General features: G+C 48.7%; 3 protein-coding genes across 5 annotated transcripts in view; 2 read left to right on the top strand and 1 right to left on the bottom strand.

Moving 5' to 3' along the window:
* The window catches only part of Ppp1r8 (protein phosphatase 1 regulatory subunit 8), a 23,905-nt gene extending 13,861 nt beyond the window's left edge, over positions 1-10,044 (top strand). The window contains exons 5-7 of the mRNA XM_070037510.1: positions 1,387-1,531; positions 7,306-7,370; positions 8,724-10,044. Of these exons, the coding sequence (XP_069893611.1) occupies positions 1,387-1,531; positions 7,306-7,370; positions 8,724-9,077 (564 nt within the window). The 3' untranslated portion in view covers positions 9,078-10,044. The remainder of the gene's footprint in view (positions 1-1,386; positions 1,532-7,305; positions 7,371-8,723) is intronic.
* Positions 10,045-25,123: 15,079 nt separating this feature from the next.
* Themis2 (thymocyte selection associated family member 2) lies at positions 25,124-39,652 on the top strand. Of its 2 annotated transcripts, none has more exons than XM_070037508.1 (6): positions 25,124-25,255; positions 29,502-29,642; positions 32,851-33,255; positions 34,039-35,102; positions 38,404-38,533; positions 38,904-39,652. In XM_070037508.1, the coding sequence occupies exons 1-6, from the start codon at positions 25,153-25,155 to the stop codon at positions 39,047-39,049; spliced, it is 1,989 nt and encodes a 662-aa protein (XP_069893609.1). In that variant the 5' UTR covers positions 25,124-25,152; the 3' UTR covers positions 39,050-39,652. The 2 variants fall into 2 exon arrangements, with proteins under 2 accessions (XP_069893609.1, XP_069893608.1); XM_070037507.1 differs by having other exon boundaries at positions 38,401-38,533.
* An 803-nt stretch (positions 39,653-40,455) lies between these two features.
* Positions 40,456-56,734, bottom strand: Rpa2 (replication protein A2). Of its 2 annotated transcripts, none has more exons than XM_070037505.1 (9): positions 56,601-56,734; positions 56,317-56,423; positions 54,512-54,613; positions 51,448-51,561; positions 46,686-46,760; positions 45,710-45,826; positions 43,328-43,435; positions 43,081-43,175; positions 40,456-41,252 (listed from the first exon to the last, which is right to left on the bottom strand). In XM_070037505.1, the coding sequence occupies exons 1-9, from the start codon at positions 56,608-56,610 to the stop codon at positions 41,168-41,170; spliced, it is 813 nt and encodes a 270-aa protein (XP_069893606.1). In that variant the 5' UTR covers positions 56,611-56,734; the 3' UTR covers positions 40,456-41,167. The 2 variants fall into 2 exon arrangements, with proteins under 2 accessions (XP_069893606.1, XP_069893607.1); XM_070037506.1 differs by having other exon boundaries at positions 41,175-41,252; positions 43,077-43,175.
* Positions 56,735-57,723: the final 989 nt, after the last annotated feature.

Below are 57,723 nucleotides of genomic sequence, written 5' to 3'. Positions count from 1 at the left end.
CAAGGCTAGTGCTCTACCACTTGAACTACAGCACCCCTTCCGGCTTTTCCTGTATATGTGGTACTGAGGAATTGAACCCAGGGCTTCAAGCATGCTATACAAGCACTCTACTGCTAAGCCATATTCCCAGCCCTAAAAAAAATATTTTTATTTTGGTTCTGGGATTGAACTCATGGCCCTATGCTTTCTAAACACTCTGCCACTGACATAGGCACAGCCTAAATTTTCCATTTCTGGAGGCTGACCCCAGCGGTTTGTGATGTGGCTCTTCTTCCTGTGCCTGTCACTGTACTGATGTGATTTTGTTCAGACAGACCAAATGCAAGTGAGTACATAACCTCCATTTTCTATTCCTATACACCAAGGCAACTTAACTGCCAAGCTCAAAAGGAACTTTACAATTTAGAAGTCATTTTGTTCTGAAGAAGCAGCCTTATATCTTATTGGCCATCATTCTTGCTTTTTTTCCTCCTCCAGGCCACTTCCATGCTTTTTTTTTTGTCTTTTAGTTCAGTGTGTTAGGTTCTCTTTGGGTCTTCATTCTGAAACTTCATTCTCAAACTGCATTGCAGGTTGGAAGAAATCCAATGGATTGGAAGACATAGGCAGCAGTGCTAAGGCCGGGTTAATTATCAAGATACATGGATGGGTGCTTATGAATAGAACTGGGGCAGACACAGGAAGTACAGTGACAAAATATTAATGCCAAAAATTAAGTGCACTGGCAGTAGTATCCTTAAGAAAAGGAGAAAAGCCCTAAGAGAGAAGTCAGTTGTCCTTTTTTTTTTTTTTCTTTTTTTTGGTCTAGTCCTGGGGCTTGAGCTCAGGGCCTGGGCACTGTCCCTGAGCCTCTTTGTAACCAAGGCTAGTGCTCAACCACTTGAGCCATAGTACCACTTCTGGCCTTTTCTGAGTAGTTTATTGGAGGTAAGAGTCTCACAAACTTTCTGCCCAGGCTGGCTTCAAACCGTGATCCTCAGATCTCAGCCTCCTGAGTAGCTAAGATTACAGATGTGAGCCACCAGTTACCTGGCTGTCCTTTTTCATCTCTCAATTGTTATACAATTCTGTTTATTTAATTTAAATTCTTGCTCTTCTTCACAGTCATTTTCTTTAATCATTATCATGTAGCCTTCACTAAAAAACAACAAAAAATTCAAGGGTATTTGCATAAATGACCTGTACACTTCCTTCTGACTAGCACTCCTCATGAGTTGATGAGGATGATCTCATTTTTTTCAAATGAAACTTGTTAGTATTGCATATTGGACATTACCGATCTTTTTTAAAAGCAGAGGGAGTCTTGTTTGCTTTATACCCTTAATTTAGTGATATTTTCTCCGTGAAATTCCCTGTATACTAACTATTTTGTTTTTCCTGGCCTAGAACCTGACAGAGTTCAATACTGCCCACAACAAGCGGATTTCAACCCTCACCATTGAGGAGGGAAATCTGGACATTCAGAGACCAAAGAGGAAGAGGAAGAACTCAAGAGTGACGTTCAGTGAGGATGATGAAATCATCAACCCAGGTGAGGTCTCTTTTTCTGGTGAAAAAGAACCAGCCAGGTGCTGGTACCTCATATCTGTAATCCTAGCTACGCAGAGGCTGAGTTCTGAGGATTACAGTTGAAACCAACCTGGGCAAGAAAGTCTGCAAGATTCTTTTTTTTTTTTTTTTTGCAGGGGGATGGGGGGTGGGGGGTGGTGTCCGGTCGTGGGCCACAGTGCCACTTCCAGCTTCTCTGCTAATGTGGTGCTGAGGAATCGAACCCAGGGCCTCATGCATGCAAGTCAAGTGCTCTACCACTGAGCCACCTTCCCAGCCCCGTCTGCAAGATTCTTATCTCCAGCTAACCACCAAAAAGCTGGAAATGGAGCTAAATGGTAGTGTGCTTAGCCTTGAAAATGCTCAGAGACAGCCCCTAGGCCCTGAGTTCAAGCCCCAGGTCCAAAACAAAAAAAAGGAAGAAAGAAAACACAGACTGTAAGTCATTCAGTATGTTTCTTTGCAAATCTTAGGATAAAAGATGCTTTGTGGGGCTGGGAAGGTGGCTCAGTGGTATAGTGCTTGCCCTGGGTTCGATTCCTCAGCGCCACATAAGCAGAGAAGCCAGAAGTAGCACTGTGGCTCAGCCTTGAGTTGAAGAGCTAAGGGACAGTCTCCAGGCCCAGCGTTCAGGCCCCATGACTGGCAAAAAAAAAAAAAAGATGCTTTGTTTAGATGAGAGGTCAGTTCAAGCATTACCCAATTACAGTGAGAAAGAAAAGGATTAAGGAAGGCCAAGTCACACTGATGCTTCATATCTGTAATGCTAGGAACTCAGGAGGCTGAAATCTGAGGATTACAGTTTGAAGCCAGCCCAAACAGACAAATTAATGTGATTTTTTTTTGGGGGGGGGGGGTCCAGTCCTGGGGCCTGAACTCTTGGCCTGCGCGCTGTCCCTCAGCTCTTCAGCTCAAGGCTAGTGCTCTACACTTGAGCCACAGTGCCTCTCCGGCTTTTTTCTTTTTGCTTATGTGGTGCTGAGGAATCAAACCCAGGGCCTCATTCATGCAAGGCAAGCGCTCTACCACTGAGGCACCTTCCCAGCCCAAATTAATGCGATTCTTATCTACAGTTAATAAGCAAAAAGCCAGAAGTAGAGGTGTGGCTCAAATGGTAGCACATCAACTTTGAGTGAAAAAGCCAAGCACAAACTTGAGGACTGGGTTCATGTGCCATACTGATGCACGTGCGCATGCGCACGCAAAAGCAGTATATAGAGCAAGAGCAAGGCTCCTTCTCTTCTGCTAGCCAGTATGTTTGTATCCTAATGGAAGTTGGTGGGTTGGTTGTGTTTTAGTGGTCTGGAATTTTGAACTCAAGCCTCCAAGCTTGCTGAGCAGACATTTTGTGGGGTTTTTTTGTTGCTTTTTTGTTTTTTTGGGTCCGGTCATGGGGCCTGAGCTCTGGGCCTGGGTGCTGTCCCTCAGCTCTTCAGCTCAAGGCTAGCACTCTACTACTTGAGCCACAGCTCCACTTCCAGCTTTTTTCTTTTTGCTTATGTGGTGCTGAGGAATCGAACCCAGGGCCTTGAGCATGCAAGGCAAGCGCTCTACCACTGAGCCACCTTCCCAGCCCTGAGCAGACATTTTGGTGCTTGAGCCACACCTCCAGCCCATCATTATTATCTTTATGGGGTTCTGAGTATAATTAGTAGCTCTGCCACCATTTACCAAACTTACCTCTGTAAGGAAGTCACTTACATGTAGTATACATGGTAGTGTAGGATGTGAGTGTTGATTTATAGGGAGGGCCACTAAGTTTGCTAGTTTTCCCATCACTCAGTATTCTGTTAGTGGACCTATGTTAATTTCAATGGCTCTGGTAAGGCTTGAACTCTGGGCCTGGGCACTGTCCCTGAGCTCTTCAGCTCAAGACTAGCACTCTCCCACTTGAGCCACAGCGCCACTTCGGGTTTATTGGAGTGGTTTTTGTTTATTTGGGGGTTTTTTGCCAGTTCTGGGGCTTGAACTCTGCCTGGTCACTGTCTCTCAGCTCTTTAGCTCAAGGCTAGCACTCTACCACTTGAGCCACAGCACCACTTCTGACTTTTTCTGTTTATGTGGTGCTGAGGAATTGAACCCAGGGCCTCATGCATGTGAGGAAAGCACTTTACCACTGAGATGTCTTCCCAGCCCAGTACTGGAATTTGTATAAAATAACCTTGTTTGAAAATCAATTTCAGTACATGGAAATGAGCAATACAGCTGAACAAGTTTCTTTTATTCCCCAAATGCTGTAAGAATAACTTCTAAGTCCTGTATTTAGGTTCCAGATATAAATGATTTAAATGGCCAGTTGCTGGTGGTTCACACCTGTAATCCTAGCTACTCAGGAGGCTGAGATCTGAGGATCGAGGTTCAAAGCCAGCCTGGGCAGGAAAGACAGACTCCTATCTCCATAAACCACTAGAAAACTGGAAGTGGTGCTGTAGCTCAAGTGGTAGAGCGCTCGCCTTGAGCTGAAGAGCTGAGGGACAGTGCCCAAGCCCAGAGTTCAAGCCCCATGACCGACCAAAAAAGAGGCCGGGCACCAGTGGCTTAACGCCTGTAATCCTAGCCACTCAGGAGGCTGAGGATCATGGTTCAAAGCTAGCCTGGGCAGGAAAGTCCATGAGACTTTTATCTCCAATAAACCACTAGAAAACTGGAAGTGGTGCTGTGGCTCAAGTGGTAGCGCTTGCCTTGAACTGAAGAGCGCAGGGACAGCGCCCAAGTCCAGAGTTCAAGCCCCATGACCGACCCAAAACAAACAAATAAACAAACAAATAAATAAATGATTTGAATGGAGATTTTTCCACTGACAACCATGAGGGAAAAAAATGTCTAGGGATTTTAGTTTATTGGAAACACTGTCTTAAGTAAGATATAAGACTAATCAAGAGCAGTTCAGTTCAGGATAGGAAGTGGTGCTGTGAATCAAAGTAGTAGGGTGTTATTCTTGAGCAAAAGAGCTCAGATACAGTACTCAAGCCCTGAGTTGAAGCCCCATGACAATACACACACACATACACACACTTTAGCCACACATTGGTGGCTTATACCTGTAATCCTAGCCTACTCAGGAAATTCGATGAGACTCTTACCTTCAATAAACTACTCAAAAAAGCTGGAAATAGCACTGTGGACCAAGTGGTAGAGTGCTTGCCTTGAGCAAAAGATGCTCAGGCACAGCTCCCAGGCACTGAATTCAAGCTCCAGAACCAGCAAAAAAGGAACAAAAAAGATTGTACTAATAGAAGACTGGCTGGGAATGTGGCTTAGTAGTAGAGTGCTTGCCAGCATGCATGAGGCCCTGGGTTTGATTCCATAATACTACATAATCAAAAAGCTGGAAGTGGCACTGTGGCTCAAGTGGTAGAGCGCAGCCTTGAGCACAGAGAGGCTCAGGGCCAGAGCCCAGGCCCTGATTTCAAGCCTTAGGAGCAGCTAAAAAAAAAGACTTGCAATAATGGTAGCCCCATTGGTCTATGTTTGGACAAGAATTCCCCCAGATGTCTTGTGTAGTCCAGTATAGGGAGGAAGAGGGGGGCTCAAAGCTGTGGAATGTAGTCCCCTAGATGCTAGGGATATTGGAGAAGCATACATGAAGGGAGAAAGGGAACCCAGCTATTGTGGTCAGGATTGGAATGGCTACAACCAGAGCCAAAGGTTACCTAGTTTTGGCTCAACATTAACAAAGAAAAAGAAGTAATTAGCAGATCCTTACCTTAGATTTACTAAAAGAGAAGATTCCTCTGAAAGCGATAGGCTTATTCTAATGGCTACAACTTCTTTTTTTTTTTTTTTTTTTTTTTGGGGGGGGGGGGGGGACTTGGGGCTGGAACTCTGGGCCTGGGCCTGGGCGCTGTCCCTGAGCTCTTCAGCTCAAGGTAAGCGCTCTACTACTTGAGCCACAGCACCACTTCCAGTTTTTCTTGTGGTTTATTGGAGATAAGAGTCTCACGGACTTTCCTGCCCAGGCTGGCTTTGAACTGTGATCCTCAGGTCTCAGCCTCCTGAGTAGCTAGGATTATAGGTGTAAGCCAACAGCCCCCTGCTAGCATTTTGTATTTTTGACAAGCTTTTGTTTTTATTCATGAACAGTCAGTAATGTGGGCCCTACAAAGTCTCCTTCAGGAGTTAGGGTCTGATCTGCTGTGTTTTTTCTCATTGAAAATTAGTGCCTTGGAGCTGGGAATGTGGCTCAGGGGTAGAGTGCTTGCCTTGCATGCATGAGGCCCTGGGTTCAATTCCTCAGCACCACATAAGAAGAAAAAGCCGGAAGTGGGACCGAGGCTCAAGTGGTAGAGTGCTGGTCTACAGCTGAAGAGCTGGGGGACAGCGCCCAGGCCCAGAGTTCAGGCCCCACAACCGACAAAAAAAAAAAAAAAGAAAAAGAAAGTCAGTACCTCGGGCTGGGAAGGTGGCTCAGTGGTAGAGTGCTTACCTTGTATGCATGAGACCCTGGGTTCAATTCCTCAGCACCACATAAGTGGAAGTGGTACTATGGCTCAAATGGTAGAGTGCTAGCCTTGAGCTGAAGAGCTGATAGACAGTGCCCAGGCCCAGAGTTAAGGCCCCCGACGGGCAAAAAAAAGAAAGAAAGAAAATCAGTATCTTAACTGCACATAGTGGCTCATACCTATAATCCCAGCTATTCAGAAAGTAGAGATCGGAAGGTTTGTAGCTTGAGGCCAGCCCAGGCAAAAAGTTAGCAAAACCCCATTTTAGCCAATAGCGTGGTGATACAGGCCTACCATCCTAGCTACGTAGGAATCCTAAATAGAACAGTGCCCTGTTCACAGTAAACACTTCCAGTGTTCTGTCTCTCTCTCTCTCCCTTTCTCCCTCTCCCCCTCTCCTTCCCACTCTCTCTCTCCCTCCTCCCCCCTTCCTCTCCCTGTCCCTCTCCCACTCTCCTCCTTCCCCTCTCTCCCTGCTTTTTCACTCAAGGCTAGCATGCTACTACTTGAGCCACAGTTCTACCAGCTTTTTGGTGGTTAATTGGGGATAAGAGTCTAATGAGTCAGGCATTGGTGGCTCACACCTGTAATCCTAGGTACTCAGGAGGCTGAGATCTGAGGATCGTGGGGATCATCTTGCCAGCCAGGGCAAGAAAGGCCAATTAACCACCAAAAGCTGAAAGTGGAGCTTCTAGTGACTCAAAGTGGTAGTGCACTAGCCATGAGCACTGATGCTAAGGGAGAGCACACAGGCCCTGAGTTTACGCCCTAGGACCTAGGTGTGCACTCATGCGCGCACGCGAACACACACACACACACACACACACACACACACACACACACAAGAGTATCATAAACTTTCCTACCTATGCTGGATTTGAACTGAATCCTCAGTTCTCGATCTCCTGCATACCTAAGACTACAGCGTAAGCCACTAATGTCTGGCTTTGTGTTTTTCTCTTTAAAGAAGTTGTTGTAGGCTAGGTGCCGCTGACTTGCGCCTGTAATCCTAGCTACTCAGGAGGCTGAGATCTGAGGATCATGGTTCAAAGCCCGGGCAGGAAAGTCCGTGAAACTCTTACCTCCAATAAACCACCAGAAAACCGGAAGTGGTGCTGTAGCTCAAGCGGTAGAGCGCTCACCTTGAGCTGAAGAGCTAAGGGACAGCGCTCAGGCCCAGAGTTCAAGCCCGCCCCCCCCCCCCCCCAACAACAAAAAAAAAAGAAGTTGTAATTGTTTTGTTTGTAGTGAGCCACTACCCTTATCCCTCCCATTAGAGTGCCAACCCAACCTAAACCCTCATCTCTTTCTGCAGAGGATGTGGATCCCTCAGTTGGTCGCTTCAGGAACATGGTGCAAACGGCAGTGGTCCCAGTAAAGGTAAGAAACACATTTTAACAGTATTTGACCTAATCTGGAGTGGTAGACTGTGTAGCAAGGCCATGGTTTGCTCCAGCACTGCACATAAAAGAAAGAAAACCCTGTGCTGTAAGATAAATATTAAATGAGTGTTGAGCTCTGAAACATTGTGTTCCTCTACCACTTTTCATTTTGTGGGAACACTCTTACCCTCCTCTATGTGTAGAGAATACTGGAATATCATAGCAGAGTTGCAGGTGAGGGCTGGGAAGGTGGCTCAGTGGTAGAATGCTTGCCTTGCATGCATGAGGCCGTGGGTTCGATTCCTCAGCACCACATAAGCAAAAAGAAAAAAGCCGGAAGTGGTGCTGTGGCTCAAGTGGTAGAGCGCTAGCCTTGAGCTGAAGAGCTGAGGGACAGTGCCCAGGCCCAGAGTTCAGGCCCCACGACCGGACCCAAAAAAAAAAAAAAAAAAAGAGAGTTGCAGGTGAAAAACTTAAATAAATATAGAACAATTTTTCCCCTCTTAAAATTTTCAGCTCTTAGTTGATTTAATCAGCAGGTGTAGAACTCATGTACTTCAATCTAAATTGACAATATATGTCATAGTCTTGCTCTTCTGCATCTAATAGTAAAGGAGTCTGGAGTCAGGAGGCTCTTTCATTAGCTTTGATGCAGTGTAAGAAAGTAAAAGAAAGCTGGGTGCTGGTGGCTCACACCTATAATCCTATCTGCTCAGGAAGCTGAGATCTGAGGATCAGGGTTCAAAGTCAGCCATGGCAGGAAAGTCTTGAGATTATCTCCAATTAACCACCAGAAAACCAGAAGTGGCATTGTAGCTCAAAGTGGTAGAACTCTACCCTTGAGCAAAACAGCTCAGGGACAGCGCCCCATGACTGACCCCTAAAAAAAAAAAAAAATGGCTTAGTGGTAGAGTGCTTGCCTAGCATGCATGAAGCTAGAGTTGAGTAACCAACAAGGAATTGCCATTTTTTCTGTAACACCCCCCCCCCCCCAAGAAAATAAATTATTACGCCCATTTCCTACCAGTGCATTTTAGCCTCAATGTATGAGAGGAAGGTATATGACCTTAGGCAAAGACTAGTCATTTAAATTAGATAGATTAAACATTTCTCATTTGGTGTCAGATGGTGAAAACTTTGCTGTGAAGTGTTAGTTGAGAGCCATTGTGTTAGAGATGACTATTGTAAGGTCTTTTAAAAAGCCCTAAGATTTCAGGAGCATGTACTGGGTTCTCGAAAACAGAAAAGCCCAGAAGGCCATTTTCCTAGCTCTGGAGTTGAAAACCAAACTTCTGTAATGCTTTACCTCCTGATTCCCCTCTCTTGTCTCCCCTCTCATGGAAAACTACAGAAGAAGCGGGTGGAGGGCCATGGCTCCCTGGGCCTGGAGGAGTCAGGCAGCAGACGCATGCAGAACTTTGCCTTCAGCGGAGGACTCTACGGGGGCTTGCCCCCCACGCACAGCGAAGCAGGCTCCCAGCCGCACGGCATCCACGGAACGGCGCTCATCGGTGGCTTGCCTATGCCGTACCCGAACCTTGCCCCTGATGTGGACTTGACTCCCGTTGTGCCGTCAGCAGTGAACATGAACCCCACACCAAACCCTGCTGTCTATAATCCTGAAGCTGTAAACGAACCCAAGAAGAAGAAATATGCAAAAGAGGCGTGGCCGGGCAAGAAGCCCACCCCTTCCTTACTGATTTGATATTTTTGGTCATGGAGAAGTGGGGGATTGATTGGGTGGGAATGGGGTGGAAGGGTGACAGAACTAATGAACTAGGGAGGAAAATTTCCACGTGTGCAGTATCGTCTTTGAGAATGTCTCCTGGGGTCCTAAACCATGTAATACTGAGCCCGCAGGTGGGGCTGGACTAGCCCACAAACACCTGTCTTGAGAACGCTTTAGTGTAGACAGAGGATTCGTGGGTACTTTTAAGTAGACTGCCCTGGCTCTTCCTACCCCTCCTCTCCTTCTCCCTAGGGTGATTCACATGCCTTCAGATGGAATCCAGACCTGGGGAGGTGACGTGGCCTCGAAAGTCCCAGGTAGCAAAGGAGTTGTCATGGATTTCAGGTTGATCAGTTAAGCTAAGGTTTAAACTCGAAAGTGTTTTCTTGGGTTGGTGGTTTTGAGGTCCAATAGTTAGGCTTTTCTCTTTTGTCCTTTCTGTTGGAGTAAGAACATTTTGATTTCCCTTCGTCTGTTATCAGTGCCCTGGCACAGGTTTAGGCTTTTTAACCTACAGTATTGTTTGACCTTTACCTGTTTTTCTTGTCCAACCTGAAGCACTCCACTTGCCTAATTTTTTAAAAAATTTAATTCCAGAGTACTGTCCTCTACTCTAAGGCGTTATTTTGCTTTTTGAGTGTGGTATGAAGGCAGTTTTAAAGACTGTGACGGGTTGGGGCAGATCAAATTTAAAAAGAGATGTTACTTTGTAAGGAACTGGTTTCTCTTAAAAGGATGTTTTAGCTGTTGGCGGAGGCTCTTCCCCCGGGTGGCGAGCTCTGCTTGCTCAGAGCTTCAGGAGCAGCACTGGCTAATACAAGAGACCAAGGGAGGAGCTTTGTACAGAGATTTGTACATTTGTGTAATAGGCCTTTTCACGCTTTCTGTGTAGCTTTTTACCTGTAACCTTTATTACATTGTAAATTAAACGTAACTTTTGTCATTTGGGTGCAGTGTTGAGTCCCTCGCCACCATCACTGCCATCCATCGGGAACGTTTGTCAGAAGCATGGCCTTGGGAGGTGGTGCTTTGTCCCCATCTTACTACCACAAATAAAGATGGCCCCTGAGAAATGTGGAGATGAATTCAAGACTGTAACCCACAGGCTGAGGCCTCAAATAGCAATGGCGTGCATGGTTCTCGCTGCCTTTCCGCAGGAGGTGGAGCAGGGCCTTGTCAGGGGAGACCAAGCCTTATAGCATCGCTGCTGGAATGAGCATGCATTGCCATTCTGCATGCACTGGTGCTATGGCTCCTGGCACAGGAGCAAAAGGAGTGAAAGCTGCTCAGCTTGCAGGGATTTGTGCCAGAGCGCGGCGGGCGTGGACAGATCCCATGTACTAGAATCTCATCCCAGTGAGCGCGCTGTGTGGAAGCCAGCATGGGGTCACACCTGTAATCACAGCACTCCAACAAAAACCCCTTGAGTAGGGGCTGGGAAGGTGGCTCAGTGGTAGAGTGCTTGCTTTGCATGCCTGAGGCCCTGGGTTCGATTCCTCAGCACCACATACACAGAAAAAGCTGGAAGTGGGTGCTGTGGCTCAAGTGGTAGAGCGCTAGCCTTGAGCTGACGAGCTCAGAACAGTGCCCAGGCCCAGAGTTCAAGCCCCACAACCAGAAAAAAAAAAAAAAACCCTTGAGTTGAGAGAGCTGCTAAGGGTATGGCGTGAGTGGTATTGGTCTTGGCTGGGGCTTGAACTCGGCCTGAGCGCTATCCCTGAGTTTTGTTGCTCAAGACTAGGGCTCTACCATTTGAGCCACAGCCCCACTTACTGCTTTTTTTTTTTTTTTTTTTTTAAATAAAGATGATATGACGGGGTAACAGTTACCTAAGTCAGGTAATAAGTACATCTCTATGGCCTCTTCCCAGTTTTTCTCTCCCATCCCCACTCACAAGTTGTTCAATAGTGTCTTGTGAGTACCGCTGCTACCTTTGTCACTTAGGACTCTTTGGTGGTTAATTTCTTTCTTTCCTGGGCTGGTTTCAAAACAAAATTCTCAGATCTCAGCCACCTGTAGTAGCTAGGACTACAGGCATGAGCCACTGGTGCTTGGCAATGTAGTTGGGGTTTTTTTTTTACTTTATTGTTAAATAAAGAGATAGACAACTTACTAGAAGTACACTTAAGATGTTATTTTGTAGTTTAGATGAAAGAGATTTCTTCCCAGTGAAGAATTATGCCATCATTTTTTTGGCTTGAGAATTTTCATTGCAGAATGAAATGAGCGCTGACATCGTAAGCCTCTGCGGGACAGACCCGCAGGGACCCCATCAAGGGCGAGCAGGGTATCTGGGGTAAAGGAGGCATGTAGGTGCACCTGGCTTAACTGGTACCCTCTAGTGGCCCCTCAAAGATGAGCACCCAAAGAAGCAGCAGCACGGGAGGAGCCTCCGTTGCCCCTTGTCCCTGTCCAGCTCTGGATGACGTAGCTCAGCCCCTGCCGTGTGTGAAGCTGTAGGGACACAGCTTGTCCCATTCTGGACATGGGCCATCTACCAAGGAGGGAAGAAGACAGGCCCTGTGTGCTCTCTAGGAAGTAGGGAAGCCTGGGGAACCCCATTCAACAGACCAGCTGGTGTCCGTGGGGACCCCTGTTTCAGGATCAGTTGTTTGATGATTGCCTGCCTAAAATATACTTCTCATTACTTGCACATCATGGAATTCTGGGTCAGAGACAGAAAACTCAGTCTGGACCCGTGGCATCTTGTTTGTGGGAACTTGCTTCCTGCAGCTGTCATGGACTGAGCATCACTGCATTAGGCATCCACAAATCTGATTACCCCGCCCACATCAGGCCCACCTGCAGAGCGGACAGCCACACAAGCTGTCTGCTCTGTAATGGAGGGATGCATGAAGTGAGGACAGTAAGTCCCTAATCAGGGAAGGTTCCCGGGAAACAATCCCTGATGCCCAGGAAGTGTGGACCAAAGGCTTCCTGGGGAGAGGAATGGCCTCCATGGGAGGCAAGGAGGACATGGTACAGAAGCAGCCTGTGGGCTGTCTGAAGGGAAGAAGATAGGGAGACAGGTTAAGGACATGGGTGGAAATGGCACAATGAAACCCTCCTTGTACAGCTAATGTGTGCTAAGGAAATAAAGATGGGACAAGTGGACTAAAGCCTCTGACATGTGCAGCAATTCTGGGAATGCCCTTTGGTGCCTATGGTGCCTACAGAGTTCTCTCAGAGGGGTTAAACCCATTGCTTAATCCCCCAAAACACCCAATTCTGGGACAGCAGTGCAGTTCCAGAGGCCACCAGCAGGTGGTCCTGTGTCCACCCTGGAACCACAGTGTTAACTAGCCAGGGCCCCCCAGGCTACAGGGCTGGAAAGGTTAAGAGGGAAAGGGGCTGGATATGGGGTTTAGTGGTAGAATGCTTGCCTAGCATGCATGAAACTCTGGGTTTGAGTCCTCAGTACCACATAAACAGAAAAAGCCAGAAGTGGTACTGTGACTCAAGTAGTGGAGCGCTAGCCTTGACTACAAAGAGGCTCAAGAACAGCACCCAGGTCCTGAATTCAAACCCCAGAACCAGCAAACAACAACAACAATATACAATCACATAGTGGTGCCACCGGGCCTGGCCCATGGTGGCAGCTCAGTAAATACTTGTGAAACAAATGGGATGAGTAAGGCAGAGCCAGGACAGGAGCAAACCAGGAAAGTCCTGATCTACCTGGTCCTCAGGAAGGAAAACAACATCCTTGTAGAGATGGGCTCAAGCCTCAGCCCCTGGAATATGTGGGACAAGCACACACTCAGAGCCTGGTTAAGGCTGGAACTTGAAGGGTAAACAGGCTCTCAAGGCACAAGAGTTGGGAGGAGTCTTCCAGGCAGGTGAAGTTGTTTGATGAATTGAGGGGAAGAGGATACCTTGAGGTGGCTGAAAAAAAGGATGTGGCTGAGCATAATGCACATTTCTTTTTTTTTTGGTCCCATCGTGGGCCTGAACTCTGGGCCTGGGCGCTGTCCCTCAGCTCTTCAGCTCAAGGCTAGCTCTCTGCTACTTGAGCCACAGCACCATTTCCAATTTTTCTGGTGGTTTATTGTAGAAAAGCGTCTCACAGACTTTTTTGCCCGGGCTGGCTTTGAACTGTGATTCTCAGATCTCAGCCTCCTGAGTAGCTGGGATTACAGGCATGAGCCATTGGCGCCTGGCTGATGTACATTTAATCCTAGCTTTTTTTTTTTTTTTTAAACCAGTCCTCGGGCTTGAACTCAGGGTCTGGCCACTGTCCCTGAGCGTCTTTTACTCAGGGCTAGCACTCTACCACTTGAGCCAAAGCACCACTTCCAGCTTTTTCTGTGTATGTGGTACTGAGGAATCGGACCCAGAGCTTTATGCATGGTAGGAAAGTACTCTACCGCTAAGCCACATTCCCAGCCCAGTCCTAGCTTCTTAAGAGGCAGAGATCAGGAGGATCATGGTTCAACACTAGTACAGTGAGGCCTCCCATCTCAACAAATAAACCAGGCATAGTAACATATGCCTTTCATGCCAGCTATGTAGGAGGTGTAACTAGGAGAATGTTGTGTCAGTGCTGGCCCAGGCATCAATGGAGGACCCTCTGGCACATGGGGCCAAATCCAAGGGCCATGGGGAGCCATGGGGTAACATACCAGAGCTGCATTTTAGGAAGTAAAATGGGGGTCAGAGCGAAGGAGGCGAGGCTGCAGTTAGGAGATTGGCTCTGCAGGGTGAGGATGTCCCAGGAGCAGGGAGGTGGGGGAGAGGAGGCCCTGGCCTTGGGACCCCATATCCAGAGGCCCCATTCCCCACAAAGGGGAACACAGGGATGAGCAAGGCCTGCGGGAGGGGCTGGGTGCAAGGCACTTGGTGTTTTAAGACATCAGGGCAGCTGGGCGCCGGTGGCTCACGCCTGTAATCCTACTACTCAGGAGGTTGAGATCTTAGGATCACAGTTCAAAGCCAGCCTGGGCAGGAATGTCCATGAGATTCTTTTTTTTTTTTTTTTTTTTTTGTCGGTCATGGGGCTTGAACTCTGGGCCTGGGCACTGTCCCTCAGCTCTTCAGCTCAAGGCGAGCGTTCTACCACTTGAGCTACAGCGCCACTTCCGGTTTTCTGGTGGTTTATTGGAGATAGGAGTCTCACGGTCTCTCCTGCCCGGGCTGGCTTTGAACCGCGATCCTCAGATCTCAGCCTCCTGAGTAGCTAGGATTACAGGCGTGAGCCACCAGCGCCCGGCTCATGAGATTCTTATCTCCAATAAACCACCAGAAAACCGCAAGTGGAGCTGTGGCTCAAATAGTAGAGCTTAAGCTGAAGAGCTCAGGGACAGCGTCCAGGCCTAGAGTTCAAGCCCCAGGTCCCAAAATAAAAAGACATCTGGGCAGCTGTGTGCACATCTGGAGCTCAAGGTCAGGCTTGAAGAAAGACACAGAGTGGGCCTAGGGGAAGGGAGAGGGGGAGGGGGATCCTGAGACTTCAGTCTGGGAAGCCAGGCTGCAGGGCTCAGGAACCAGATGGGTTCAGGGAGGGCTCCTCTCTCTCTCTGCCCTCGGGGTGGATCGGGGGGGCTGGCTGGTCCCTGTGCCCTCTCCCTCCCAGCGAGCCCCCTTGTGTCCTGATAGGCAGAGCTAAGGCACGTGGCTGCCACAGTGGCCCCTAGGGCAGCACAGAGCCTGCAGTAAAGATGGCAGCCTGGCCCAGGGACCTTCAGCCCCTGTTACGGTGGGGAAAGTGCAGGATGAGTGGAAGCAGCCTTGTCCAGAGGGATGAGGACCTTCACCCAGACCCCAACCACCCAGACCCTCCTGCTCCATCTTCCTTTCCCTCTCCCTCTCTACCTACCCCAGGGGCTGAGCCTCGTCCCCTTCCTCCTGCCTGGACCCAGGCAATCCATGACTCCTCCTACACATCCACCACCTTTTAGGGCAAAGGCCAAACTCCTTTTGGTGCCAGTCCCTCAGGGCATGACTGCAGCTCCTTCTCCTCCCCTTCCCCAGCCCAGGTCCCAGGGGTGGACACTTCCCACCTCTTCTCTCTCTGAGCAGCCTGAGCCCAGAGCAGCGGCCCTGCACTATGCCACACAGATGCCAGTCGGCCCCGAACTCAGTGGCCCCAGGTGTGGGAGGAGACACTGCTGAGCTGAAGGATCAGCTGAGAGAAACTCACACCCTCAGGGGAAGCGGGAGCAATGAGCCCAGCTGGGAGTTCCTGTAGATGTTGCTGGAGAAAGGGAACTTTTGCCTAGGGCCTTTTGGCTCCCAGCTGCCCCAGGGGCTGTGCCCTGAGCCTGCTGGCTCAGTGTCTTCCCAGCTGGGAGACTGGTCCATAGCTCACCCATCAGGTGTGTGTGTGGGAGGGGTTTTGAGCCCTCTTTTCACCACTCAATAAAGAATTATGAGAGGCTAGGAAGGTGGCTCAGTGGTAGAGCGCTTGCCTTGCATGCATGAGGCCCTGGGTTCAATTCCTCAGCACCACATAGAGGTAGTCATAATGTCAGGAGTCCGAAGGCAGGCAGAAGAAAGGGCTGGGGCAGGACATCTTCGAAGTCACAGCTGGACACTGGAGACGGCAGACAGCCAGGGCAGGACATTCTATAGCTGGCTGGCAGCAGGGAAAACTTCCTATTGCAGAGACAATGCATTCTGCATGGAGCACGTAGCAAAGTCAGTACATCTTATAGCTGCCATATAGCCAGGAGCAGAGACAATACATTCTAAAGCTGGCATCTTGCGACTCTACACTAGAGCCAGCCTGTGACCGGAGCAGGCTTCAGGACTCCATTGCTGACGCAGCCAGGGTTTGTGGCCTGGCCTGGCTTGTGAATGACCTACGGTGAAGGCTGTCAGCCCAAAATAGGGGTGAATAAGCTTACACTGTCCACCAGCTTCCCCGGCAAAGAGGAGGAGGAGGACAGGGAAGAGGAGAATATAGATTTCTTGAGGCCAAAGAGCGAGACGTGGTCCAGGGAGATCCGCACTCCACACTTGCCGCGTTCGTGGGCTCTCACCCAGGCAGCGTAGCTGTCCTGGACTCTGGCTGGGTCACTGTCCACCCCGCCCCACGGGGAGGGGCACCTGCCCCCTGCACACTGGGCTGGCAGGGGTGTGGCTTCCATCAGGACCACTGTCCTCCAGGGTCTTCAGGAAGAGGAAGAGGCATTGTCTCTGCCAGGCCGCCATCTCTCCCGACCTGCCCATCACTCAGGTGTTACCTGGTGCCTGGCTTGGTCCTGCAGTCTTGGGAAGGTCGAGGTGGAGACAGGCCAGGTTCTCAGGCTCTGGACGTCCAGGAACGGTCCTTCTACCCTGTGTGTTTTTTTGTTTTGTTTTTGCCAGTCCTAGGGCTTGAACTCAGGGCCTGGGCACTGTCCCTGAGCCTGAACTTCTTTTGCTCAAGGCTAGCGCTGTACCACTTGAGCCACAATGCCACTTCCAGCTTTTTCTGTGTATGTGGTACTAAGGAATCGAACCCAGGACTTCATGCATGGCAAGCACTCTACCACTGAGCCATATTCCCAGGCCCCTGTGTGTGTGTGTGTGTTTGGGGAGAGGATTGCGCTCAGGACCTGGAGGACCCTGTAGGAGCAAGGGAGACCCCCATATTCCAGAATCCTCCGCCAGCTACTTAACAAAGAGCCAGCCAGCTCCGTCAACCCAAGTGAAAATGAGAGGGGCCTGAAGCTTATCACTCAATGAGAAACAGACATCAGGAGACATTACAGATAAATGTAACATACTACCTGAACAGGGGATAGAGTCGGGTAGTATATGAAGGTTAACTTGAAGGTGTGCTGCTTACACTGAAACTGTCAGAATGAAAAAGGTTATTCAGCACGGGCAGTGTGTTGTCTCAGCAGAGGAAACCCCTGAGCGTGGGCAGTTAGAGCGAAGGAGGACGTCTGGTACTGAGCGGAGTGGGTGGCGGCGCGGCGCAGGAGTTTCAGTTTCAGTAGGTTCTTGGTCTTATCTGAGAAAGAATTCAAGGGTGGAGGCTGAGGAGACACGCGCAGGGACAAGGCAACTCTCACGTGGGAAGAATGACAGTCTCAAGGAGGGGAGTCTAACATCTGAGGATCCAGGTTCAAAGCCAGCCCAGATGGACAAATCTGAGAGACTCTTATCTCCAATGAACCAGCAAAAAGCCAGAATTGGAAATGTGGCTCAAGTGGTAGAGCACCAGTGGGTGAAAAGAGTTGGAGATGTGGCTCAAGTGGTAGAGCACCAGTGGGTGAAAAGTGAACTGAGCAACTCAAGGGCAGCGATGGGAGGGAGGGAGGGACTGAGAGAAAAAGAGGGAACAGCTTACATTAAGCCAAAGTGCCACGCCGACCCCAGTAGAGTCTGCTTAGCATGGGAAACCATCTATCAGACCATGATAGGGGCCTCGAGACCTATCTCTGAGTTTTGGGACTTCACCAAAGTCTACCTCAGAGAATGGGGCTTTACAGAAACCTATCTCCAAGTTTTGGGACTTCACCGAAGTCTACCTCGGAGAATAGGGCTTCTAAGAGGCCTACTCCTGGGAAAAGGCTGGCAAAACCCCTGGAAAAGATGTGTTTCTGCCTATCTTTTCCTCATAAGAGTGCCTATTAATCTTTTACTGTTTCTACTGCTCATTGTACTTACTCATTGTCAACGTTCCCTTATTCAAAGCTCTTTCTTAAGAGTGTTGACGACTCCAATATCTGATGAGTGTCTTAAAAATATGACTAACTCACCAGAGTTCAGTGCTACCCTGAAACCCCTCTTATGGAGGCTAGTAGACAAGTTATAAGTAAATATAAAAGTATTGGGGGCTTCACAAAGTCACTCCAGCAGAAGGAATTGTAAAAAATTTACAAAAAGTTGTAGGCGTGGCTAGAACAGAAAGAATGTATGGCAATTGCTGAGATAACTACTTAGGAGAAAGAACTTCCTGTTACTCTCTTTCATTTGTTAAGAGACTTGCTAGATCTAGGCCTCCATGGTGCTTACTATTAAAGAAGAAACAGGAAAGATCTTAATGGGACAGTTAAGGCCTCTATCAGGAAAGATCTTAATGGGACAGTTAAGGCCTCTATAGAGAAAAGTAGTGGTTAATTGGTGACAATCATCGAAACCCATTGTATTTCTTAAAATAGAGGTAAAGCCGGAAACAAGTGCCTATCAGGCGACCAGTTGGTGACCGCCCAAGAATGAAGCCCTGCAGCAAGATTATGTAACCTTTTGCCCTTTCTTATGGAGACTTTTTGCTATAAAAGTTTGTTATCCTCTGCATTAAATCGCACTCAGCACTCAGCACTCAGCATCCACTCCTAATGTGTGTGAGTTGTCTGTTTGCCATCTCCCCGTCCTATTCCAGGTTCCTCCCCTAGGTATCCTCCGTCGTCCCGACAGAACCCGGTCCGCGGCACCAAAGGACAGACATGCAAACATCACCTGATGTGGAAGAAATAGTTGTATTGTCAAAGCTTAGAATTCACACACTTTATAGACCACGATAATGACAATGTGCCTTGTGAAGGTGAAAATGTGTCTGTGACTTTAACTAAGTATCCCTCCTCCACAATACTGTGATATATGTGAGATGTATGCAATCACCTAATCTCAATTGCAAAAAAAGAAAAGAAAAGTGAGAGAAGGGGTGGGTTAGGAGCAACGGGTGACAAGGTTATCAGACACTTTGCATTCCTATACTGTTTTTTTTGTTGGTCGTGGGGCTTGAACTCTGGGCCTGGGTGCTGTCCCTCAAGAGCTCAAGCGCTCTACCACTTGAGCTACAGCACCACTTCCGGTTTTCTGGTGGTTTATTGGAGATAGGAGTCTCACGGTCTCTCCTGCCCGGGCTGGCTTTGAACCACGATCCTCAGATCTCAGCCTGCTGAGTAGCTAGGATTACAGGCGTGAGCCACCAGCGCCAGGCTTCCTATACTGTTTTGTAGAATGGGAACTTCTTTGTACAATGATTTAAAGATAATAAAAGATTTCAAAAAAAAAAAAGTGAAGTGAGAGTATCTTACTCTTTCTCAGGCTCACAGGAGGCTTTTCCTTCCTGGGAACTGGCTTGTGTGTCACTTACTCCCATCTGAGTAGGCAGGCTGAGCGTTTCGTTTTGCATGTCCTGGTAGGAGCTTCTCATTTTCACTTTCTGTGGACTGTGGGGGCTGCAGACCAGCAAGCCCTGCTGTGGATCCTGAGCGGTTCTACTAATGAGCAGGTTAAGTTGTGGGGTTTGTTTTGCATTGCCTGTTTCAGGTCTTGAACTCCATGCCTCACACTCGAATTCATCTTTCTTGCTCACGTTGGCACTCTACCCCTTGAGCCACACCTCCAACCTGACTCTTTGTTAGTTAATGGGAAAGGGAATCTCATGGACTTTTCTGCTCCAGGTGACTTTGGACTTCCATCCTCCATGTCTCAGCCTCTTTTTTTCTTCTCCAAAAGCACGCCACACAATAATGAGAACAAGAACTTTTATCTTCTGGGAAGATTTTTTTTTTTTTTTGGGTCCATCGTGGGGCCTGAACTCTGGGCCTGGGCGCTGTCCCTCAGCTCTTCAGCTCAAGGCTAGCGCTCTACCACTTGAGCCACAGCGCCACTTCTGGCTTTTTTCTTTTTGCTTATGTGGTGCTGAGGAATGGAACCCAGGGCCTCAGGCATGCAAGGCAAGCGCTCTACCACTGAGCCAGCTTCCTAGCCTTCTGGGAAGATTTGTGTGTGTGTGTGTGTGTGTGTGTGCGCGCGTGTGTGTGTGTGTGTTGTTTCATTTTGTTTTGTTTTGTTCTGAGACATGGTCTTTGTTGTTCAAGCTCTCCTGGAACTCCTGGGCTCCAACCCCCTTGCCTCAGCCTCACGGAGCCTGGTAAGGAAGGTATTTCTGACCTCAAACTACAGTATTTCAGAAGCCCTGAAAAGCTTCTGATTCCAGGATGGAATCATCCTCCAGAATCCCAGGGAAGAGCAAGATGGAGCCCACCTCACACGGGGGTCTGGAATAAGAATGACAGCGGACTTCCTGAGAATACATGTGTTACTCTGGGGAAATGGAGCCTGGCCTTAGCACAACTTCTACCCAGGCTGGCTTTGAACCGAGATCCTCAGATCTCAGCCTCCTGAGTAGCTAAGATTACAGGTGTGAGCCACCAGTGCCCTGCCTTATGTTAAATCTAGTTCTTTTATTTTTTTGGTCAGTCGTGGGGCCTGAACTCTGGGCCTGGGCGCTGTATCTCAGCTCTTCAGCTTAAGGTTAGCACTCTACCACTTGAGCCATAAGCACTCTACCACTGACCCAACTTCCCAGCCCTATATTGAATTCTTTTGGGTACAAATGAATTACCAGATATTATATTAATTATATTTTTAAATATTACTTTGAGACAGAATCTTCTCATGTAGCTTAGGCTGGCCTTGAACTCATGATCCTGCTGCTTCTCCTGTCCCCTCCGTCCCCCCCCATATGTGCTGGAATTATAGGTGTGCCCACCACAACTGGCCAAAAGGTAACATTTTATACCAGCAATACATATGACCTAATATCCAAAATATACAAGGAGTTTAAGAGACAAACCCCCTCCCAAAGCTAAAAAATCCAATCACTGAATGGGCAAAGGAGCTAAGTAGAGACTTCTCAGAAGAAGAGGTAAGAATGACAAAGAGGGGCTGGGAAGGTGGCTCAGTGGTAAAGCGCTTGCCTTGCATGCCAGAGGCCCTGGGTTTGATTCCTCAGCACCACATAAGCAAAAAGAAAAAAGCCGGAAGTGGCGCTGTGGCTCAAGTGGTAGAGCGCTAGCCTTGAGCTGAAGTGCTGAGGGACAGTGCCCAGGCCCAGAGTTCAGGCCCCACAACTGGACCCAAAAAATAAAAATTAAAAAAAAAAAAGAATGACAAAGAAACACATGAGGAAATGCTCATCCTCCCTGGCCATAAAGGAAATACAAATCAAAACAACTCTAAGATTCCATCTCACCCCAGATAGATTAATCCAAATTGTGAGTTTGAACAACAAACATTGCAAGGATATGGGGAAAAGGAAGGAACCCTATAGCACCGTTGGTGGGAATGTAAATTAGTATAAACACTCTGAATAGCTGTCTGGAAGTTCCTCAAAAACTTTCCCTATGACCTAGTCTTACCATTCCTGGGCATCTGTTCAGAGCATTACAAGTCAGGATACTGTAAAGTCACGTGCACATCTGTGTTCATTGCTGCTCTATACAATACCAAGGTATGGAACAGTACAGATACCCTACAATAGATGAGTGGATAAATAAAATGTAACATGCATACATAATGGAATTTTATACATTCATTAGAAAGAATAAGATTCTGTCATTTGCAGGGAAATAGATGAACCTAGAACAAAAGCGAAGTGAGATAAGCCAAGCTCAGGGAGACAAATGGTGCATGTTTACTCTCATTTGTGGAAGTTAGATCGAAAATGTATGAGTCATGATAAATCACAGACTCTAGGCATTCACACACACAGTGAGGCCAAAGATGATACCTTTTTTTTTCTTTACTTTTTTTCTTTTTTTTTTTGTTCAGTCATGGGGCTTGATCTCTGGGCCTGGGCGCTGTCCCTCAGCTCTTCAGCCCAAGGCTAGCGCTCTACCACTTGAGCCACAGCGCCACTTCCGGCTTTTTTCTTTTTGCTTATGTGGTGCTGAGGAATCGAACCCAGGGCCTCAGGTATGCAAGGCAAGCACTCTACCACTGAGCCACCTTCCCAGCCAGAAAGCATTTTTTTTTAAACCTCTGCAACTGAAACATCAACGCCAGCTGCTTCTCTAAAACTCAGAAATTCCTTTTGTGGTATTAGGTGACAAAGACCACACATCTCCAGCAGCAGACCTACTTCCTCCTCCGCTGCCTGGTGAGCCCCGCGGGGCTGCGTGACACATGCCTTCCTGACACATCTAACATGGCAAGAAGGCTTGTGACTGCCACCCAGCCTTCGGCAGGAAGTTCACAGCTGGCAAAAGCCCTCTGCAGCGGCTGAGCCCTTCGCTTCCATGAAAGGAACTGGCCCTTGGTTTCATGACCAAAAAGGGAAGAAAATATTTTAAAAGCTCTGCCCTTTTACCAACTTTTCTAGGCCCAAAGTCTCTGATTTCACTTGGGTTAGGGCCCTGCCCCTCCCTCAGCCCTAGGAAAGGGTCTGTCCCCTGCCTGGGCCAGCTCTGGCAGGCTCTGCCAATCCCGCATCTGCAGGGTATATGTCTTGAGGCCCTTGGTACTAACCCACCACACAGTATGCCAATCATCAAGAGGAGAAACCACTAGTACCTAGATAATATTGATATAAACGAAGAATGGAGCTGACTATGCTAGCACATGCTGCTCTGCAACAGTGGGAAGGCTGAGGCAGGAGGATCGCCAGTTGGAGGCCAGCCTGGGCTGCAGAGAAATACCTTCTTTTGCTTCTCTCCCTCTCTCTCTCTCTCTCTTTCTTCTTTGGAGGATAGTTGGTCCTGGGGTTCTTACTGCCCTTCAGCAGGAGATTGAGTAGGGCCTTATCAAGGGAGACCAGGCCTTATGGCATTGGTGTTGGAATGAGCATGCGTGAAGCCTGGTCGCCATTCTGCATGCACTGGTGCTATGGCTCCTGGCACAGGAGCAAAAGGAGGCAAAAGCTGTTCCACTTAGAGGGATTTGTGCCAGAGCGCGGCGGGCGTGGACGGGTTCCATGTAGTAGAATCTCACCCCAGTGAGCGCGTTGCCTGATGAGGCAGCTGTGGCTCTGTGGGTGACATCAACTACATTCCAAATCCCGTGGGTGGAAGCCAGCTGTGGGGTCACGCCTGTAATCACAGCACTCCAACAAAACTCAAAGCTCAAGCAGCAGCACGCATGCCCAGCAAGCACGAGTCCCGGAGTTCAAGCCCATACTGCAAAAGAGAAAGTAGGATTCGAAGCAAGGACAGCCTTGGAAGCAACTCTGGGAGATGAGCTGTACAGAAAGCTGACACCACAGGCTCTAAAAGTGTGAGTCTACACCCCACCAAGATAGTCCCTTCCTCACTGTAGTGAAGGCTAGCTAGGGGTGTTTAGCTACTCACCGAAGACTCATCTACCTGCCATGCAATCATTTATACTATGTCTAACTTTCCACGGCCCCAAGTGGATTCTGGTTTTATGTCCATTTTACAGATGTAAAAACTGAGGGGCGAGGAAGGTGGCTTCATGGTAGAGTGCTTGCCTAGCAAGCATGAAGCCCTGGGTTTGATTCCTCAGTACCACAGAAAAGGTCAGAAGTGGCATTGTGGTTCAAAGGTACAGTGCTAGCTTTGAGCAAAAGAAGCTCAGGGACAATGCCCAGACCATGAGTTCAAGCCCCAGGACTGGCAATAACAACAACAAAAATCCTGAGGCTCAAAGACAGTAAGCTTCCTATGACCTCCCTGTTGTAAAGTCAGGATTGAAACTACTCTGAATCTAGAGGCTGAACACAGGTTTCCAGAGACTGGGAAGACAGAAGGTCTGGTACCTGCCTGGTCTCTGGCTGTCACTCCATTGTACTCAGATAGAGACATTAAAAATGTAGCTGGTAGCTGGGCGCTGGTGGCTCACGCCTGTAATCCTAGCTACTCAGGAGGCTGAGATCTGAGGATCGCGGTTCAAAGCCAGCCCGGGCAGGAGAAACCGTGAGACTCCTATCTCCAATAAACCACCAGAAAACCAGAAGTGGCGCTGTAGCTCAAGTGGTAGAGCGCTCACCTTGAGCTGAAGAGCTGAGGGACAGCGCCCAGGCCCAGAGTTCAAGCCCCGCGACCGACAAAAAAAAAAAAAAAAAAAAATGTAGCTGGTGTGGGGCTGGGAAGTTGGCTCAGTGGTAGAGCGCTTGCCTTGCATGCCTGAGGCCCTGGGTTCGATTCCTCAGCACCACATAAGCAAAAAGAAAAAAGCCGGAAGTGGCGCTGTGGCTCAAGTGGTAGAGCGCTAGCCTTGAGCCAAAGAGCTGAGGGACAGCGCCCAGGCCCAGAGTTCAGGCCCCACGACCGGACCAAAAAAAAAAGTAGCTGGTGTATGTAGCTGAGTTTTTTGTTTGTTTCTTTGTTTATGCCAGTCCTTGGTGTTTGAATTCAAGGCGTGGGCATTGTCTGTGAGCTTTTTTGCTCAAGGCTAGCATTCTACCACTTGAGCCACAGCTCCACTTCTGGCTTGTTGGTGGTTAATTGGAGATAAGAGTCTCACAGACTTTCCTACACAGGCTGGCTTTGAACCACACCATGAGATCGCCTCCTAAGTAGCTAGGATGACAAGCATGAGACACTGGTGCCACTAGACAGCTCTGTGTGTGTGTGTGTGTGTGTGTGTGTGTGTGTGTGTGTACTGGGTCTTGAATGCAGGTGCTGGGCACCATTGGTACCTGGCAGTTTCTTTCTCTTGAACAGCTAGTATTACAGGAGAGAGCCATCAGCTCAGGAAAAGATTGTTTTCATCACAAGGGCAACAAGGCTCAGAAAACCAAAGAGCTGGGTGCCTGTGGCTCATGCCTGTCTTCCTAACTACTCAGGAGGCTGAGATCTGAGGATCACAGTTCAAAGCCAGCCAGGGCAGGAAAGTCTTTGAAACTCTTATTTCCAATTAACCACCAGACAACAGTGGCACTGTGGCTCAAAGTGACAGAGAGCTAGCCTTGAGGGAAAAAGCTCAGGGACAGCTCCCGCCCAGGTCCCGCCCCAAGACCAACCAAAAAAGAAAAGAACAGAACAGAACAGAAAAGAAAGAAAACCAAAGTGATTGCTAAGGTCATGTAACAAGCCAACCTCTACTGGAGCAATGGAGAAGCCTTAGGCCATCCTGCGGGGTCTGACATGGTGGTCTGTCTCTTTAGGCGGGATAGAATTCTTAACTAGAGTTGTCTAAAGGCTATTACTAAAGGAAGGGGCGTGGCCTCGGCCGGGTGTGGTCTGTGGGGCGTGGCCGCAGCTGCTCTCCCGTGTTGCTGCGGAGCCCTGTGGGGCGTGGCTCGGGGCGCGGTCTCGGTGGGCGTGGCCTCGGTGGGCGTGGCCTCGGGCTGCCTCTGCCCGGACCGGGGGCTCGGGCTCGCCAAACGCGAGCCGGTCATTCGTTCTGCGCACACCCGGCGGCGGCCACCATGGGCACCCGGGAGCCGGTGGCGCTGCAGGACTTCGTGCGGGACCTGGATCCTGCGTCGCTCCCACGCGTGCTGCGGGTCTGCTCCGGAGTCTACTTCGAGGGTAAGTGTGCTCGGCTCCCCTAGCCTGGGACACGGAGGTCACGGTCAGCTTCTCCGCGCCCCACATCGCCGAGGGGCCCCTGAGTGGTGTCCGGGTCAGTGAGTTCTGCGGGGAAGGCGGGCGGGACACAGCTCAGCCCGGGTGGAAGCACGGTGGGCTTTGTTGGCAGTGGTGGGGATCGAACCCCCGATCTTGAGCCCTTCAGCGCCCAGCCATGCCCCCAGGTCCGGGCGGAGGCCGTCCTCCCCTGGCGACGTCCTCCCTCTCCTCCCTACACCGCCCGCCTCGGCTCCTCCCACGGTCCGCCAGCCCACCTCGGTCCGCTGCTGGCCAGTGGGCAGTACTTGATGTGATGGTTGCTTTAGCTTAAATGACTCTTCCTCCAGGAAGCCTTCCCTGCCCCTCTGCTTACCTCCAGCCTCCCTGGGTCAAGCAGGGATGGTTCACAGCAGGGGCTCAGAGGCTCCTTATTGCTGGGTGGGGCTGGCAGGATAAGGAGGGGGGGATTGTGCAGTAAAACGAGGCCAGGGCTGCCCTGTGGGAGGAATCGTTCTTCAGGGAGGAAGTGTGGCTGTGGGTGAGAGAGAGGGGTGCAGGAGAAAGGGAACTGAGAGACTAGGAAGGAGGGGTGTTGGCCTTTTCCTGCTCTATCCTTCTTCCTGGCTAGAGGAAGTCTTGCTGCCACCCAGGCTTCCAGCAGAAGTTTCTGAGGGTAAAGTGGCAGCTAGACCAAGTGGAAGACACAAGGAGGGTCACCCAGGGAGCCACCACTTCCCCGCGCCAAGCCAGGTCCCTTTGGAAGGCCGATGGGTCTGGGTTCAAGTTCTGACTGCCTCTAGGGTTTCCTGAAGGCAGGCACCTGGGATGGGCTTGCTCTCTCTCTCTGACAAAAGACCAAGACCCTCTGTCCTCCCAGCGTCCCTTGCCTGTCTGTCACAATACCAGAATTTCCTCATTAGGCCAATCTAGGGTGGTGGGAAGTCCAGAAGTTGGAGTGACATCACTAGGGCAGAACGTGCCAGGGTATGGGTGTGGAGACGGGGACGTGGAAGGGTAGAGGGCCACCCAGTGAGGCGGGCAGGGGACAGGGTGCTCTGGAATGGTAGGCCGCAGGGTTAGGTGCACATTTTGGAGGCTGGCACCATGGCTTGATCCCCTACTTCTGTTACCCAATCACTTTATTTATTTTTTCTTTGTCGTGTTAGGGATTGAATTTAGAGTCTTTTTTAGGTCAGGCAAGTGCTCCGGAGTCTACCACTGAGCAGTATCCCCTACCTTTTGCTTTAAAATTTTGTTTTTTTTTTTTGTCAGTCATGGGGCTGAACGCTGTCCCTCAGCTCCTCAGCTCAAGGCAAGCGCTCTACCACTTGAGCCACAGCGCCACTTCTGGCTTTTTTCTTTTTGCTTATGTGGTGCTGAGGAATCAAACCCAGGGCCTCAGGCATGCAAGGCAAGCGCTCTACCACTGAGCCACCTTCCCAGCCCCTGTTGTTTTATTTTTGTGTCAGTCATGGGGCTTGAACTCTGAGACTGAGCGCTGTCCCTCAGCTCTTCAGCTCAAGGTTAGTGCTCTACCACTTGAGCTACAGCACTACTTCTGGCTTTTTCTGTTTATGCAGTACTGAAGAATCAAACCCAGAGCTTCATGCATGCTAGGCAAACACTCTACCACTAAGCTACATTCCCAGCCCTGGCAAAGTTTTTGTTGTTGTTGAAGGCTAGTGCTCTGCCACTTGAACTACAACTTCATTTCTAGCCTTGTTGATAACTACTTGGAGGTAAGAGTCTCACAGGCTTTCTTGCCCAGGCTGGCTTCAAACCACATGGTCCATATAACTCAGCTGCCTGAGTATCTAGGATTACAGGTGTGAGCCACCAGTGCCTGGCCTTACACCTAATTGAACTCTCTGAGGCTGTATCATTTTTAGGAAAGAAAAAATGCAAAGTAGCATTTTCAAGAAACAGAAACTGTTCCAGAGCAGTCACAGGGCGTAAAGTCAAGGATGCGTGACGGCACTTGGCCCAGGGGCCCAGTATATAAAGTTCCATATATATATATATATATATATATATATACAAAATTTGCATATATTGTAGCCCAGCCTCCTCCAAGCCTAGGATACACCCACCCCAGTAACTCCCGTCTCTGCCTCCTGAATGGAATGGAACTCACAGCCCCACACAGCCTCCCAGGCCTCGAGTGCATGTAGCGCTCAACTCCATCACACAGCTGGGAAATCAGCTTTCCCTCTGTGTGTGTGTGTGTGTGTGTGTGTGTGTGTGTGTGTGTGTGTGTGTGTGTGTGTGTGTGTGTGTGTGTGTGTGTGTGTTTATATATATATATATGAATATATATATGTATGTATGCATATACACACATATAGGGGCTGGGAAGGTGGCTCAGTGGTAGAGTGCTTGCCTTGCATGCATGAGGCCCTGGATTCCATTCCTCAGCACCACATGAGTAGGGGGAAAAGAAAGCCGGAAGTGGCACTGTGGCTCAAGTGCTAGAGGCTAGCCTTGAACTGAAGAGCTGAGGGACAGTGCCCAGGCCCCATGACCGGACCCCCCCAAAAAAATTACACACATATATATATATATGTCATCCCCTCCACAGGTCCACATCCTGACCTTGTTGATAAAACTGTGCTTTATGCCGGGTGCTGGTGGCTCACACCTGTAATCCTAGCTACTCAGGAGGCTGAGATCTGAGGATTGCGGTTCAAAGCCAGCCCAGGCAGGAGAGACCGTGAGACTCCTATCTCCAATAAACCACTAGAAAACCGGAAGTGGCGCTGTAGCTCAAGTGGTAGAGTGCTCGCCTTGAGCTGAAGAGCTGAGGGACAGTGCGCAGGCCCAGAGTTCAAGCACCACGACCGACCAAAAAATAAATAAATAAATAAAACTGTGCTTTATAAGCTGGGCATTAGTGTCTCAAGCTTGTAATCCTAGCTACTCAGAAGGCTGAGACCTGAGGATTGTAGTTTGAAGCCAACTCAGAAAGAAAAATCCATGAAACTCTTTTTTTTTTTCTTTTTTTCTGGTTGGTTGTGGGGCCTGAACTCTGAGCCTGGGCGCTGTCCTTCAGCTCTTCAGCTCAATGCTAGTGTTCTACCACTTGAGCCACAGTGCCACTTCCGGCTTTTTCTGCTTATGTGGTGTTGAGGAATCGAACCCAGGGCCTCATGCATGCAAGGCAAGCGCTCTACCACCGAGCCACCTTCCCAGCCCCAAAGTCCGTGAAACTTTCATCTCCAATTTACCACCAAGAAGCCAGGAATGGTGGTGTGGCTCAAGTGGTAGAGCACCAACCTTGAGCAGAAAAAGCTAAGGAGCAGCTCCTAGGCCTGAGTTCAATCCCAGCACCAGTAGCTTTTTGAGCCTGTGTGCATTCTCCTGGGGTCAGAGGAGGTTTCCATCAGTTTCTCAGGGTTGGTAGGAGAAGCCCTACTGAGACTCTTCCTGGGGTGGGGTCAGGTGACCCAAGGACCCAAGGTCCTCCATCATATGCGCCCTCTGTGGTGATCTTTTTTTTTTTCCTTGCCAGTCCTGGGACTTGAACTCAGAGCCTGGGCACTGTCCCTGAGCTTCTTTTGCTCAAGGCTAGCACTCTACCACTTGAGCCACAGTGCCACTTTGGCTTTTTCTGTATATGTGGTACTGAGAAATGGAACCCAGGGCTTCGTGCATGCTAAGCAAGCACTCTACCACTCAGCCACCCTCCCAGCCCTGGTGAGCAATCTTTCCTGTGTACCTTCCATGTTTTGTGAGCAACTTCAGCTCTTTGAGCGAGGACAGTGGCTGCTGAGCTTGGGGTGGTACCCAGAAACACCGGGCCCTCCCCCTGCTGGGACCCTCTTTTCCCTCCTGTGCTTCCTTGTAAAGCAGCACAACACAAGGAGTGTGGAGGGCCTGGTACCCACTGGGCCTGTGTGGCCAGCAGGGAGCCACTGACCCTCTCTGAGCCCTGTGATGGAGGAGTTGAGCGGTGCACGCACTCCAGGCCTGCCCTGGGTGGCTGAGTGGGGCTTGGAGTTCCATTCAGGAGGCAGAGATGGGAGAAAGGCAGAGAAAGGAATGGAAGAGGCAGGTGAGTTGAGTCCCACGCTCAGAAGAGGCCCAACAGGCAGGGCATTGGGCAGGAAAACAGTGTGCACCAAGCTGTGAGCAAGCAGAGCTTGTGGGAAGCAGAGCACTTAGCGCTTGGCCCTTGCGAAAAGGAGAAACTGAGTCCATGTCTCTATAGGCTCCATCTACGAGATCTCGGGAAGCGAATGCTGCCTGTCCACGGGGGACCTGATCAAGGTTACCCAGGTTTGCCTCCAGAAGGTGATCTGTGAGAACCCGGCCACGGGTCAGACCATGGAACTCGATCCCACCTTTCCAGGTAAGGTGGACATCTGTACCCCCCATGAGCCCAGTACCCTGCAGGCCACCCTGGGGTGGCCTCTCTAGTACCAGCATCTACCCCTGCTCACAGGCATCACCCATACTGCTCTGTAGCCTCCAGGTTGGGGATGTCTTCAGAGTGGTCCAATGACAGCCTGAGCCTGTAAGGCCACGCCCTCCCCCGTCATCTTCCGGCCACACCAGCCTCTGCTCCAGCAGTTGGTCCAGGTGCCAGGCTCTGTGTTTGCTCACATGGTCATTCATCAAACACCAGTCTGCACCCGTGTGTCCTAGGAGGCGCTGTGGAGCTCAGGATGAGCCAGCAGCTTCTGGAGTAGCAGCGAGAGGAGGGCAAAGGCCCAAGTAGTCTCTGCTTTAGGCTCGGGGTGGAGTAACCTGCTCATCAGGTCAGGAAGACTTCCAGGAGGCGGCAGCTTCTGAGCAGGAGGAAAAGACCTCAGTTCCAGGGAATGGTATGTGGGAATCTAGTGTAAAAGAAACCCCGTTGGGCACAGTGCATCACACCTGTAGTCCTACCTACTCAGGAGGCTGAGGTCCAGAGGATTTGCAGTTTGAGGCCAGACTGGGCAGAAAAGTCCATGAGACTTCATGTCCAAAATAAATAGGAAAAAGCTTAGTGGAGACATGGCTCAGGTGGTACAGTGCCAGCTCAGTGAACAAGCATGCTGAACAGGCAGGAGGTCTGAGTTCAAAACACTGATACCAGTAGAGGGAGAAGGGAGAAGAAAGAAGAAGGAAGAGGAGGAGAAGGAAGGTAAAGAAGGGCTGGGAAGGTGGCTCAGTGGTAGAGCGCTTGTCTCGCATGCATGAGGCCCTGGGTTTGATTCCTCAGCACCACATAAGCAGAAAAAGCTGGAAGTGGCGCTGTGGCTCAAGTGGTAGTACTAGCCTTGAGCTGAAGAGCTGAGGGACAGCGCCCAGACCCAGAGTTCAAGCTCCACAACTGACCAAAAAAAGAAAAGAAATGAAAGGTAAAGAGGAAACTCAAGGAACTCATGATCACAAGAGGTGTGTGTGGCTGTGCTTGGTGCTGGCTGTGGCTCCGCTTCCTCCTCTGTAACAGGCATGGGTTCTGATGGAGGCATTCAAGGAGTTTATGTGCATAAGGAACACAGGGCCTGCAGCACAGGCGTGCTGGTGAGTGGGTGTGGCTTCCAGGTGAGGGACAGTTGGTGGAGGCCCTATAGCCCAACGTGCACTGATGGTATACACTGTTTTAAGGAGCCAGTGAGATTTGGAAATTTATGAGGTATTTTACTTTATTTATTCATTTGTTTGTTTTTATGCCAATACTGGGGTTTGAACTCAGAGCTTTTTTTTTTGTTGGTCGTGGGGCTTGAACTCTGGGCCTGGGCACTGTCCCTCAGCTCTTCAGCTCAAGGCAAGCGCTCTACCACTCGAGCTACAGAGCCACTTCAGAACTCAGAGCTTTAATCCTCTTCTACCTCCTATGTAGGTGTGATTACATACATTCTCCACCATTCTTGGCTAATTTGTTGAGATAGGGGAAATCTCACTTACTTCCTCTCCAGGCTGGTCTTGAATCATGATCTTTCTTTTTTGTTTGTTTGGTTTTTTTTTTTTTTTTGGTCCTGTCTTGGGGCCTGAACTCTGGGCCTGGGCGCTGTCCCTCAGCTCTTCAGCTCAAGGCTAGGGCTCTACCACTTGAGCCACAGCGCCACTTCCGGCTTTTTTCTTTTTGCTTATGTGGTGCTGGGGAATCGAACCCAGGGCCTCAGGCATGCAAGGCAAGCGCTCTACCACTGAGCCACCTTCCCAGCCCCAATGAATCATGATTTTTCTGATCTCTGCCTCCCAAGTATCTGGAATTACAGATGTATACAACCACACCTGCGTCATGGACATACTTGAAGAATTCAGATCAGCACTGTGATTTACAGTTTTTAGTGGGAATGTTGGGTGGGGACGAAGCCCAGGACTTCTCACATGATAGGAGGATAGGAGGAAGATCTCTCACTGAGCTACACCCCCAGAGCCCTAGACCAGGACTTTCATTTTTCCTTTTTTCCAGTCCTGGGGCTTGAACTCTGGGTCTAGGTGCTACCATTTGCACCACAGTGCTACTTTTGGTTTTCTAGTGGTTCATTGGAGAAAAGAGTCTCACAGATTTTCCTGCCTAGGTTGGCTTTGAATCATGAAGCTCAGACATCAGACTCCTGAGTAACTAGGATTACAGGCATGAACCACTGGCGCCTGACTGTAGAGCAGAACTTTTGTAGAAGGCCCCTTAGGCCTTCTACAAACTATCACTTCTGGAAGTGGGGTGCTCAGTCTGATGGCAGAAAAATGGCCAATGGCCTGACATGAGAACAGTAGGGAAGTGTTGGCCGACAAGGTAAGGGGCAGAGGGGTAACTAGTAGCTCCTGGGGCCCCAGTATGCAGAGAACCATGGTACTACCTCGGTGGGTGTGGCAGGAGATTTTTAAATTTGTCACTGGGGCTTGTACTTAGGGTCTTTAGCTCTCAATCAGCTTTTCCTTTCAAGGCTGGCACTCTACCACGTGAGCCACAGCTCCATTTCTGGCTTTTTGCTGGTTCTTTGGAGATAAGAATCTCTTGGACGGGGCTGGGAAGGTGGCTCAGTGGTAGAGCGCTTGCCCTGCATGCCTGAGGCCCTGGGTTCGATTCCTCAGCACCACAGAAGCAAAAAGAAAAAAGCCGGAAGTGGTGCTGTGGCTCAAGTGGTAGAACGCTAGCCTTGAGCTGAAGAGCTGAGGGACAGCGCCCAGGCCCAGAGTTCAGGCCCCACGACCGGACCCAAAAAAAAAAAAAAAAGAATCTCTTGGAGTTGTATACCTGTGCTGGCTTCAAACTTCAATCCTCAGACTTCAGCCTCCTGAGTGGCAAGGATTACAGGCACGAGCCCTAACTGGCAGCAGTCGATGTTGGGCGTGGGAGAGTGGAGCTGTATGAGAGATGACAAGCAGGCAGAATGAGAGGCAGATAGGATTAGGAAGTAGGAAAGTATGGAGGTCACCCATGTGTCTGTGGGGACATGTCCCTTGTCCCCTTGTGTCCCTCAATCCCATCCCTTCATGCACTTTGTGCCCCCATCTCTCAGCCCTGAAGTCTCTGGAGGGTTGGGGGTTCTGGCTGGGTTTCCTGCAGAGCCGGGCAGCAAAGGCCTGGCTGGCCCTCATGCCACCTTCCACTTACCTCCCAGGCCACTTCAGCCCCGTCATCAGCCGCAGGAGCTATGAGACCTTGGAGGAGATGGTCCCACGTTGGAGTCCCTCGCAGCTGCCCATTTACTTCATGTCACCCTACAGCATGGTCACAAAGGCCGGGGTGGTGTTTGAGGAACAGCTCTTCATGCTGGAGGCCGTGGAGGTGCACCTCGGGACTCCCTACGCGCGCTGTGTCCACAAACGGGGACCCCAGCAGGTTGTCTTGGATCTGCCTCTGTCCCAGAAAGGGCCTTTCTGGAAATTAGAGTCTGGAGCCTCCCAAACCCTGCTCCAGATCCTGCAGGACCCGGCTCTGAAGGACAGCATGCTGATCTGCCCCAACCTACCTTGGCCCTCCTTGACCCTGAAACCCCAGTATGAAGTTCAGGCCATCATGCATAGTGAGTTGCCTGGGCAGGTGGGAGGGGCACAGGATGGGGACCCCTGGAAGCTGCTCTGATGGAAGACATCTCCCATTCTGGGCATAGTTTTGGGGGTCTTATGCAGTGGAACAGAATATAGCTGCCTAGTCCAGTGGGATTTTGGTGTGGAAGGAGAGGAAAGAGAATGAACATGAGCAAGGTTAACCTGTTTGACAGAAGTGGCAAAGAGCCAGGCACCTGTAATCCTAGCTATTCAGGAGGCTGAAATCTGAGGATCATAGTTCAAAGCCAGCCTGGACAGAAAAGTCTATGAAACTCATCTCCAATTAACCCCAAAAAGCCAGACGCAAAGCTGTGGCTTAAGTGGTAGACCGCTAGCCTTGAGCAAAAAAGCTCAGGAAGTGCCCAGGCCTGGAGATCAAAGGTTGGGGCTGGGAATGTAGTTTAGTGGTAGAGTGCTTGCCTAGCATGCATGAAGCTCTGGGTTCAATTCCTCATTGCCACAGAAACAGAAAAGAACTGGAAGTGGCACTGTGGCTCAAGTGGTGGCGCGCTAGCCTTGAGCACAGAGAGGCTCAGGGACAGAGCCTGGGCCCTGAGTTCAAGCCCCAGGCCTGGAAGAGAGAGAGAGAGAGGAGAAAGAAAGAAGGAAAGGAAGGAAGGAAGGAAGGAAGGAAGGAAGGAAGGAAGATTGGTAGGAAAGAACAGATGGAAACAGGAAGCAGGCCAGCTCTCTAGCTGGGGTGAGGGTGTACAGTGGGTGGCACAGGCCGCACCCCTACACTGACTTTGCTCTCACAGTGCGCAGGACCATCGTCAGGATCCCGTCCACCCTGGAGGTGGATGTGGAAGACATCACGGCCTCCTCCCAGCACATCCACTTCATCAAACCCATGCTGCTCAGCGAGGCCCTGGCCCAGGGCGGCCCCTTCCCCCTGCTCACCGAGATCCTGGAGGTTCCCGAGGGGCCCCCCCTCTTCCTCAGCCCGTGGGTGGGCTCCTTGAGGAAAGGCCAGAGGCTGTGCATCTACGGTCCATCCTCAGCACCCTGGCGGCTCCTGGCCTCCAGCAAGGGCCGGAAGGTGCCCAGACACTTCATGGTATCCGCAGCCTATCAGGGCAAGCTGCGGCGGCGGCCCAGAGAGTTCCCCACGGCCTACGACCTCCTGGGTGCTTTCCAGCCAGGCCGGCCTCTCCGGGTGGTGGCTACAAGAGACTGTGAGGGCGCAGAGGAGAACGCTGAAATTGCCTCCCTGGCTGTGGGTGACAGGCTGGAAGTGTTGGGGTCCGTCCAGATGCTTGGGGAGCAGGGCCAGGACGTGGATATGTTGATGTGCCAGCGGCTGAGCGAGCAGGCTGCGGAGGACGAGGCGGGCACGGATGAAGAGGTGGAGGAGGACCAGGAGCAGATTCTGCTGCCGCTCTTCCTCCCTGGGGGCTTCGTGGAGGAGCTGAATGATGGCCGGCGCTACAGCCTCGCCGACCTCATGGCCCAGTTCTCGCTGCCCTGTGAGGTCAAGGTGGTAGCCAAGGACCCCAGGCAAACGGATGACCCTCTGGTCTCCTTCGGGGCCCTGCGGCTGGAGGAGAAGATCACAGAGCCCTTCATGATGGTAGGGCTGGACGCGCAGCCGGGCCTGTGCTTTGAGATCCCTCCACGGTGGCTGGACCTGACTGTGGTGGAGGCCAAGGGGCAGCCCGGCCAGCCAGCTGAGCCTCTGCTCGTGGAAGAGCTGACGGACACCTTCTACTACAGCCTTCGCAAGTTACCAGCTAGTAAGAGCCAAGCCCCACCGCCCAGGCCCCCCAAAAGACAGAGCCTCCGCGAGCAGAAAAAAACAAGCAGCAAAGAGAGTATGGTAAAGGTAAGGTGCGGGGCCCTGCATGGCTCTGTGTGTGTGCGCGCGTGTGTGTGATGGGACTTGAACTCAGGGCTTCACAGTCTCACTGGCTTTTTCTTTTCTTTGTTGTTGGTCCTGGGGCTTGAACTCAGGGCCCAGGCACTTTCCCTGAGCCTCTTGGTACTAAGGTTGGGTGGGCTGTGGATGTGCTGGAGACAATGACAGCTGAAGCTGGGCACCGATGGCGTACACTTGTAATCCTAGCTACTCAGGAGGCTGAGATCTGAGGATCACAGTTCAAACCCAGCCCAGGCAGGGAAGTCTGTGAGACTCTCATCTCCAATAAACCACCAGAAAACCAGAAGTGGTGCTGTGGCCCAAGTGGTAGAGCGCTAGCCTTGAGCTGAAGAGTGCAGGGACAGCGCCCAGGCCGAGTTCAAGACCCACGATTGATTAAAAAAAAAAAAAAGAGAATGATGGCTGAGACCCAAGACTTACCCTGTGGCCCAGTTCATAAGTAGGAGGCTGAATGTGAGCATGAGTAATCCTGCTTTTCCCTCTGCCATCCCGCAGTCACTCCTGAGCTGTCTCATTATTTGTCACCTAAACTCAGTCTCTGGTTAATGCCCCCCACCCCCTTCCTGGACAGCTGCCAAAATGGCTTCGAAGCCAGGCCGGGGCAGGAGTCCCGGTTTACATTGGTCATGGGGTAGCTTGGATAAGGCCATCCACGCTGCAGGAACCTTTTCTCGCGGACCCTGGGGTTTGCTGCTTCCTATTGGGCGCTGACTACAAGACAGGACCCTCAGCCACTGTGCCACCTACTGGAGAGCACCACATATTCTTGCAGCTAAAAAAACAGGCATCAGCCGGGGGCTGGGGGCTCATGTTACTTGCTACTCAAAAGACTGAAATCTGAGGATCAAGGTTCAAAGCCAGTCTAGACAGACAAATCCAGGAGTCTCTGATCTCCAATTAACCAGTAAAAAGCCAGAAGTAGAGCTGTGCTAGTCTTGAGCAAAAAAAAACCTCAGAGGCAACTCTTAGTCCCTGAGTTCAAGCCCCAAGACTGGCACAAAACAAAAACTAGGTACCCAGGGCTGGGAATGTGGCTCAGTAGTAGAGTGCTTGCCTAAAATGAATGAAGCCCTGGGTTCAATTCCTCAGTACCACATACACAGAAAAAGCCAGAAGTGGTGACTCATGTGGTAGAGTGCTAGCCTTGAGCAAAAGAAGCTCCGGGACAGTGCCCAGGCCCCGAGTTCAAGCCCCAGGACTGGCAAAACCAAAACCAAAAAGAACAAAACACACACAAAAAACTTAGGTACCCAGTGGTAGAGTGCTAACCTTGAGCCAAAAGACTCAGGGAGAGTTCCCTGGCCGAGTTCAAGCCCCACAAACAACAAAAAGGCATCCACAAGGAGTTTGGCTGAGTTACACAGGTACATGGCAGGGCTGGAACCAGACTTCGCGAAGTGTAGCAAGCATACTTTTGGGGAGCAGGGAGACTTGCGTTTAATGATATGCAGGCAGTGGAATGGTAGAGTCTTGAGCGCCTGAGTTCTCAAGGAGCTCCTATGGGGGGTGGGGGAGGGGGGCATACACAGGCCAGGGAGGCACTGGAAAGCACAGCACAGGATTTGGGAGTCCTCAGTCCCAGCCTGGACTTCAGGCTGGTAACTTTGGGCCCAGTCACTGCTGTTACCCTTGGGTGGTGCCTGGTCCTTCACATCCCCTGCTGTTACCAGAGGTGGTACCAAGTTCCCTAGAGCACAGAGCACAGAAAGGCCTTTGTCTTCACAGGTCATAGTTGTAGTTCTAGGACCAAACTTGGCTCAGCTGATCCTCCCTCCATGGCGGAGTAGACTACTAGTAAATTAGAATTTGGGGGGGAACTGGGGCATGTAGGATTCCATGAGCAGACACACATAGCACGTGGCGGGAGTTGAATAGAAGTCCTCTTCCTTCTGGCATTCCTTTCTGAGGCTTTGTGACTTGCATGTGTGTGTGTATATGAGAGAGAGAGGGGGAGGGAAAGGGAGAGGGAGAAAGAATGTGTGTGTATACTGATCCTGGGGCTTGAAACTCAACCTGAGTCCTGTGCCTGAGCTTTTTTTCTCAAGGCTAGTGCTCTACCACTTGAGCCAGTGCCACTTCTGGCTTTTTGGTAATCTATTGGAGATAAGAATCTCACAGACTTTGCTGCCTGGGCTGGCTTCAACCCTCAGATCTCAGCCTCCTGAGTAGCTAGGACTACAAGCATGAACCACAGGTGCCTGGTTGTGATTTTTTTTTTTTTGCAATGCTAGGATTTGAAATCCGGGTAGGCAGGTGCTCTACCATCTGAGCCATAGTACTAGCCTTTTGCTTTCTTTTTCTTTTTCTTTTTCTTTTTTTTGTCGGTCGTGGGGCTTGGACTCTGGGCCTGGGAGCTGTCCCAGCTCTTCAGCTCAAGGCGAGCGCTCTACCACTTGAGCTACAGCGCCACTTCTGGTTTTCTGGTGGTTTATTGGAGATAGGAGTCTCACGGTCTCTCCTGCCTGGGCTGGCTTTGAACCGAGATCCTCAGATCTCAGCCTCCTGAGTAGCTAGGATTATAGGCGTGAGCCACCAGCGCCCGGCTACTTGCTTTATTTTTCGAATAAGGTCTTATGATCCTTTTTATGCCTCCCAAGTAGTTGGTATCACATTCCACCACATCCAGCTGTTGGCTGGGATGGGGAGGAGGGTCTCACTCTTTGTCTAGGCTGGCTACACTACAGCTCCTATCTCTACTTCTCAATAGTTGGGATTACAGTGTAAGCCACAGCACCCAGCCTGTGACTGCTTTTTTTTGCTTGTGCTGGTACTTGAACTCAGAGCCTGGGCACTGTCCCTTAGCTTTTTTGTTCAAGGCTGGTACTCTACCACTTGAGCCACATTTCTACTTCAGCCTTTTTTGCTGGCTAACTGAAGGTAAGTCTCATGGACTTGTGTCCAGGCTGGCTTCCAACTGTAACTTAGATCTCAGCTCCTGGATAGCTAGGACTACAGGAATGAGCTTCTGTGACTACTTTCTTGATTTATCCCTTCATCCCACCCCCTATCCTTAGCATGACCAGGACACTGTCTGTAGCCATTAACCCTATCTTCATCCCCGCCAACCCCCGACTCTTTATTCCTCTGCCAGATACTTTACATGCTTGTAGTAAAAGTACTCAGGATCCTGAAAAACATATGCACAGGAAGTGAGAAACTATATTTCATAGCTTCTGTGGCCATGTTTTGGGACTTGGGTGATTCCTGTTTTTCTTCCCAATCTTCTCAAATCTTGGAAAACCAGCAGACTCCTGCACTGTGCAGACCCAAGGCAAACACCATGCCAGACACTTCCAAGGACAAATCAAGGTTATATAGCAAGATTGATACCTTGGTCTCCAAGAGCCTCAATCCCAAGGTCTTGCCACAGGACAGAGGTAAGTGTCCCTTCAATGTAGCTTTGTTCTCTTCCCACCCTGCCCCTCTGATGCTCTTTGCCTCCGATCACCCTGCATACCAGACCCTTTGAGTTGTTGGACAAGCCTCTGTAGGGTGGGTCAAGGGAAAGGCCCTAGGTCTGTACTTATGGGCTCCAGAGCTCCAGTGCAGTCCCAGCACATTCTATTGCCCATACCACATGACAATTAAATGGCTGGGAGTTGAGAGAAAAAATTGTGGTTTCTGCATTGGCAATGGCCTTAGAGCACCTAGGTTACCCACTTCCCCACACAGGCGAGGAAACCACAAAAGGGAAGGAATTTGCTCAACACCCAAGAGCCTCACCAACCCTGTTGTTTTTTTCTTCAGGGAAAAGGATGGAACCTAAGGCCTCCAGCATGCCACGCAGGCACTGTACTTCTGAGCGAGAGCCCGCGCCCGACCAGGACCCTTTTCTAGATGTGGATGCCCACGACTATGAAGAAATAGTTGAGAACTTTCGGAAAACCATCTAGGTGCCAGAGAAGCCATGCCTCTCAGCTGCTGCTCTAAACACCTGGGGTAGAGTCACCCGGAAACCAGAGCGAGTTTGGAACAGAAATGGATACTGCTCCAGCTTCCTTCAGACCCTAGGGTCCTGCCCTTGGAGGCTGGTTTGTTTGAACCCTGCATGTCACCCTTTACTCCCTGAGCTTCAGACCTTTGGTATCCAGAACAAGCTGGCCCCACGAGCTGTTACTTTACTGGATGAAGAGTCTGAGGCCAATGGAGCTGGCTCAATGCTCATCACACAGCCTGTCACCCCTGGCCTTAAATCCTGCTTCATCCCAGGCTCTGTGTGGGAGACCAGGACTGTTTCTTCATTTTAGGAACCTCTAGCACAGAAATGGGGCTTGCATAAATAATGGTGGCTCTTTGGCTTCAAGAGCAGAGTCTCTGGGGTTTAGGTCTCAAAAGCTAATGTTGGAGCTCAAGGAGCCAGTTTAACCTTAGCAAGGCCCAAAGCAGCGGGAAACTGGCAGGTTGTCAGATGGTGTTAAGATATCGTTAAAGTTGTAAATGATTATCCAAGATTATTTCATTGTAAAGCCACAGAATAAAAATGACATTTGAGCTTCTGTATGAGTATCATTTAGTTCTGCCTGTGTGCTAGAACCATCCGAGAGGCTTACGGACAGTGTGGCTATACCCTGAGTTCAAGCCCCAGGACTGGTTAAAAAAAAACAAAACAGGGGCTGGGAAGGTGGCTCAGTGGTAAAGTGCTTGCCTTGCATGCATGAGGCTCTGGGTTCGATTCCTCAACACCACATAAGCAGAAAAAGCTGGAAGTGGCGCTGTGGCTCAAGTGGTAGAGCACTAGCCTTGAGCTGAAGAGCTGAGGGACAGCGCCCAGGCACAGAGTTCAGGCCCACGACCACCACCAGCAACAACAAAACAAGCTCCAGGACTGGCAAAGAAAGTCTCATCTAAACTGGGAGCTGGTGGCTCATGCTCATAATCCTAGCTACTCAGGAGACTGAGATCTGAGGATCAAGGTTCAAAGCCAGCGTGGTCAGGAAAGCCTGTGAGACTCTTATCTCCAGTTAACCACCAGAAAACTGGAAGTGGCGCTGCAGCTCAAGTAGGGCCCAGGCCCAGAGTTCAAAGCCCCATGACTGACCACCCCCCTCCCAAAAAAAATTTCAACCTAAGATCAAATGGTACTCAATTTAGTTACATGATCACACACCATAAAAAAGTCAACAGTAAGGTCCACGTTTCAGTCACTCATTTACTCAGTAATGATGGGGACTGAACTCCTAACATATGCCAATCAAGTGTTCTACCACTGAACTATAGCTACATACCTTTAGCCATTTTAATCTTTACCACAAATCTCAGAGGTGACTTAAAATCAAGATCCTAATTAAAAAGTAGAAGCCAGGATTCAAATCCAAGTTTTATTATAATTATGCTACACTGTCTTAGATGACAAAGCGGCAATTGCATCAGCTTAGAAAAAGGGAAAACATTTCACTCACAAGCTATTGCAATAACAGAACAGTTCATTAAACATTTGGATGTACTTTTTTTTTTTTTTTTAATACAAAACATAGTAACATTTCTTCCTTTCCTCTGGCCCTTGAGGCCACCCCAATCAAGAACCTCATGTTCACACAAACCTCCTTTACAGCAGCATGGAAGGCAAGAAAGGAAGGAAAGTGCAATTTTGAAAAGTAATGTTACAGAACCAGAGTAACAAAAATAGGGCAGAAGGTAGTGGGTCCCTCAGTAGATTCTCTGCCCACAGGTCGGTCCTGATCAGGCTCATGTCCTCAATAGGAATATGTTTTAAGACTAAACCCTGACATTAATACTGCCCTACTGTCTCTGTAGCATTCCTCTTATAAATTTTTTTTATCCTGTAAGCTTATTTGGAACTTCTTTAACGAACCCCACCTTGGTTTACCTCCCTGTCAAGTGCTCATTTCCTTTCAGTTTCTAAACAACAAAAACACAAACAGGAGAGCAGGAAGCCATCAGCACAAAACCTCCTTCCTAGAAATCACCTGGCCAAACACGCACAGCTGGAGCAAACAGATTGTGAAAACCAGGTCCAGCTGGCAATCTCTCAGATACCCAAGGAGATCCAGTTATTCTGCATCTGTGGACTTAAAGTGATCATCATCCACAGTAGAATAAATATGTCCCTCGTTGCTAAGAAAATCCACAGCTTGCCTAGAAAGAATGAATAAAAGGGTCATTTTCAAACTAGTAAGGGAAGGAAATTGCCTTCTGGATGCTGTTTTTAATCCTAGCTCAGAAAATTCAGTCATTTCTTCATAGAAGGCACTAATAAAAGTGCAAAATTGATAATGGCTACTAGGGCTGGCTTGAATTCCTCTCCCAATTCAAGAACATAGGGGCTCATTTAAATAAGCAAAGTGAAACAAGAATCTAAAACTACAGTCCAGATTGCCTATGAAATCTCCTAGCACATGAAAGTTCTACACGAGACTCTTATCTTCAAACACCACTAAAAACCACAAGTAGTGCTGTGGCTCAAGCAATAGAGTGCTTGCCTTGAGCTAAAGAGCGCAGGGACAGTGCCCAAGCCCAGAGTTCAAGCCCCATGACAGACCGCCCCCCCCTCCCCCGCAAAAAACACCAGCCAGAGCAGGCAAGTCTATGAGACTCATCTCCCCAATTAAGCACCAGAAAACCAGAAATGGCTCTGTGGCTCAAGTGGTAGAGTGCTAGCCTTGAGCAAAAGAAGCTCAGGGACAGTACCCAGGCCTAGAGTTCAAGGCCCACCAAAAAAAAAAAGGCTTTCCACAAAGAGTATGTTGCCATCAATCGTTGAGGTCATGCCAGTAACATGTTTAGTAATAGCCCAAACTTATAAAGAACCTACAACATGATAGCAATTCTGTATCTTACCATTATGGGTTGAAGTTGGGCAGCTTATGTGTATGTTTACACGCACGCACTGGTTTGGGGATTTGAACTCAGGGTCTGGGTGTTGTCCTTGAGCTTCTTTTTGCTCAAGGCTAAGTGCTCTATTATTTGAATCACAGCTCTACTTCAGGCTTTTTTTGGTAATTAACAGAGAGCCAGACTTTCCCATCTGGGCTGGCTTTGAACCAAGATCCTCTGATCTCAAGCTAAGATTACAGGTGTGAATCACCAGTGGCCAGCTAACTACTACTTCTTTTTTTTTTTTTGCCAGCTAGTCCCAGGGTTTGAACTCAGGACCTGGGCGTCCCTAAACTCCTTTTGCTCAAGGCTAGCATTCTACCACTTGAACCACACAGCACCACTTGTTTATTTCTGTGTATGTGGTACTGAGGAATCGAACCCAGGGCTTCATGCATGTTAGGCAAGCACTCTACCACTAAGCCACATTCCCAGCCCCAACTAACTTCTTGTTTTTGTTTTTTAAATGCTGGTACTGGGGCTTGAATTTAGGGCCTTGTGTTCTTTCCTGGCTTTTCTTTTCTTTTGTACTGGTCTTGGGACTTGAATTCAGTTTGGGCACTGTCCCTGAGTTGTTGTTTTTTGCTCGAGGCTAGTGCTCTACCACTTGAGCCACAGCTCTACCTCTGGCTTTTTGAGGTTAGTTGGAGATAGTTTCACAGACTTTCCTGCTCAGGCTGGCTTTAAACTGTAATAATCCTCATCCTTCTAGTAGATATGAGCCACAGGACCCGCCATAGTCAGCTTTACTTTATAAACTCACTTTTGTTAGTAGAAACTATGAAGAGGTTAAAAGATAGAAATGGCTCACAGACGCCGGGCACTGGTGGCTCACGCCTGTAATCCTAGCTACTCAGGAGGCTGAGATCTGAGGATCGCGGTTCAAAGCCAGCCCGGGCAGTAGAGACTGTGAGACTCCTCTCTCCAATAAACCACCAGAAAACCGGAAGTGGCGCTATAGCTCAAGTGGTAGAGCACTCGCCTTGAGCGGAAGAGCTGAGGGACAGCGCCCAGGCCCAGAGTTCAAGCCCCACGACTGACCAAAAAAAAAAGAAAAAAAAGAAATGGCTCACAGAAAGCACTCACTCACTTAATTGTGGCTATAGGCATATGCTGGAGCTGGTTCCGGAGATCCTGAAAGTTCAATCCTTCAGGTCTTGGGCAAGCCTTAATCAAGTTCAGCACCTGATATTCAGATTAGAATGATTTAAATTAGTTTACCTTTATAAACAAACAAACAAAAAACCAGGATTCAGGCCTAGGTTAGCCTTAGATCATTAAAGTAAGAGAACTTCAGGCCTGTGTTTTGCATTTCTGGAGTCACACAGGCAATTTACCTGATTCTGAACCACAGTGAGGCCATTGGAGGGCATGAAGCTATTCCCACTGAAGTTCCCTGCATCACTCATTCCTGGGTTGCTGAGAGAGGGTCTTCCTGCCATGGGCTGAATTGAAAAATAAGTTTGTAACATTAGAAAATTCACCATGTTAAATTTTTTTGCTGTTTTAAATAAATTGTTATAAGCAGCTAAGAATTTAAGTGTGTTCCAGTAACAATTGCTTATGTGAGAAAGCTATTATATAATGAGAATATCAGAGGGAGGTAAAAGAATCATTTGAAGCACATATTAAAAATAAATATATGCATAATTACTAGTTTCTTCTTCAAACCTGCTTCCGTGCTATAGTTCATCTTAATTAGTAAATCCATGCCCCAACCCAGCTTTGTAGACCTGAGTCATCTGTCATGTCTCCATTTCCTCCCAAAATCTACTAATCCCCACAGCCCATGAATCCAGTTATCTTTCTCATTCTAGTCTCCTAACTGGTATCTCCTCTACCTCAGTTCTTTTTTTTTTTTTTGGTCCAGTCATGGGGCCTGGACTCTGGGCCTGGGCGCTGTCCCTCAGCTCTTCAGCTCAAGGCTAGCGCTCTACCCCTTGAGCCACAGAGACACTTCCGGCTTTTTTTTTCTGCTGCTTATGTGGTGCTGAGGAATCGAACCCAGGGCCTCATGCATGCAAGGCAAGCGCTCTACCACTGAGCCAACTCCCAGCCCCTCTACCTCAGTTCTTGAATGCCAATTAAGCCTCCCCTCATTGCTTCAAGTGGTAAGTCCTTATAATTATGCCACTCCTATATTTAAAAGCTTTCAAGTGGCTCCCTCTACCTGTGAAAACATTATACAACACCTAGATATTCAACACACACAACTAGAAGTCCAAATCTGTATTTTCTTTATTAATTTTTTTATTGTGAAAATACCGTACAGAGGGATTACAATTACATGAGCAAGGAAATGAGTACATTTCTTTTTTTTTTTTTTTTGGGTCCGGTCGTGGGGCCTGAACTCTGGGCCTGGGTGCTGTCCCTCAGCTCTTCAGCTCAAGGCTAGTGCTCTATCTACCACTTGAGCCACAGCGCCACTTCTGGCTTTTTTTCTTTTTGTTTATGTGGTGCTGAGGAATCGAACCCAGGGCCTCATGCATGCAAGGCAAGCACTCTACCACTGAGCCACCTTCCCAGCCCATGAGTACATTTCTTATCAAGCATTATTGCCTCCTCCTTTGTTTCCCCTTACCATCCCTGCCCTCCCATCTCCCCACCCCCCCACCCATTTAATTTTTTGTGCATCACATTGGAGCTTGTACTCAAGGCCTGAAAACAGGGCTGGCTGGGAAGGTGGCTCAGTGGTAGAGCGCTTGCCTTGCATGCCTGAGGCCCTGGGTTTGATTCCTCAGCACCACATAAGCAAAAAGAAAAAAGCCGGAAGTGGCGCTGTGGCTCAAGTGGTAGAGCGCTAGCCTTGAGCTGAAGAGCTGAGGGACAGCACCCAGCCCAGAGTTCAGGCCCCACGACCGGACCCAAAAAAAAAAAAAAAAAAAAAAGGCCTGAAAACAGTCCTTGGCTTTTGTACTCAAAGCTAGCACTCTACCAATTGACCAATTTCACTCCCCCTGCCCTTTTTTTTTAGAGGTGGGAAGGGATTATTAATTGGAAACAAAAATCTCATGGACTTTCCTGCCCTGGCTGTCTTCAATTTGAGACCCTCCAATCTCAGCCTCCTGAGTATTTAGGATTACAGGCCTTAGCCACCGGGGCCCATGTTTTTTCTATTTTTCTTTTGGCAGTCCTGGGACTCCAATTTTGAGCGTGGACTCTGTTCCTGAGTTCTTTTGCTCAAGGCTAGCACTTTACCACTTCGAGCCACAGCACCACTTCTGGTGGTTAGTTGGGTCTCACAGCCAGGCACTAGTGGCTCACACCTATAATCCTAGCTACTCAGAAGGGTGTGATCTGAGGACTGCAGTTCAAAGACAGCCTGGGCAGGAAAGTCCATGAGACTCTGGTCTCCAATAAACTACTCAGAAAAAGCCGGAAGTGGCACCATGGCTCTAGTGCTAGAGTGCTAGGCTTGAGTCAAAGAAGCTAAGGGACAGCATTCAGACCCAGAGTTTAAGGCTCATGACTGACAAAAACAAAAAACAAAAACCGGAAGTAGAACTATAGCTCCAGTGGTAAACATTAGGCTTGAACCAAAGAAACTCAGGGACAACTCCCAGGCCCTTGAGTTCAACCTCAAGGACTGGCAAACAAACAAACAGCTAGGCTCATGGAGAAATTGTGAACTTCTTGTGGTTTATCCTTTAAAATGTTAAAGAAATCAAAGGCAGAACACAAAAGCAGCCATGCGCGGGAAGGTCAGGGAAGCTGCTTACCTGGCTGTTGGACTTGGTCAGCAACATGTGTGCGTTGACCACTTCAAGAATATGTGTGGTGAACTCATTCATGTCCTCCAAAGGCATGATCTTAAATGCCACAAGGCTCTTTTTGTTCTGTTAAAATAAACAGGAAAATATAAAGGATAAGCAGGTTAAAGCTAACACTCTTTACTTGGCTATAGTATTTGCTAATGTGTTAATATAGTTAAAAACTAACACTAGAGCTGGGTGCCGGTGGCCCATGCATATAATCCTAGCTGAGATCTGAGGATCGTGGTTCAAAGCCAGCCCAGGCTGGAAAAATCTGAGACTTATCTCCAATTAACTGCCAGGAAACTGGAAGTGGCGTTGTGGTATAGCACTTGCCTTGAGCTGCAGAGCTCAAGGTGCAGGGATAGCACCTAAGCCCAGAGTATAAGCCCCACAACCGACAAAACAAAACAAAACAAAAAAACACTGGAGTAATTAAAATATAATCTACAATGAAGGGACAAACAAAACTAATTCATAGATGTTATTTTTCCAAAGTTACAATGTTTTCCATTCTCATGGAGCTTGAACTTTGGGCTTGGCGCTCTGTCCCTCAGCTCTTCAGCTCAAGACGAGCACTACCACTTGAGGCACAGCATCACTTCCTGTTTTCTGGTGGTTATTGGAGATGAGAGTCTTGTGGACTTTCCTGTCTGGGTTGGCTTTGAACCGTGATCCTCAGATCTCAGTCTCTTGAGTAGCTAGGATTATAGGCGTTAGCTACCAACGCCTGACCAGTGTTTTCCATTCTTTATCTAATGGATGTTACTCTTTAGCATTCTGGTATTTCAATATTAAGGCAAAAACTAGTTATTTCCTCTTAAGAGAATGACAATAACATCCCATCAAACATGGAGTCCTACAGCTAAGTAAAACCTACACATAAATCCAGAAATCTCTTCACTCAAGTACATTTAAACTGCCATTTTTCTTCTGACTTTACCTGAAAAGATCTGAGGTGGCCAGCCACTTTCACGTATGTTTCTGGAGGAACCACAGTGTTTTCACTGCTGGCATCCTAAAAGATAAACATATACATACACTTAAGGTTTTAGTGATGCTGGTGAGAGTCTCTTCAAATTTCTAAATTACAGAAAGAGAAAGAGAAAGATATACAGTAGACGCACTAAACCCTCATGTGGCATTATCTAGTTTGTCCTGATTTTTAGAATCCACAGTGTGTATGTATGTGCACTCAAAGATGCAATAAGTCCTTGGGGCTTGAACTCAGGGCCTGGGTGCCGTCCCTGAGTTGTGCTCAAGGCTGTGCTCTACCATTTGAGCAATAGCTCTACTACAGGTTTTTGGAGATTAACTGGAAATAAGGGTCTCATGGATTTGAACCGGGCTTGCTTTGAATCTCCATCTTCAGGTCTCCGTCTCCTGTAGCTAGAATTATAGATGTAAGCCATCATCAGTGCCTAGCTTCTATTTTTTGTTTGTTTGCTGGTCCTGGAGCTTGAACTCAGGGCCTGAGTGCTGTCCCTGAACCTCTCTGTGCTCATGACTAGTGTTGTATCACTTGAGCCACAGCCCCACTTCTGGTTTTTTCTGAGTAGTTTATTGGAGATAAGAGTCTCATGGAGTTTTCTGCCTGGGCTGGCTTTGAACTGTGATCTTCAGATCTGAGTAGTTAGGATTACAAGCATGAGTTACTGATGCCTGGGCTGTTTCCATGTTATTAAAAAAAAAAAAAAATCAGCCATGCAACAAACAAACAAAAAACAAAAACCCTAACTATCTCCTTCAGTATTCTAACGCAAACATTTTTTCCAGCTAACTTTAATTAATTAATTAATTAATTGGGCAAGCCCCACGATGGCAAAAAAATAAATAAATTTACATTCAAAGCTGGGCGCAGGTGGCTCATGCCTATAATCCTAACTACTCAGGAGGCTGAAATATGAAGATGGAGGTTCAAAATCAGCCTAGTTCAAATTCCATGAGCCCCTTATCTCCAATTAATCTCCAAAAAGCTGGAAGTATAGAGCTGTGACTCAAGTAGTAGAGCATGAGCCTTGAGCACAAAAGCTCAGGGAGACCACCTAGGCCCAAAGTTCAAGCCCCAGAACCACCCCCCCCCCAAATAATTACATTAATCCCAGTGTAGTTTAGAATACTAAATGAGTGTGAAGCAGGGCACCTGTGGCTCTTGCCTGTAATCCTAGCTACTCAGGAGGCTGAGATCTGAGGATTGCGGTTCAAAGCCAGCCTGGGCAAGAAAGTTAGTGAAACTCTTTTTTTTTTTTTTTTTGGGTCCAGTCGTGGGGCCTGAACTCTGGGCATGGGCGCTGTCCCTCAGCTCTTCAGCTCAAGGCTAGTGCTCTACCACTTGAGCCACAGCGCCACTTCCGGCTTTTTTCTTTTTGCTTCTGTGGTGCTGAGGAATCGAACCCAGGGCCTAAGGCATGCAAAGCAAGCGCTCTACCACTGAGCCACCTTCCCAGCCCCTCGGTGAAACTCTTTTTTTTTTTAACTATATTTTTTTTTGTCTTTTCTTTTTCTTTTTTTTTGGTACTGGGGATCGAACCCAGGACGCTGCACTTGCTAGGCAAGCGCTTTGCCACTGAGCTACATCCCAGCCCTCCTCAGTGAAACTCTTTATCTCCAATAAAGCACCAGAAAACCAGAAGTGGCGCTGTAGCTCAAGTGGTAGAGTGCTAGCCTTGAGCTGAAGAGCTGAGGGACAGTGCCCAAGCCCAGAGTTCAAGCCCCACGACCAACAATAAAATAAAAATAAAATAAAATTAGTGTCAAATCATGTAAATATGTAATGCTAGAGTAGGCAAAAAGCTAATGCAAACTCCACCTCAGCTATGTAAATGGTACAAATATGAGAACAAGAGTCCAGGCTGTTATGTAACTAAAACCCCTCTGTACATCACCTTTATAAGAAAATTAAGAAAAAAAAAAAAAAGTCCAAGCTGGACAGGGCAAAAAGGCAAGCTCCTGTTTAGATGCTCAGACTCATACTTAAAATCCTAGTTACTCTGGAGTTCATGTTTGAAGCCAACACAAACAGACAAATCTGGAAGATTCTTATCTTTCTCTTTATTTTGTTGGTTCTGGGGCTTGAACTCTTGGGTTCTGTCCCTGCACTCTTTAGCTTAAGGCTAGCACTCTACTGCTTGAGCCACAGCACCACTTATGGTTTTCTAGTGGCTTATTGGAGATAAGAGTCTCTCGGAGGGGCTGGGAAGGTGGCTCAGTGGTAGTGTGCTTGCCTTGCATGCATGAGGCCCTGGGTTCGACTCCTCAGCACCACATAAGCAAAAAGAAAAAAGCCAGAAGTGGCGCCGTGGCTCAAGTGGTAGAGCGCTAGCCTTGAGCTGAAGAGCTGAGGGACAGCGCCCAGGCCCAGAGTTCAGGCCCCACGACTGGACCCAAAAAAAAAAAAAAAAAAAGAGTCTCTCGGAGTTTCTTGCCCAGGCTGGCTTGAACTCCAATCCTCAGATCTCAGCCTCCTGAGTAGCTAGGATTATAGGCTTGCGCCACCAGCAGTATCTGGCTTCATACTCTTTTTTTTTTTTTTTTTTTTTTTTTGGGTCCGGTTGTGGGGCCTGAACTCTGGGCCTGGGTGCTGTCCCTCAGCTCTTCAGCTCAAGGCTAGCGCTCTACCACTTGAGCCACAGCGCCACTTCCGGCTTTTTGCTTATGTGGTGCTGAGGAATTGAACCCAGGGCCTCATGCATGCAAGGCAAGCACTCTACCACTGGGCCACCTTCCCAGCCCCTGGCTTCATACTCTTATCTCTAGTTAACCAGCAAACAGTAAGAGTGGGATACTCTGAGTTCAAACTCCAGTACTGGCAAATACACACACAAAGATTCTGTCACTGGCACTGTTCTAGATACCAGAGATACAGTGGTAACCAAAATAAAAATTATTCTTGTGGAATTTAAATTCTATTTCCTTTCAGTTTTATAGTATTTTGTAAAATTTATAAACATTTATGCAAAGAATTAAGACATAATAAAAGTTTAAAAATAAGCTTGGGGGGCTGGGAATACGGCTTAGTGGCAGAGTGCTTGCCTTGCATGCATGATGCTCTGGGTTCAATTCCTCAGTACCACATAAGCAGAAAAAGCTAGAAGTGGTACTGTGGCTTAAGTGGTACAGTACAAGCCTTGAGCAAAAGAAGCTCAGGCTGGATGCCAGTAGATCATGCCTGTAATCCTAGCCACTCAGGTTGAGACATGAGGATTGTGGTTCAAAGCCAGCAGGGGCAGGAAAGTCTGTGAAACTTTTTTTTGGTCAGTCGTGGGGCTTGAACTCTGGGCTTAGGCGCTGTCCTTGCGCTCTTCAGCTCAAGGCCAGTGCTCTACTGCTTGAGCCACAGCACACTTCCTGTTTTTGGGTGGTTTATTGGAGATAAGAGTCTCACGGAGGGGCTGGGAAGGTGGCTCAGTAGTAGAACGCTTGCCTTGCATGCATGAGGCCCTGGGTTCGATTCCTCAGCACCACATAAGCAAAAAGAAAAAAAAAAGCCGGAACTGGTGCTGTGGCTCAAGTGGTAGAGCGCTAGCCTTGAGCTGAAGAGCTGAGGGACAGCGCCCAGGCCCAGAGTTCAGGCCCCATGACCGGACCCAAAAAAAGAGTCTCACGAACTTTCTTGCCCAGGCTGGCTTTGAACGGCAATCTTCAGATCTCAGGCTCCTGAGTAGCTAGGATTACAGGCGTGAGCCACCAGCGCCCGGCTTCCATGAGACTTTTTTTTTGGGGGGGTCCGGTCGTGGGGCCTGAACTCTGGCCTGGGCGCTGTCCCTCAGCTCTTCAGCACAAGGCTAGCGCTCTACCACTTGAGCCACAGCGCCACTCCCAGCTTTTTTTTTCTGTCTATGTGGTACTGAGGAATTGAACCCAGGGCCTTAAGCATGCAAGGCAAGTGCTCTACCACTGAGCTACCTTCCCAGCCCTTTCCATGAGACTTTAATCTCCAGTTAAAAACCAGAAGTGGCCTGTGATTGAAATAGTAGAACACTAGACCTTGAGCTAAAGAGCTCAGGGACAGCGTCCAGGCACAGAGCCCCACAAGTGACAAGGGGAAAAAAAAAAAAGAAGCCCAGGGACAGTGCCCAAGCCCTGAATTCAAGCCCTAGGACTGGCAAAAAATAAAAACTAACTAAATAAATAAATAAAAATAAAAGTAAGCTGGGCAGTGCTGGCTCATGCTTATAATTCTAGATACTCAGAGGCTGAGATATGAGGATTGTGGCTCAAAGCCAGCTCTGGCTGGAAAAATCCAAGAGACTCTTTTTTTGTTGTTGTTGTTTATTTATTTTTTTGAGTCCGGTCGTGGGGCTTGAACTCTGGGCCTGGGCGCTGTCCCTCAGCTCTTCAGCTCAAGGCTAGCGCTCTACCACTTGAGCCACAGTGCCACTTCCGGCTTTTTTCTTTTTGCTTATGTGGTGCTGAGTAATCGAACCCAGGGCCTCATGCATGCAAGGCAAGCGCTCTACCACTGAGCCACCTTCCCAGCCCCCCAAGAGACTCTTATCTTCAACTAGCCACAAAAAAAGGCAGAAGTAGAGCTATGGCTCAAGTTGTAGCATACTAACTAGTCTTGAGGAAAAGAATTCAGGGACAATGCCCAGACCCTGAGTTCCAGAACTAGCACCATAAAGAAAAGTTTAAAGGTTAAGATTAGAAGATTCTATCATCTACAAAGTCCAAAAGTAATTCCACCCTAATCCAGAGTCACTTACATCTGTGTCAACCCACTGACGAACATCCATGGGTGAAGCAGTCATGTCATCTACTTTGTAAACAATATTGGTTGGAGCCTTTTCTGCATGTCTGATTATTCCCACAATAGTGACCTAGATTATGGATAGGAAAAAAAAATTAAAAGTTAGTTTTCCAGGAAACCAAAGTAATATTTATGTACTTTAAAATGAAGCCTCCATCATGCACTAATATTAATTCAAAGTGGATCAAAGAACTCAACACCAGACTCCAAACTCTGAAATTACTGCGAGAGAGTATAAGAAACATTAGAACTTATAGGTATAGGTAAAAGTTCTTGAAGAGCCGGGCGCTGGTGGCTCACGCCTGTAATCCTAGCTACTCAGGAGGCTGAGATCTGAGGATCGCGGTTCAAAGCCAGCCCGGGCAGGAGAGACCGTGAGACTCCTATCTCCAATAAACCACCAGAAAACCGGAAGTGGCACTGTAGCTCAAGTGGTAGAGCGCTCGCCTTGAGCTGAAGAGCTGAGGGACAGCGCCCAGGTCCAGAGTTCAAGCCCCACGGCCGACAAAAAAAAAAAAAAAAAAAGTTCTTGAAGAGTCCCAGGGGCACAACAAGTAGGACATCAAAATAAAGTTTCAGCACAGCTAAGGACATAGTTTCTAAACTAGAAAGACAGCTAAAACTATAAAGGCTGGTAGAAAATCTTTTAGAAGCCGGGCACCGGTGTCTCACGCTTGTAATCCTAGCTACTCAGGAGGCTGAGATCTGAGGATCGCAGTTCAAAGCCAGCCCGGGCAGGAAAGTCTGTGAGACTCTTATCTCCAATAAACCACTAGAAAACTGGAAGTGGTGCTGTGGCTCAAGCAGTAGAGCGCTAGCCTTGAGCTGAAGAGCACAGGGACAGTGCTCAGGCCCAGAGTTCAAGCCCCAGGACCAACCAAAAAAAAAAAAAAAAAAGAAAAAAAAAGAAAACTTTTACAGACAAAGGCCTAATATCCAATGTATACAAGGAACCCAAGAAACTAACTCCCTACTTCCCCCCCTCAAATCTAATATCACTAAATGGGCAAGGAAGCTAAGAAGAAACTTCTCAGAAGAGAAACACAAGCAGAAATGCTCATCATCCCTGGCCATAAAGGAAATGCAAATCAAAGTAACCCTGAGATTACATCTCACTCCAGTTAGCAAACATTGTGAATTTGAACAAATGTTGGCAGGGATGTGGGGGAAAAAAAATAGCCCTACTGAACTGTTGGTGGGAGGGAATATAAACTAGCAAAACCACTATAGATAGCAGGCCAGAGATTCCTCAAAAAAATGAAACATAGCTGGGCGCCCTAGGCGCCAGTGGCTCATGCCTGTAATCCTAGCTACTCGGGAGGCTAAGATCTGAGAATCATGGCTCAAAGCCAGCCCAAGCTGGAAAGTCCTTGAGACTCATTTCCAATTAACCACCAGAAATCCAGAAGTAGTCCTGTGGCTTAAGTGGTAGAGCGCTCTCCTTTAGCTGAAGAGCTCAGGGACAGCATCCAGGCCCAAAGTTCAGGCCCCAGGACCAAAAATAAAAAAAAGAAAGAAAAAAAGAAAAAAGAAACATAGACCTTCACTATAACGCAGCCATACCACTCTTGGGCATCTACCCTGAACATCATGAGCCAGGATATGATGAGGACACCTGTACATCCAAGTTTACTGTCCCACTATTCACAATAGCTAAGATACGGAAACAGCCCAAATGCCCCACAATAGATGAGTGGATACAAAAAATGTGGTACCTTTATACAATGAAATTTTACATCACCATTAGAAAGAATAATGTCATCTGCCTGGAAATGGATAGAACTAGAACAAATCATGTTAAGTGTTATAAGCAATGCTTAGCAACAAATGGTGCATGTTCTCTGATATGTAGAAATTAAATCTGAAAGACACTGGGATATGATAAATTATACAGGATTCCAGATACTCTAAATACAGTGAGTTTCTATTAGGAGAGAACAAAAAGCAGCAATGTCTACATGGTTCTTCATGTATGTGTGTATGTGTGTGAACAAACTCCAAGATATGGGAACAAGAGATGTCTCTTTTTAATTTTTTGATGATTCTATTTTATGCATGGTGTATTCGAGTGTATATCTCAGGGAGGGTGGAGAGAAGGCATAGAACTTGAGGAAAAAAAGGATAAAAAAAGATGCAGCAGTGGAACTCACTGGACATAGATGAAAATGAACTGTACAACTCATGGGTAGAGACAGGAGGGAGGGACTGAGAATGAGGGAACAGAATTCACTGTAAGAAAGGAACTGTAAGCCAGGCACCAGTGGCTCATGCCTGTAATCCTAGCTACTCAGGAACCTGAGATCTGAGGATCTCAGTTCAAAGCCAGCCTAAGCAGGAAAGTCTGTGAGACTAATATCCAATTAACCACCAGAAAAGCAGAAGTGGCACTGTGGCTCAAGTGGTAGAGTGCTAGCCTTGAGTTGAAAAGCTGAGGGACAGCACCTAGGCCCTGGGTTCAGGACACATAATCAACAACAACACAAAAAGGAACTGAGCCGGGCTAGAAAACCGGAACTGGTGCTGTGGCCCAAGCGGTAGAGCACTCGCCTTGCCCTGAAGAGCACAAGGACAGCGCCCAAGCCCAGAGTTCAAGCCCCACAACCAAAAAAAAAAAAGGCAACAGTACTCATTATATCTGACTCAAGTAATTGTAATCCTTCTGTACATCACCTTTACAATAACAATAAAGTAAATCAATTAAAATAAAATGAAGCCTCATTTCAATTCTTCTGTTGAGTAAGTGTCCCTTCTTTTTTTTTTTGCCAGTCCTGGGGCTTGAACTCTGGGCCTTGGCACTGTACTTGAGCTCCTTTGTTCAAGGCTAGCACTCTATTACTTGATCCACAGCATCACTTCAGACTTTTTCTGCAATTAATTGGAGATAAAAAGTCTCAGACTTTCCTGCCTAGGCTGGCTCTGAACTGTGATCCTCAGATCTCAGCCTCTTGAGTAGCTAGGATTATAGGTATGAGCCACTGGTGACCAGCTTAAGTGGTTCTTCTATAAACTCTTTTACATACCTGTGAAATTTCAACATTCCCAATTTTGAATACTTCATCTGTGAGAGTGGCAGAAAGCAGCTGAGATATAGTACAGGGTACGATGTGCTGGGATCGGGTTCTCTAAAGAGAAAAAGTTGTGTGAATAAATTCAACTGAGAACAACCATCATTCATTTAATACTTGCCATGTGAGGAGCACTTTTAATATATTTCAGCCTTAAAATTTCAAGACAAACCTTGTTGTCCTCACTAGCGATAGAGAATAAAGTCACAAAGCTAATGAATTCCACACTTTTCAGTTCAAACCCAGCTTCATAAGACTCCAAAGTTCCTGCTAAATGGGTAAATTTGTGTAGCACTGTGGCTTAACCAAATGCCAGAGTGGAGAAGGGATAAGGTGGGAAGACCTACTGCCATAGCAGTAGAGGGAATCCCAGCTTCAGGGTGAAGCAGACTGCTCAAAACTCTGCAGAGGTAACATGGTATTAGAAAAGGGTTTGAGAAGGTCTGGGAAGGTGGCTCAGTGGTAGAGCACTTGCCTTGCATGCTCAAGGCCCTGGGTTCAATTCCTCAGCACCACATAAGCAAAAAAATAAAAAAAAAAAAAGCCAGAAGTGGTGCTGTGGCTCAAGTGGTAGAGCACTAGCCTTGAGCTGAAGAGCTGAGGGACAGTGCCCAGGCCCAGAGTTCAGGCCCCACGACTGGACCCCCCCCCAAAAAAAAAGAAAAGGGTTTGAGAAATGGTCAGCAGAGACAGGACTCCCATTGCTCTATGTTTGTAGATAACATATTACAAAAACTAATACAGTTTCCTTTAATACAAATGTTCTGTTGGTAAAATGCAGCCCCATGAACACCTGAAAAATGGGATTTGATCTGTTATGTTATCTTAAAAGTATAGGAGGGCCGGGCACTGGTGGCTCACGCCTGTAATCCTAGCTACTCAGGAGGCTGAGATCTCAGGATCATGGTTCAAAGCCAGACCAGGCCCAGAGTTCAAGCCCACCACAAGCGTGTGGGGGGGGGGTGGCAAGGCGATATAGGAGGAAGTGGCTCATGCCTGTCATTCTAGGTATTCAGGAGGATGAGCTCTGAGGATCACAGTTCAAAGCCAACCCAGGAAGTAAAATCTGTGATACTTTTTAAAAATTTTTTTGTCAGTTGTGGGGCCTGAACTCTGGGCCTGGGTGCTGTCCCTCAGCTCTTCACCTCAAGGCTAGTGCTCTACCACTTGAGCCACAGCACCACTTCCAGCTTTTTCTGCTTATGTGGTACTGAGGAATCAAACCCAGGGTCTCATGCATGCAAGGCAAGCACTCTACCACTGAGCCACCTTCCCAGCCCCACTGTGATACTTTGTTTCCAATGAAGCAACAGAAAGCAAGAAGTGGAGCTGTAGCTCAAGTGGTAAGGCGCTAACCTTGAGCAGAAGAAAAGCTCTGGGACAGTGCCCAGGCTCTTGGTTTGGAGCATTGGTACCAGCACAAAAAAGAGGGGGGGAGGGAAAATGAGTGACTTGTAGATAGAAGAAACATTAAGTAGCTTATGCGGGAAGTCAAATGAAGAGTTTGACAAGACTGACTCGTTAGCTACTAGCAATGACCAAGGACAAGGAAGGAGGGCTCGTTTTTAAAATGGACAATCAGCCGGGCGCCTGTAATCCTAGCTACTCAGGAGGCTGAGATCTGACGATCGAGGTTCAAAGCCGACAAAATAAAATAAAATAAAGTGGAAAATAACGGCTTCTAATAACTCCGTCCTGGCTTCACCCCTTCCCCCCTTGCAAGGCCCTCGGGGCCGGCCAGGAGCCGCCGCGGAACTTACTGATTTCCTCTCGGCCTGCGTCGGGGTCGGCGACCCGAAGCCCCCCGGGGACTGAGTGTAACCACCCGCTCCGCCATAGCTCGTGCCGCCGAAGCTTTCAAACCCACCTGGTGTTGAACAAGCGCGGGTTATGGGGGCCGCAGCCCGAGCCTACGGGCCCGGTCCCTCCCCCACCCCGCCCGTCTGCCCGCGTTCGCCGCCGCCGCCCCCCGACCCCCCAGCCCGGCCCGCGCTGAGTCCCCCGCGGCTTTCCTCCTTCCCCTCCTTTGTTCCCTTAACATTACTATTCCACATCTTTTTTGCCGGTCCGTCAGGCAAGGGGCCAAAAAGTTCGGTCCGATGAGTTCTCCGAACACCTCAGAACCCGGCTGCGGCCAGTCGTGTCTACTTTGCCCAGGCGCCACAAACTCCTTCCCGCGATTGGCTGAGCCAATCAGCGCGCTTGAGACTTCACGCTCTAGCCAATCAACGGCCGTGTAGCATACGCCGTTTGCCCGCCTCCGCAGGCCAAGCTTTTGAACAGGCGCACTACCCTAGGTGGGCACCGAAGCCTCTGCGGCCACTTTTACTAAGGGCAAACCCCAGCGCCACTGATAGGGGAAGGGAGAAGAGAGAACCGAAAGACAGAGGTGCTGATTGGGCAGGATCTCAAGAAAGTAACCAATCAAAAAATACTTCTACAGGATGGACTAAGCGTCGCTTTACGTCACTGTCGTTAGTCGACGGTCTCCTTTTCCCGCCAAACTAACGCCAGCCGGTCCACGTTTAGGGCGTTGTGGTAAAATTCTTACCTCAGGGCCATTTTGTGTTTCTTTTTTTTTTCTTTTCTTTTTTATTTTTTGGTGATCGTGGGGCTCGAACTCTGGGTCTGGGCACTGTCCCTGTGCTCTTCAGCTCGAGGCGAGCGCTCTACCGCTTGAGCCACAGCGCCACTTCCAGCTTTCTAGTGGTTTATTGGAGATAAGAGTCTCACGGACTTTCCTGCCTGGGTTGGCTTTGAACCGCGATCCTCAGATCTCAGCCTCCTAATAGCTAGGATGACAGGCGTGAGCCACCAGCGCCCGGCTTCCTTTTGTTTTTTTGAGACAGCATTTCCTCCCACCTCAGCATGGCATCACAGTAACGATCTTATTTCCTTTTTCAAAAACTGCAGGCACTGAGTCAGGCGCCGGTGGCTCATGCCTGTAATCCTAGCTACTCCAGGAGCCTGAGATCTGAGAATCACAGTTTAAAGCCAGCCCAGGCAGGAAAATCCGTGAGAGCCCAATTCACCCAATTCACCTTACGTTCAGTGTGTAACCAGCCCGTGGAAACTTAGGTGCATGATAGGGTGTGACCTTGACAGTGATTGGTTCCTCTTCCTCCCCTGCCATGCCACCCACTCTTTTTTGCTTTAAAAAGGGCTGC

Source organism: Dipodomys merriami, unplaced genomic scaffold, assembly GCF_024711535.1.
Source record: "Dipodomys merriami isolate MVZ:Mamm:240054 unplaced genomic scaffold, mDipMer1.0.p SCAF_28, whole genome shotgun sequence".
Classification (NCBI taxonomy): domain Eukaryota; kingdom Metazoa; phylum Chordata; class Mammalia; order Rodentia; family Heteromyidae; genus Dipodomys; species Dipodomys merriami.
This window is presented reverse-complemented; position numbering and strand designations above follow the sequence as displayed.

What these genes read in the sequence shown, in the direction of transcription:
- Themis2 (XM_070037507.1), top strand. Translation starts at nt 25,153, where the DNA reads ATGGGCACCCGGGAGCCGGTGGCGCTGCAGGACTTCGTGCGGGACCTG. An exon ending in AGTTCAGGCCATCATGCATA is followed by an intron (nt 33,256 to 34,038) that starts GTGAGTTGCCTG and finishes TTGCTCTCACAG; the next exon opens with TGCGCAGGACCATCGTCAGG. An exon ending in GCAAAGAGAGTATGGTAAAG is followed by an intron (nt 35,103 to 38,400) that starts GTAAGGTGCGGG and finishes TTGGAAAACCAG; the next exon opens with CAGACTCCTGCACTGTGCAG.
- Rpa2 (XM_070037505.1), bottom strand. An exon ending in GGAATGTTGAAATTTCACAG is followed by an intron (nt 51,562 to 54,511) that starts GTATGTAAAAGA and finishes TCCATAATCTAG; the next exon opens with GTCACTATTGTGGGAATAAT. An exon ending in GTCAGTGGGTTGACACAGAT is followed by an intron (nt 46,761 to 51,447) that starts GTAAGTGACTCT and finishes TTTATCTTTTAG; the next exon opens with GATGCCAGCAGTGAAAACAC.